The 71,791-nt window shown below is 40.7% G+C and overlaps 2 protein-coding genes across 8 annotated transcripts; one reads left to right on the forward strand and one right to left on the reverse strand.

Moving 5' to 3' along the window:
- The first annotated feature begins 1,727 nt into the window (after positions 1-1,727).
- Positions 1,728-48,783, forward strand: POGZ (pogo transposable element derived with ZNF domain). Of its 7 annotated transcripts, none has more exons than XM_061406783.1 (19): positions 1,728-1,812; positions 17,833-17,957; positions 18,933-19,091; positions 27,419-27,594; positions 28,495-28,603; positions 29,764-30,054; positions 30,135-30,353; positions 33,118-33,224; positions 33,906-34,243; positions 34,638-34,792; positions 39,295-39,395; positions 40,078-40,224; positions 43,079-43,213; positions 43,330-43,502; positions 43,659-43,799; positions 44,278-44,334; positions 44,529-44,641; positions 44,892-44,916; positions 45,047-48,783. In XM_061406783.1, exons 2-19 carry the CDS (start codon positions 17,834-17,836, stop codon positions 46,716-46,718), a joined length of 4,242 nt encoding a protein of 1,413 aa, XP_061262767.1. In that variant the 5' UTR covers positions 1,728-1,812; position 17,833; the 3' UTR covers positions 46,719-48,783. The 7 variants fall into 7 exon arrangements, with proteins under 7 accessions (XP_061262767.1, XP_061262794.1, XP_061262786.1 ...); XM_061406792.1 differs by lacking the exon at positions 1,728-1,812 and adding an exon at positions 2,361-3,315; XM_061406810.1 differs by lacking the exon at positions 30,135-30,353.
- A 1,403-nt stretch (positions 48,784-50,186) lies between these two features.
- Positions 50,187-52,564, reverse strand: PSMB4 (proteasome 20S subunit beta 4). The gene is made up of 7 exons (XM_061406855.1): positions 52,376-52,564; positions 51,925-52,131; positions 51,534-51,680; positions 51,276-51,357; positions 50,789-50,905; positions 50,495-50,583; positions 50,187-50,309 (listed from the first exon to the last, which is right to left on the reverse strand). The coding sequence occupies exons 1-7, from the start codon at positions 52,513-52,515 to the stop codon at positions 50,297-50,299; spliced, it is 795 nt and encodes a 264-aa protein (XP_061262839.1). The 5' UTR covers positions 52,516-52,564; the 3' UTR covers positions 50,187-50,296.
- Positions 52,565-71,791: the final 19,227 nt, after the last annotated feature.

The following is a 71,791-nucleotide window of genomic DNA, read 5'->3' on the forward strand; positions in this document are numbered from 1 at the left end:
CTCCTCACTAAAGTTTCATGAATTCAAGGATTTTCTTTGTTATTGCATTCCCAGCACCTAGAACAGTGCCTGGCATATAGCAGGTGCTCAATAAATATTTGCTGAATAAATGAATGGATGCATAGATGCATTTTCAGTAAGGTGGTCTAATGGTTACTGATCAGTGGGAGAGGGTACAATCTGCTGGGTTAGACCTCATTGGCATAGATCATAAGTTGGCACTTGAAAGCATGGCAAAATATTTTTCAGCAAGAATATTTCAGAGGCAAATGACATTATAATGAATTATAATAATTTTTGGAGGAAAACATAAAATAGGATTAGAGCTTCATGCAGAATCTCTTTTGACAATTCATTCCATAATCCCACCATGGGCCTTTCCAGATCGGGTCTGGAAAAGCTTCAGAAGCATTTTGAGAAGGCTCAGTGATTCTTACAATTCAAAGAATAAAATTCTTCCTATGAATGACTGGTTGAAATCACTCACATGTTTCTGTGAAATGGGTGATGAAAATGGGTGGTGGTGCACACATGTGCATGGGTGCACAATCTGGGATGCTTCCTTCCACTGCCTATTTTCATAGTCTGGTGGTTTGGAGTGTGTACAAGAGAAGGAATAAATATGGTTCTGCATCCTCCAGTCTTGCACCAAGTACTTTGATTTAGCATTTGGTTTGGAACAAATATTTGTGTATTGCTTAAAGAGCAATAATATCCTCAAATATCCAAGGGAAATACTAAAATCTTATCACCTCAGGAGGTCATAAAGGAAAAAATCTCTTAAGTTACTTGGGAAAGAGGTTAAGTTTTTGTTTGAGCTAGAATAACAGGAGGATAATCTTGAATGGACAAAACAATGTCTTTAGGCCAATCCATCTCAGCCTTGATTGGAGCAAAAAGCTATTGGGGAGTCTACAGTTTCTTTGAAGATCTACGACGAGTCTATTCATCTCAAAGTACTTTCCATACATGAATCACCTTGATAAGCAATCACGTGTGGCTTCCAGAATCTAGAAAGGTTTAGGGTAAAAATAGCTTTTAAAAGCTTTTCACTTAATGCTACTTGACTGAAATGTCTCTTGAGGTACAGTGAGTGCCATTTTGATGCCTTTGTTCCAATGACAGTCGTTGGTGCCATTGGGCCTCACCATCTGGCCTATAGAATGAGGTTATCCTCTTGATTAGGTATAAGCCTTGGGTGCAAAGTGTGGAGACTCTCAAAATTTTCCCAGGAAGTCCAGGGAAGTATTTCCTTTGGAAACCCCATCGTTCTCACCAAAATTTAGAGATTGCTTTTAAAGCTAATTATTTTTCATTTCATTTTTTAAATTATTTATTTATTTGCAGGCCCAGACAAACTTGACTAGAAAAGAAGCCCGGGCAAGAGTTAGGATGAGTCCATGACGTGCCACGCACTCCAACCAATTGAAAAACCACAAAAGGGGGAGGGCGGAAGTGACGAGCCGTATCCCTCCGCGGAGCGAGAGGGTCGGTGGGGGGAGTCGGCGTCTCTCTCCCCCGCGCCAGCTCCCGTACACGGAGCCGCATTCCTTGGCCCCCCCGCCCCCCTCCCTCGGGGCCCCCCCCGCCCCCCTCGGGAAAAAAATCCACCCCAAATCACTCGAACCCGAGGGAGGTTTCCTTTCACCCTCGCGGAGACGAGATTTCAACGGTTGCCTCTTCTCCGTCTCCCCCCCAAGCCCCCGTCCCCTCCCCTGCTCCCACCCCCTTCTCCCGGCGCCGGGTGCAAGGTCCCTTTAAGGCGACGGCGCCTTCCTCGGGTCAGACTACCGGCGGCGACGACCACGGGAGGTGAGTGAGCGAGCGAGCCTTCCCTCTCCCCACCCCCTTCTCCCGGGGGTTCCGTTATCTTTTTGCTCGGCGAGACGTTCCGAGGCGAGACAATGAGAGGGGGATGGGGCGGGAACGCGAGAAGTGGGGGCGGGGGCCCGGTGGCGCGCGCCCCCGCCCCCCTCGAGTGGCGGCGCGGTCCGCGGTGGCAGCCGGCGTGGGGTGCGGCGCGCGGGCGCGTGTGTGAGTGCGTGCGCCCCGGGAGCCGCGGGAGTCGCGCGGCGGGCCGGGCCGGGGAGGCCCCTGTCTGCCTGCCGGCCGCCCCCGCCCCCCGGCGCCCGCCGCGGCGCGCGCGCGCACTCGCGCCCCACGGTCCCGCACACACCCGACGTCCACACGCACACCCGGCGCGAGGCGTCTCGGAGGAGTGGGCGGGCGCGGGCGCGGGCGCGGGCGGCGGCCCGCTGGGGAAGGGGCGGAGGCGCGGGCGGTGGCGAGACGGCGAGGCGCGGCGGGAGGGGCGGGCGAGGGGGCGAGGCCGCGCCGGGGAGGCCGGCGGGCCGACGTCCCCCGGGCGTGGGGGTGGTGCTCGGCCCTCCCCCGCCACCCCCGCCGGGGAACTAGTGGGGCGCTCTTTTTGAGCGCGGGGAGGAAAATGAGTGATTGCTTAGCCGCTCCCTTGTGTTATGTAATCCCGCCTATAGTACATCCGAAGCCTTAGTGCGCTGCAGTTAGTTTACAAAGTCTCCTCCCCTGGCTCTAAAATTTCTTCGGGATGGCGCCGTGATTTATAAAATGGGATGGGGCGGAAAAAGCTTATTTTCGTATGGTTATATCCTGCCGCGGTGGGCGCCATGTTTATCCCAGGGACTATTTTCTCTAGATTCTTAGCACCTTCTGAAAAGGAGGGATATTGTTGATCCACCTGCTTTTTCTGCTTTCGCAAGTTGTCCTGCTTTCTCTCCCGTCAGACGCGGGATTCCTTCAAACTCTTAATAATACTGAGCGTTTCTTTGCTTGTCTAGGACATTTTCAGCTCAGAAAAAGGTAGAGCTGGAAGGAGTCTTGTTAGACATTTAGTCCAAATTTCTTTTTCGAGATGGAAACTGAGATACAGGTGTCCTGTCTCGGAATAGCCGTCATTCTATTGCAGACTGTGGCCCAGCCCTCTGCACTCCTTTAGACACCTCCCACCTCCGCGCAAAACCCCACAGACGTGCAGTTTGACTTTCAAAGGAATTTTTCCATCTAGATGAAGGGAAACGGCGGGGGCGGAGGGCTGCTTCTTGGCAAACGGCGTTAAATTTTGAGATCCGTTGCTTTTGGCTCTGGGATTTGGATTCTGAGTTTGAACTACTTAGCACAGTCGGTCTCAACTTCAAGATGCATAAAAAGTACCTTGCAGGTCGCTAGAAGTGCTGTTTGCTGGATACCTCAGCTCCAAGCTTATTTGGATGGGATGCTGAGGGGGGTATATCGTCTCTACATTTTTAATCTGCAGTCCTTCAGCTGAGATAGATTAAGGTAACCACCATATTAAGAGTTATGGTTCTAGCATAAAGGTGCTCAAACTATCATCTTCGAACAATTAAGTGGCAATCTATGCTCTTGATTTCCTCCCCTTTCTATATTATGGTTGTAATGTACCAGCTATGCTGAAGTATCTAAAGCTAAAGGAACTGACAGAATAGAGTCTCTTGGGATGAACATGATTTTGTGTTCACCCCACCTTGAACCAGTGGTAAAATCTGGAAAAGCATTTCCCAAAATGTGGCCTGCTAATTCCTGGGGTTCCCCTCAGGCCCTCTCAGGAGAGCTACGAGGTGGTAACTGTTTTCAAAATAGTACTAAGACCCTGGTTAGCTTTTTCACTGGCATTTGCACTGATGGTCCAAAGGTAACACTTGATAAAACTACTGTGGGAAACAACTACCATACTTACTTGAGAATGTCTTTGATGAAGCAATAAATTACATTTCAGCCCTTCGGTACACGTATTTTTAACTTGTAAGAATCCGTGACCAAATGGGAGATGTACATAAACCACTTATACTGCCTGCTTAGGTAAATCTTTGTCATAAGGAAAGGCACTTATGAGATTTAGCTACGAGTTGCTTGTTTCCTGGACCAGCATTTTTACTTGGAAAGAACGACTGACAAACTACAGTTTTTCACACATGAGTTTTCTTGAAAGCAAATGAAGTGAGCTTGTCACTTCAGGGAAAACAATTGACAGTATTTGTTCTCAGTGATAAAAATTTGAGAGTGAAAATTAGAATTTTTAAAAATTTGATATCAGGTTTAACAACTTCTGGTACTTAAAAGACTTTCCTTGCAAGTCATTGTTAATGACTGGTTTTTTAAAATAAATTTTATGGTGGAATGTGTCAAGACTTGGCAGACAGGCATAACTCAGTAAATCTGTATTTTCAAATGACTTTTGCATAACTCAAGTCACCGTGAGTAATCTTCAAAATTCAACATACACTGATGGAATTTAACATAACTTTCATCAGTAGGGTTTCAGATTCCAATATCCAACTATTGTTTAAGAGACTGTTATTTGTCTAGTTTTAGTACTGTCTCCATACACACAACTATCTGAAAAGGTTTTTAGAATGCTTTTCCCTTTTTCTGTCTCTGTGACAGCAGATCTTCATTATATACACAACCAAAACAACATAGAAGAGCAGGCTGAAGGCAGAAGCAGCTTTGAGAGTCAAACTGCCTTCTATTAACCTAGACGTGAGAGATTTCCAAAAGTAAAACAACATCATTTCACTGTTTTGGGGAAAAATAGTCATTTTTAATTGAAAAAATGTTATATATTTTAATTATGTTATCATGTAATGGGTTTGTTGTTTTTTTATTGTACTGATAAATATTTAAACTTTTTACGTTTTAATTTCTAAAGTAAATATCAAAAGATCTTTTCCACATTAATAAAAGCTCTTTAAGATCTTTAATAATTTTAAGAATGTGAAGGGGTTCTGAGACCAGAAACTGGGTCTGTCCTATCCTGTGCTCCTGAGATCATCCAAATCTGTCTCCCATTTAGAAACTTCTGGAGAATTCAGAAATGTTAGTTGGAGTTAATAGTGGAAGAGGCAGTGAATTGGGAAAGTTGCAGACCAAAAAAGCTTAGTAAATTTACCAGACCAGCTGTAACCTTGGGCAAGTTACTTAAACTCTCTAAACCTCATTTGACCTCATCTATAAAGTGTATTGCTGCTGCTGCTGCTAAGTCGCTTTAGTCGTGTCCGACTCTGTGCGACCCCATAGATGGCAGCCCACCAGGCTCCCCCGTCCCTGGGATTCTCCAGGCAAGAACACTGGAGTAGGTTGCCGTTTCCTTCTGCAGTGCGTGAAAGTGAAAAGTGAAAGTGAAGTCGCTCAGTCGGGTCCGACTCCTAGCGACCCCACGGATTGCAGCCTACCAGGCTCCTCCATCCATGGGGTTTGCCAGGCAAGAGTACTGGAGTGCAATCCCAGGGACGGGGGAGCCTGGTGGGCTGCCATCTATGGGGTCACACAGAGTCAGACACGACTGAAGCAACTTAGCAGCAGCAGCATAAAGTATATTACTTAGGACATAGTTAGGAGAATTCGTTGTGGTAATGAATGTAAAGTGCATAATAATGCCTGGTATTATATGACAGTAAAATAAAATATATTCCAAATGATGTTTCGTCTTTTTTCTCCATATATGTCTTTTTGTTGTAAGTGAAGATCTCTGATTTAAATTGCAAATCCTAGAACTGGTGGTGTCTTTGTCATAGTATCAGTATGATAAGACTTTGATAGATTCTTTGGCAGTGTGGTTTGTGATAATAAACCATATCCACAAAAACATTTTTACGTGTAACTCGCGAGGAGAGGAGAAGAAAATAACATTTTGCTAGCTTTGGCAGAGTTAAATTGAGTAGAAATGGAATTTAGACAACAGACATGTCAATGAAGAATTTTTCTTGGGAGAGAAACTGAATATTGAACCCTTTAAAAATAGGAAACTTAACTGCTCACTTCAGTTGTTCAGTAGAGAGCTTATAATGAATATATATGGATTCTTCTTGATAGGAAGTTTGCTGCCAGATAAGTGGGAAGTATTTTATGTTTAGGAATATTAGATTATTAAAGAGTATTTAAGAACTCATTGTGAAAGTTATATGTGAGGTTCCACAATAGTTCCTGTGAGGGATGGACTGGGTAGATAAAAGCTGCTTGCTACAAGTTCAACAATAATTTGTTTTGTAGCCATACTAAGTATTCAGCCCTATAGATTTTCTGGAATTAATCCCTTTTAAAGGAAAAAATTGAGGTAACTTGACGTTTTTTGTTTTCAGCCACTAAGTTGTGTCCATATTCTTTGCAACCCCATAGTGATGGCATCCCACTCCAGTACTCTTGCCTGGAAGATCCCATGGACGGAGGAGCCTGGTGGGCTGCAGTCCATGGGTTCACTAGGAGTCAGACATGACTGAGTGACTTCACTTTCACTTTCATGCATTGGAGAAGGAAGTGGCAGCCCACTCCAGTGTTCTTGCCTGGAGAATCCCAGGGACTGGGGAGCCTGGTGGGCTGCCATCCATGGGGTCGCACAGAGTCGGACATGACTGAAGCGACTTAGCAGCAGCAGCAGACTGCAGCACGCCAGATTCCCCTGTTCTTCACTGTTTTGTAGAGTTAGCTCAAATTCATGTCCATTAAGTCAATGATGCTATCTAACCACCTCATCCTGTGCTGCCCCCCCCTTCTCCTTTTGCCTTCAACTTGAATACAAATGCAAATTGTTTTGAGGATTATGTTTATTTCTCACCCAGGAGCAAGAGAGAGTAGTAGTCTAAATTTTTTGTTTTTAAAACATTTTTTTCTGTTCCACATATTCTTTTTATCTTGATTTATGGGTGGGTATGCACTGTCAGTGAATTGAAAATGTTAGGTACTGAATTTTTCATTCCTGGAACTTATTTTAGTGCTATAAAAGAATCAGACATAGGAATCCAGAGCTTCAAAAGCCAAATCTGTCTGGAGAGTTTTGGTAGAAAACAGATGTTTTCTTAATCTTACATGAGATGAAGATAGGTAAATCTTTCTGCCCATTAAATACCTCAGAAGTACACTGACAGTTGTGACTGAGGGATTCTTTTTGCTGCTTGTAAATAAGATTGCATAGTCTCTCTGTATCTTGCTTTTCAGTTATATAGGTTTTTACTCATTAGCTGATTTTATAGGACCATATCTGCCAGCATTTAAGGTAACAGTGCAGTCCTCCCTCGAAAGGTATGTATCTGGTACACCCGTATTATGGTGGAAAGATGAATGTCAAAGACTTAAAATCACTAGTAGTCCTGTGTAAGTTGTAGTGTTGAGTAAAATGTACTGAGTACAGGGAAGTCATGTTACCAGTGAGATAACTACCACAGAACAGAGAAACCACATAGTTACCAAGATGTCACGTGATCAAGATGTCTTGATGAATGGAAGATGGCAATGTTCTCTCATCTTGCAGTACCTCCTTGGTAATCTGTGTACCCCAACTTGGTTTTATTTTTTCTAGTATTATTTAATTATTGTGCAGTATATTAAGAAATATGTATATATAATCTATGTGAAAATTACTCCTAGAAATGAAAACAAGTTAACAGAAAATTCAACCCACAAGGCTACCAGTTTAATTTAATTAATAGCAAAAAGGAAATGGCAGAATATAGAGGTATACAATGTCACAACCAAAAGATGATTAGGTAGTTTTCCCCCTGTTTTTTTCTTTTTCTTTTTTTTTAAATTGCAGCTTTATTGAGGTGTAACTGACATAAAATTGTAGGATATTAAAGTGTACATCATGGTAATTTCATACATAAATATTGTGAAACTATTCCCCCATTCAGTTAACACACCCATCATCTCACATATTTAGGTTGTGTATGTGTGAACATTTAAGTTCTATTCTCTTAGTGGATCTCAGTTATACAGTGTTACCAACTGTGCCACCATATTTTGCATTAGATTCTCAGACCTTATTCAAGAAAACGTCATGCATGTAAAAAAAGGTGAAAGAATACAAGGAGAATCTACAATGAATCCACCACCTAGACTCAATGATTTTTAACACGCTGGCATATTTGATGTCTGTAAGAAAACACCAAAATATATATTTGCTGAACCACCTGAAAGTCATGATACTAACATTGAACATTTCATGCATTTGCTAAGAATAAATACATTCTCCTCCATAACTAATACTGTTATCCTTTCTAAGAAAAGTAAAATTCTCAAATATAATCTTATATGTAGTCTATTTTTAAATGTTCCAGTTGTCCCCAATATGTTATTTATACCTTTTTTATGAACCAGAATTCGGTGAAGTTTCACGTGTTGCATTTTGTTATATCTCTTTAGTTTCTTTCAGTCTGGTTTAGTCTCTGTGTGTGTGCATGTGTGTAATTGTGTGTGTGCTTGACAGTTTTAGTGTGTTGGCAGTTTTATAAAGTATTCTGTATTCTGCATTTGTCTGATTATTTTGTTTTAAAATGTCCCACTTTCTGGATTTATCTCATTATTTCCCTGTGGTACTACTTATTCTATTGCTATACTTCCTAAAAATTGAAGTTCAATTTAAGTGCTAGATTTGATTCAGGTTACATATTATTGTCAATAGCTTTTGTTTTGTTTTTTTTTTTTGTTCTAACAAAAGAACAGCTGATGACAGGTAAAGTTTGGATTATCAGCTCACATTTTTCTATTTAAACTTATTATTGTCATAACCTTTGGCTTTGAGATATAGAGCTACTTCTGTAATTGAAGTTCAAGCACAATAAGACTTTGAGAAAGACCATAGTAATAAGTTTGCATCATGTCATTTTGGTTTGCCACCCTCTGAGAAAATGATCTGAAAGTTGAAGAGGCAAGAAGAATTGATATATTTAGCAAAAGCAACCCATAGAGGAATAGAATAAATAGTAAAGAGGTCAAAACCAGAAATTTTCAAAATGGAGATTTGGGGACTTTGGGAAATTATTTTCACAAGGATTATTTACCACAGTTAATTCTGATAATGGGGATTACTGATAGTAACCATAAATTTAGAGAACTAACATCATAGTGCTGTGCTAAAGTTTTCTAAGGAGAAATTATATACTTAGGCGGGAACAAGCTCTTTGATGGGCAGATCATTGTAGGGTGAAACAAAACTAGATCTATATGAGCTTTATAAAAATGTTTTTATTGTGTAAGGTGTAACCATTTGAACAATTCATGGGAATCTTGTGCTCATCTTTTCTGTTGCAGAGAGGATAAGTTATTTTAAAAAGAAATGAGAAAATTAACATAAAGTAAATCAACTATGGGCTGTGGCTCAGCTGGTAAAGAATCTGCTGAGATTCTTTGAAGAAGAATTGCTGGGAAAGATTGAAGGTGGGAGGAGAAGGGGACAACAGAGGATGAAATGGGTGGATGGCATCACTGACTCAGTGGACATGAGTTCAAGTAAGCTCTGGGAGTTGGTGATGGACAGGGAAGCCTGGCGTGCTGAAGTCCACAGAATGTCAAAGAGTTGGACACGACCAAGCGACTGAACTGAATACAACTGTACTTCAGTTTAAAAGAAAAATGAGCGTTCTTTATGCATAGAATGTGAGATGATTTTTTTTAAATTTCTGCTTCAGAACACGGATTCAGTTTGCTCAGGGCTTCTCAGTCTTGGCAGTGTTAACATTTTGGGCCTGGTAAGTCCCTGGCTATCTCGTGCATTGTAGGATGTGCAGTAGCACCCCTGGCCACTTGTCTCCAGATAGATGCCAGCAGCACCCTTCCCCAGCCCCGCCCCTAGTGTGAGTACCAGAAGTGTCTCCAGACATTGCCAAATGTCTTCTGGGGGCAGATTATCCCTGTTTGAATGTTACTGAGTTGGATAAAAGCCACTGGCATATGTAGATTCCTTAATGATCTAGATTTCTTTTTATATAATCTATGTGCAGCTGTTGAACATAGTTACCTTCTGTAGATATGCTGCACAGTTTGGATTGTTTTTACTATATGTTGAAGAACACTGGAATATGATGACATTTTTTTAGCTCTATTGGAAATTTTATTGAAAGTAGAAAGCAGCTCTTCATTTGTAAGTCAAGTATAGGTCTTTACTTTATTTCATCCCCCTCCCACCTCCCAATTTGCTTGAAAAAGAACCTTATTAGCTATGTGTTGTGGATAAAGTTTGTGTTAGGAGTACTTAAAAGTTTTGTTTAAAATTCTCTGGAGTGATCTGTTTATATCTTGGCATTCACGAAAAGACAGTCTTTTAAATAGTTACTGAGAGCTATATTCATTATTTCAGTACCTGTAAGGGAAAAGAATCTGAAAAAGAACATCTGTAGGTATAACTGAATCACTTTGCTGTACACCTGAAACTGACACATCGTAAATCAGTTTTTTTCAGTTTAACAAGAAAGACATGGTTCCTGCCCACTCAGATATTTCTGGTAGTTAAGGGAAGAATGTTAAATTGAATTATCTTATGTTAGTTAAATATGAATGTTCCTATTGTTCCAGCGTATCAGCTAAGAGCCCGAAACTTCAAGGGTCAAAGGAGCTAAGCAACTTCACATTATAAAGTAAGTTGCAGAGACTTCCCTGGTGGTCCATCAGTGAGGAATCTGTGCTCCTAATTCAGGGTTCAATCTCTAGACCCGGAGCAAAGATCCCATATGCCCTGTAGCATGACTATAAATTAAATAAATAACAAGGCCGTCTCTGCAGGACTTGTAAAGTGGGAAAGTCAGAAGCTACTTATCCCAGTGTTTGGAAAAGTGGCCAGACATACACCTACCATATGACCCAGAAATTCCTCTCAGGTTACTTATCCAAAAGAATGAAAATGTATGCACATACAGAGACTTGTGCCCAAATGTTCATAGCAGATTTATTCATAATAACCTGAAAAATTGAAAACAACTATCTGCCAACATGTGGATGGATAAACAAATGATGACTTCTCCATAAATGAAGCACTACTCAGTGATAAAAAATAAACTGCTTAAAAATTCCACAAAACCTAGATGATTGTGTTAAGGTAATGAAGGGCAGACTCAAAAAGTTACTTGCTAAAGGACTTGATTAAAATCTGTATGTTGTGTCCTCTTTGATTCTTCTTAAAAAAATTTTTTTAACTAGATGTGAATTCTACCAGTAAGGAAAATGATGTCGGCATCTTGTGAAGGGGAAGGGAAAGGTTTGGAAAAGAGTGAAAGTACTGAGAATTAATAAATATAAGTTTAAAAGATTGAAACATCTCAGGAATCTCAGGAGAAGATAGAATTTTAAGGTTCTAAGACAAGGATTATTTGTAGATATGAAAATTTTTTTTTTTCCCCCAAATGACACAGAAGCAAATAGAAGGTAGCTGACTAAGAGTTGGGGATTAATGTGGAAATAATTTCATGTTTACAATGAGCAGAGAAAGCCCTAGCATCTAGACTGTGATCGTGGAGTATCATTCTGTAACAGAAGGAATCAGGGTTCCTTGGGAAATGGATGATTCTTGATATGGGGCAGGAATGCAGGAGATGAGCCTGGAACTTTTTATTTATCCCAGAGCCAGAATTTTACCAAACACTACTAAGCACGGTGTCACAAGAACTCAGGAGCCGACCGAGAAGTTCCAGTGAGCAAAATGGGACAATTTGAATATCAATAAGGTTAACTGCTGTGGATCAAAGCATATCAAATGATTATACTGTGATATAACGATAGTTTAAGAACAAGCTTATTGGTCACTTTGAAGAAATGCTAGTGAAACAGATTATTATTTTGAAAACTGGTAAATAAAGAGAAGCAAGGTGGAAAGAATCAAGACTTCTATTTGAACTGCACCACTGGGTGACCAGATGGTAGATATGTTTTTGTTTTTTTAAATCAGAGTGTTTCAGTTAACAAATGAAAAGGAAATTATAGATTTAGACTGACTATATCTAGGCATTGAGCCTGGATGGGAGGGTTCCTGATGGAACAAAATCCTGCCCTTAAGAGTAGTCTTGTTGGGGAGAGGGGAATGTTAAACCTGTATCTAATCATGCCTGTAGATCCAGCTTATCAAGATCTAGAAATTAAGAGACCTAAGAAATCTATCAAATAATCATAATATGTAGACCTTATTTGACTCCAAATCAAAGCAAACTTTAAGAAATATGATGTTTAATGAAGACATGGAAGCAACCTAAATGTCTTATCAACAGAGAAGTAAATAAGATGTGACACATGTATACAATGGAATACTACTCAACCATGAAAAGGAATGAAATAATGCCATTTGCTGCAACATGCATAGACCTGAAGATTATAATACTGAGTGAAGTCAGACAGAGAAAGATACAGAATATCGCTTATACCTGGAATCTTAAAAAAGGATACAAATGAACTTATTTTACAAAACAGAAACAGGCTCACAGACTTCAAAAACAAATTTTTGAATTTCTTTGGTGGTACAGTGGGTAAGAATCCACCTGCCAATGCAGAGGACACCGGTTTGATCCCTGGTTTGAGAAGATTCCACGTGTCACAGAAAAACTAAGCCTGTGCCCCACAATTACTGAGCCATTGGGTTCCATGAGCCTGTCTTCCGCAACAAGAGAAGCCGCCACAATGAGAAGCCTGCGCACCTAAACCAGAGAGTAGCCCCTCCTCTCCACAGCTAGCAAAGTGAGCACGCAGCAATGAAGGTGCAGAGCAACCAAATAAAGAGAAAAAAGCAAATGTATGGTTACCAAAGGGGAAAGGTGGAGGGAGGGATAAATTAGGAGATAAATTGGGGTTAACATATACACATTACTGTGTATAAAATCGATAATCAACAAGGACCTGCTGTTTAGCACAGCAAACTGTACTTAGTATTCTGTAATAACCAATATGGGAAAAGAACCTGAAAAAGAATGGATATAAGAACGTGTGTAACTGAATCCTTTTGCTGTACACTGGAAACTAATACAATATTGTAGATCATACTCCAATAACAGTATTTGAGAGGCTTCCCCAGTGGTCAAGAATCTGCCTGGCAGTTCAGGGGTGTTCGATCCCTGATCCAGGATGATCCCACATACCAAAGAGCAACTAAACCCATGTAACGCAACTGCTGAGCCCACGCACCGTGGGGCCGTGCTCGTGGACGAGAGAAGCCATCGCAGTGAGAAGCACACACTGCAGCCAAGAGTAGCCCCTGCTCAGCTCAGCTAGAGAAGCCCACGTGCAGGAGTGAAGGCCCGGTGTGGCCAAAAATAAATAAATCTTTAAAAAAAAACTACAGTATTTGAGAGGATTTGAGATTTCAGTGTTGCCTGTACATTTGATATTGAGACTATAAATCTTTCAGGCATGTTAATGGTACTATGACTTGTTTATTTGATTAATTTTTAACTTAGCTGAGGGGCTTGCGGGATCTTAGTTCCCCAGCCAAGGATCAAGTCCTGCCCTGGTAGTGAAAGCGCCAGATCCTAATCACTGGACTGCCAAGGAATTCTCTGTGATTTTTTTTTTTTTTTAATACATGACCTTTCAAGTCCTTACCTTTTAGAGATACATAATATATTTCAGGTGGCGCAGTGGTAGAGAATCCATGTGCCAGTGCTGGAGACACAGGCTCAATCCTTGGGTCAAGAAGATTCCCTTGAGTAGGAAATGGCAACCCATTCCAGTATTCTTGCCTGGAAAATTCCATGGACAGAGCACGGCTACAGTCAAAAAGAGTTAGACATGACTGAGAGCATACAACACACAAAATATTTAGGAATGAGATATTAGGAATTAGTTTCAAAATAATATGAAGGAAAGAGGGCATGCATGAAATAAGGTTGGTTGATACTTTAAAAAATTATTTTGGGGCTGTGCTGGGTATTCTTTGCTGTGCACAGGTTTTCTGTAGTTGCAGCGAGCAGGGGCTACTCCCTAGTTGCAGTGTGCAGACTTCTCCTTGTGGTAGCTTGTTTTGTTGTGGAGTGTGGGAGCAGCTAGTTATGGCTCATGGGCTTAGTTGCTTCGGGGCATGCAGGATCTTCCTGGACCAGGAATTGAACCAGTGTCCCAGCATAGCAAGGTGGATTCTTAACCACTGGACCACCAGGAAAGCCTGGTTGATAATGTTTAAACCTGGGTTATGGATATATGTCTACTTGTGTATATGTGTGTGTGTGTGTGTGTGTGTGTGTTTGCCCCAATCAAGGATCCAGCCTGGGCCTCCTATAGTCGAAGCAGAGTCCTCACCCAGTGGACTGCCAGTGAGTTCCCTACTCTTGTATGTAATTAAAGTTTATATCTTATTTGAAGAACAGCAGAAAAGGAATCCCTAGAGTAGTGATTCAGAGATTCATAGTTGAAATATGATGGGGGTTTGCCCCTTTACTTGGCTACAGTGTGATCCTCAAATTTACTGCCTGTCCAGGTTTTCCTTTTGATGGAGCATGGTGTTCCCTACATGCTGGCCTTTAATTTCCTAAATTCACATTTTTACCTGGCACTTTTTCAGGAGAAATGAAAATGTTTCAACTTGAACATAACTCTGTTTTTTAGTGTGAAATAATGCCAAGCCTATGAGTACATTTATCCTTTATAGCAAAATAATAGGGAAAATTTATAAATTTTTTTTTTTCCTTGTGAGAAATTAAGTTGAAGGTTTAGTGTGGAGAGAAGTTAAACACAAGTAGACTGATCGTTTGGAAAGATTTATACATTTTAATACTACATATGTAGTAATTCTTGTCTTCTTTGTTCAAAAATAGTTGAAAGGTAACTTTGTATACCACAGATCACTTGACTGTGTTCTCATGGATCAGAGAATCATCGTGTTTCTTGAGCATCTTGGTGGAGATATTAAATATAGCACTTCATTGTATTAATGAAAATTCCTTTTTGATAGCTGGAAAACTACAGAAGGGTACTAAATTTGCATTTTTCATTTTTAAAATTTACAAGGAATTTAATTCAGGTTGATATCTATTTTGGCATGGCCCATCTTTTCAGCAGAGTTAATTTTTTGACCCTGAGCTATAGATGGTGAAATGAAAGGAATGATCCCATTCTCAGATACAGAGTCTAGATCAGAATTGAGAACTGTTTGAAAAACTTGATTTCAGTGTCTTTCTGAGATGTTTTGGGTGTAAGTCATAAAATATGTTCAGTCAGCAGATTTATTATTTTTCTGAGTTGATACACCTTGTTGGTTAACTCCAGCTTTCACATTGTAAAAATCTTGAAAAATATATTCTGAGTTGAACTTTTTATCTTGAACCCTTTAATTTACATTGGTTGTCTTGGCAGAGCATATACCCTGGGGAGTTATTTTTTCTCACTTGGTAAAAAGTAATTAGGATATAAATGTCCTCTTCCCATCTTTCCACAGCTGCCTTTTCCACTCTTTGTTTCTTAGAATACCTTCTTCATGGTGGAAATAACATAATTGGACTGTGAGGTGGAGGAAACTTTCGTTGTTTTTATTAATCTTCATTGTTTGACAAAACCTGAACTCAGTCTCTTAAGATGCTATAAGTAGTTGAGGTAAAAGACTAGCCTTTGAATATGGTATTAAAATGTCCATATTCATGACACTGAAAAGCCACAATTTGCATTCAGATAGTTCTACTTATTCCCATAGAAAGTTTTCTACCGATTCCTCAGCATAAGTATGAAGATTTTGCTTGCAGCTGGTCAGAGCTGAAAGAAAGTCCTTAAAAAACATTTATCTACAGTTTATATTCATTCTGATGGATGCTTTATAGTATGCATGAATTATCTCTTGGCTTTGGACTCTTAAGTTATACAGCAAAGAACAGTAGTGTAAAACTAAGTAGTTAGAAAAAAGTTGTTTAGAATATTATCTCTTTCAGTGGAACTAGACTGGAAAATACAAAAGTGTGTTGTGTAGTCTTAACTCAAAGAACTCCTTTGATACGGATTTGGCTTCTTTTTAATTCAGTTTCTGGCTAGCATTGTCTTTTGTATATGTAAATTAAATGAAAAACTAAGAAAATTTACTGGAGAAGGAAATGGCAACCCCTTCCAGCATTCTTGTCTGGGAAATCCCACAGATAGAGGAGCCTGGTGGGCTGCAGTCCATGGAATCTCAAAAGAGTCAAGACGCGACTTAGCAACTAAATGACAAGGAAGTTAAAGTTGATACCTTAGAGCTTTTTCTTACCTTACTCATAGCATCTCTCCTTTATGGTTTTGATTTGAGAAAACAGAAATAATTAGAATATTAGAGACCACTTAGAATCAGGTAAAGCTCTTTACCTGTTAAAATGGGCCCTTGACTAGCTATGGAATATTTTAAATTTTCAAGTAGACAACGCCATCTGTTGGGCATCTTGCAAACTATCAAATTGTATGGCCCTATAACACAATGGTTAAATTGGTTGTTTTGTTTGTTTTGCCTTAGGGGTGTGGTGGAAAAAATTCTGAGATTCGGAGGCACTGAGAGCTCTTGCAGTCAAAGCTTTGTTTGAACATTGGGCAGTGGTGCTACTCCCATTCCAAAGCAAAGAAACTAACCTTTATTCAACTAATATTGGAGGGCATCATCATAATAATAGCTGTTAATTTGCATTGCAAATAGTAGGCTTTATTTTTAAAAGAAGAATGTAGTTCAAGCAGTGTTTTCAAATTAAAGGCTGACTCCCAAAATCTTGGTGGAGTTCAAGGTTGGAATTCCCAGGTGGTGCCCAATTCATGGGGTCGCAAAGGGTCAAGTACTGAGCACACACACGTGCACAGAGGTTGAAATTAGAGTATGGCTCTTGAGTACAAAAAGGCTCAGTAATCAAGATAAATAGTATTTTATATATCATTTTTATGCTATTATTTTTATTTTATTTACATTTAAATTTCACCACAGAACTTAAGTATATCCTGGGCCTTTGTTCAGACTTTTGAAATAAAGGTAAATGGGCAGACAACTTTAAGGATGCAGTGTGTTTAAAATTGTACAATATATTAAACAATTAGAGAAAAATCTAGGGAATGGTATAATTATATACCTTTATAGATTTGATATATTTATATTTTATAAATACCTTTAAATATATTTATAGATATTAGATAGATACAGACGCCCCTGGTGGCTCAGTGGTAAAGAATCTGCCTGCTAAATGCAAGAGACTGGGATTCGATCCCTGGGTCAGGAAGATCCCCTGGAGAAGGAAATGGCAACCCACTCCAGTATTCTTGCCTTGGAAATCCCATGGACAGAGGAGCCTGGTGGGCTACAGTCCATGGGGTCGCAAAATTGGACACAGCTTAGTGATTAAACAACCACCACATGGATTTGGTAGCACAAATTCAGGGATCAGCCACGTACTTGGAGGAAGTTCTATTCAGGACTGAGCAGAGAGGTCCTTGGTTGCTGACAGAACCTCCCCTTGACTTCAGACATGTGACAAGCCAAGGAGTCTGTCAGTACGCAAACAGCACTGAATTCAGAGCAGTAGCAACAGGATGATGCTAAGGAACTGGCTCTTGCCAGTTAGGATTGTGGGGGCCAGTCTGAAGCAAGCAGAGTTGGCTGGAGGCTGGAAATGTTGTACCTCAAGTCCAGGATTAGTAGAACAGCAGTCTAGACACAGAATGGTTAGTGCTTTCTTCAAAAGTTCTTGGTTTTCCAAACAAGTTCCTAGGATGCTTTCCTCAAATGGCAAATGTATCATTTTTAAAAACTCAATATTCGTGCAAAAAAATTCATAATGAGCCAAGTAGTAATTGTAAATAAAAAAAGTCTGACTCTCCACTTACAAAGTTCACCTTACCCTAATCCCAGCCCTGAGTATTATAGCTTAAATTTTTTCACCTGTAATTATTAAATAATTTGCTGTGGAGTCTTCCACACTAATTTTTTTTAGGAATAAGAGTTATAATTCTGGAACCTTGGAACTGGAGGTTAGGGGAAATGGTAGAGGAAGCACAATGGTGTAGGTTACCAATAGCTTCAGAGTCTGATTCTATATTTTGTATAAAACTATTTCTCCCATTGTGAGGTCAGTATCTTAATTTAATCTTTTTTTCTTGTAGCATGGCGGACACCGACCTGTTTATGGAATGTGAGGAGGAGGAGTTGGAGCCATGGCAGAAAATCAGTGATGTCATTGAGGATTCTGTAGTTGAGGACTATAATTCAGTGGATAAAACTACTACAGGTAACAAAAACTCTTTGATCTTAGATTGTTGTTATATTGACTGGATTGAATGGCATTTTTGTTAAGAAAGTATGGGGTGCAAGACTTTTAAGAATTCAGGGTTGCTTTTCTGTGGCACTGGTACTACCTTTTCCTATTCTCTGGTCTGTAAGTGCTTTGGTTTTCCTTATACACAAAGCTAGAAACACTATATTTAATAAATTAAAAACATTGAGAGTTGAGTTCACCAATATTTATCAAACACATAAGCAGTTCTCTTACCAAATGATGTGTGAACAAGCGGTGTGTGTTAGTGTTCGTTTATATACCCAGTGAAAAACAGGTTCCCGTAGTCTTGAGGGCTTTTTTGTTTGTTTTATTTGAACTTGGTTTCCTTTGTGAGCTGAGCAGAATTTGCTTCGTGTCTGCCTTCAGGGACAGTTTACAAACTTAGGCTTGTAGTTTCTCTTTCAAAAAGGTGCGGTTGCAGGGTCAAATTCTAGATTGCCCTAAATTCATAAAGTGGGTGGTAGTTCTTTTTCCCCTGAATTGTATCTGTTGCTCTTTTTTTTAAATTTTTTTTTTTAATCTTTCTTGCCTTGAGAACTGAAGATGGCATTGGTTTGAAACAGGACAGTTCGTGGTCTTGTGGACAGCTTACTCTTGCATGGTTATGAATACCAGTAGTGGTGATAATAAGTCTTTTGAGTTCTAGAGGTTTGCTTGTGCTCTATAAGCAAAATAGTGAAATCTGGTTCGGTGAGCTTGTAATTTAACTTAATTCACCAGGAAATCGGAGACAAAAAAGAAGGCATTGTGTCTAATTTGTGGTGTGAGGGACACACAGGAGGAGAAATCAGATAACCAGTCAGATTTACGAATAAAGCAGGAAACTTTATGGTTATAGAGACCTGCAATAAGATGAAAGATTAGAAGAGTGTCCTTCAGTGTCATCTGTCCCTGTCTCCAAGTGACTGTGCCTCCCCTTCCCCGCAGTTTCTGTGAGCCAGCAGCCTGTCTCGGCTCCAGTGCCCATCGCTGCCCATGCTTCTGTCGCTGGGCATCTCTCTACATCCACCACCGTTAGTAGCAGCGGGGCACAGAACAGCGACAGTACAAAGAAGACTCTTGTCACACTCATTGCCAACAACAATGGTAAGTGGGATTACTGGGAAATTCTTCCTGGGCTAGAGGGTTGAGAGACTACAAGAGGTCTTAAGATTAGCCGTACCTCTTCAGTTTTAGGTACTGATGTGGTTCTGCTGATGTTGGAGTGAGTTTAGTCCTGATTCTCTGATATGGAAGTAAGTGGTGGTGTTCCTTCTGAGTTAGTGCTGAGTCGATGCTGGTGTTTCAAGTCAGAGGGCAGCTGATTTCTTCTTACTGATAATTTCTAGGAAAGAAAATGTAACCTCCAAATTCCTAACTGTTAAGGAGATATGAAGGGGACGGGATTGTTTGTTTGTTTTTAATTAGAAGAGCCCCACTAGTCTGATAAGAATTCTCCCAGGGTAGTTTTGTTCCATATTTTCTTTGACAGCTTCATTTGGTCATTGGTTCTTGGGTGTGGAAAATAGGATAGGGTTGTTGTCTACCTGAAGGAAATGGTGAAAGAGTGTTTTTTTTTTAGTGAGTTGATTGACTAGTGAAGTTACATAGTATTGGCTTCTGTTTCATTTCCTATTTTCTTTTTTTTTTCAATATTCATTCATTTACGTTCAGTTCAGTTCAGTTCAGTCACTCAGTTGTGTCCGACTCTTTGCGACCCCATGAATTGCAGCACGCCAGGCCTCCTTGTCCATCACCAATTCCCGGAGTTTACTCAAATTCATGTCCATCGAATTGGTGATGCCATCCAGCCATCTCATCCTCTGTCGTCCCCTTCTCCTCCTGCCCCCAATCCCTCCCAGCATCAGTCTTTTCCAATGAGTCAACTCTTTGCATGAGGTGGCCAAAGTACTGGAGTTTCAGCTTTAGCATCAGTCCTTCCAATGAACACCCAGGACTGATCTCCCTTAGGATGGACTGGTTGGATCTCCTTGCAGTCCAAGGGACTCTCAAGAGTCTTCTCCAACACCACAGTTCAAAAGCATCAATTCTTGGGTGCTCAGCTTTCTTCACAGTCCAACTCTCACATCCATACATGACCACTGGAAAAACCATAGCCTTGACTAGACGGACCTTTGTTGGCAAAATAATGTCTCTGCTTTTGAATATGCTATCTACGTTGGTCGTAACGTTCCTTCCAAGGAGTAAGCGTCTTTTAATTTCATGGCTGCAGTCACCATCTGCAGTGATTTTGGAGCCCCCCAAAATAACGTCTGACACTGTTTGCACTGTTTCCCCATCTATTTGCCATGAAGTGATGGGACCGGATGCCATGATCTTCGTTTTCTGAATGTTGAGCTTTAAGCCAACTTTTTCACTCTCCTCTTTCACTTTCATCAAGAGGCTTTTGAGTTCCTCTTCACTTTCTGCCATAAGGGTGGTGTCATCTGCATGTCTGAGGTTATTGATACTTCTCCTGGCAATCTTGATTCCAGCTTGTGCTTCTTCCAGCCCAGTGTTTCTCATGATGTACTCTGCATATAAGTTAAATAAGCAGGGTGACAATATACAGCCTTGACATAACTCCTTTTCCTATTTGGAACCAGTCTGTTATTCCATGTCCAGTTTTACCTGTTGCTTCCTGACCTGCATATAGGTTTCTCAAGAGGCAGGTCAGGTGGTCTGGTCTGGTATTCCCACCTCTTTTAGAATTTTCCACAGTTTATTGTGATCCACACAGTCAAAGGCTTTGGCATAGTCAATAAAGCCAGCAACAATTATACAAGCATTAACAATTTATATCAGGGGTCATATAGCATGTAATATTTTAAAAGTTAGATAAATCTTAATAATTTCACAATTAAAATGGCTTTTTTATTCCCCAAAGTAGTAAACCATATACCAAAAAAAGGAAAGAAAAAAAAAAAACTTGTCTTCAATTGTGAAGATGATAAATATTTTTGAAAAGAGAATTTACCACAAAAATATGTTTCATCCCCACCCAAAAAAAAAAAAAACAACCTGAACTTTACACAAAATTCACATTTTATTTACACTGAAATAAACTATACAAATTGATATTCTTCACCAAAAATAACAGCATTGTTTTCGTAGTATTTCTAGATAAGCCACCAAACACTTACTTTTGCAGGTTTTCTAGATTTTGCTTGTAAATCAGGATGAGGCAGAAGAAAACAGACAAATCAGCTGTAGTATCCATGACCTCGGATCCTTTCTTGACCGTGCAACTGAAGTGTTCACCACGTACCTGCCAAAAAGCTTACGAAGGCTTCCTTCATAGGAATGTACACAGCAACTGCCAGGTGTGGGACAACAATGGCAGGCCTTCCCTTCAAACTTTAACTGTAGCTTCTTGCTTTAACTTCATTTGATAAAGACAAAATCTACTTTGAAATCCTTGTTTAGTGAGCTCACACATTTCTCTTACAGTCTGATAATTTTCATAACGGCCCCTTTCAAATTTTTAACAGCGTACTTAAAACTACTATTCAAAGGTCAGTCATGAGCTTCATTATAACATTTTTTATTATGTTTCCTTCCTCCCATACCTCCTGCTTCCTTTCTGATGACTATTTCTACATTCTGAAAATGAGTTATTGGCAAGTTATGTCTCAAGATTCATGTCTAGAGTAAACATCTTCATAGAATTACTGCATTGCTATAAAGGACTTATTTTTAATTATTTTATAAGATTAATACGTGCATTGTAGAAAAAGGGGACAGTAAAAGGAATGAAACAATTTTTAACTATAATCCTACTACCTGGAGATAACTGATTATAACTTATTCTGTACTTATATGTATCTTTTTAATTAATTCACTTATTTTCTTATTTTGGGCTGCACGTGGTCTTTGTTGGTTTGTGCGGGCTTTGTGCGGGCTTTCTCTAGTTACTCTGTAGTTGCAGTGCACAGGCTTCTCATTGCAGCAGTGTGTCTTGTTTCTGACCGTGGGCCCTAGGGCTTAGTGGTTGAGGCACGGGCTCGATAGTTGTGGCACACAGGTCTAGTTGCCATGTGGCGTCTTCCCAGACCAGGGATTGAACTTGTGTCTCCTGCATTGGCACTTTACCACTGGCCAACTAGGGAAGTCCCCGTATGTGTACTTTATGGACATCTATATGCTATGTGAAGTGATTCACTCCTTATAAAAATGAGCCCATACAGATTCTAATTGCTTTTTCCCCTTAATATGTAGTGATTTTAATAAATCTTTATGTAACATTTTTGATGATTATTTCCTGTTGTTTGGTTAACAGTCCTTAGCAATAGGTTGTAAAGGGGTGTACTACTACTTTCAAAGAGTTTTTGTAAACATCTGTCTTTTCTCATATCCTTAGTTCTGAGAATATATTTCTAAATGTCAAATTGTTGTATCAGAGGTTATCACAGTTTTTAAGGATTTTGATCAGTATTTTTCCTGAAATGGCCATCTAGACATGTTGTATCTTATATTTCCAGTAGAAGTGAACCTGGTATTCTTACTTTTGGATATAACCATTTACCTCCCATATTTTTGGACATTTATTACATAATCCCATTTTTTGTGATTATAAACAGTGTTACGATGAACATTCTCAGGCATCATATCTGTGCCTACTATGTAAGCATATCTGTCATATAAAGTAAGATTGCTGGGTCAGGCATTTAAAATTTGATAGTATCAAGTTGCCATAAGAGATTGCTCTACATACGGCCTCACCAGTCAATCTTTGGATATCAAAAAAATAATTTTTATTACATGGAAAACCCCTAGAATTCTTTTTCAACATATAATTAGTGACCCTCATATATATATAAAGATGAGGAACCTCTAGAGATTTTTTTCATTTTTTACAGATGTGGAAACCAAGGTGTGGAAAGTCTGAATAATATACTTAAGGTCAAATAGTAAGTGACTAAACTGGATTTGAATTATTTAGACTTCGAAACGTGTGGCCTTCCCACTGCATTATACTGCTTTCCTGTGTTTCTCTTAAAATAATCTTGTCACAGTGCTATGAGCAACCAGTTTTGCTAAATTTCCCTTTGGTCACAGCATTCCGAGGCCCAAGATGAGCATCACATGACTTAATTTCTTTGAATGGACCTTTGATTCCTGTGGCCTATGTGCAAAAATTTTTTTGAAATATAAAAATTGATTTTATTTACTTTGAAAGCTCTAGCATTCAAATTAAAATGTTGACCCGTGTTCATGGTTTAAAAAAAAAAAAAAGGTATAGACTGGTTACTATAGTTACATATGTCTTGTGTGTTCTTCCAAAAATTCTTCAGTTCTGGAAGTTCTCTGGTGGTACAGTAGTCAGGACTCCGAGCTTTTACTGCCAAGGGCCTGAGTTCAATCCCTGGTTGGGAAACTAAGATACCATAAGTCTCACAGCCAAAAAAACAATAAAGGCTTAAAATTTCTTTCATGCATAGATAAGCACACATTAATAGATTGAGTTTGTCTAGCTTTCTTTTTTGTATGAAATATATAGCTGTGTGACTTCTATCAAATACTCTTGAAATGCCAGCATTATTCATTATAGCCCAGAAGTGAAAACTACATAAGATGTTGAATGAATAAGCAAAATGTGGTATATTCATACAACGGAACATTATTGGGCCATAGAAAGAAGTGGAATAGTGATACATGCTGCAGCATGAAAGAACCTTGGAAAACATGCTGACTGAAAGAAGTCAAATACAAAAAGGCCGCCATGTATTGTGTGACTCCATTATTATGAAATGCCCACAACTGACGAATCTATAGAAACAGAAAGTAAAACTGTTGGTTGCCAGGGCTGGGGGAAGTAGAATGGGGAATAACTGCTAATGGGTATAAGGTTTCTTTTGGGGATGATGAAATCTGGAATTAAATAGTGGTGATGATTGCACAAAATCTGTGAATATACGTAAGAGCCTTCAAATCATACACTTCAAATGGGTGATACAGTATGTATGGTATGTGAATTACATCTCAGTAAGGCTTTTTTCTTTTTTAAGAAAATGTTAGGAATAAAATTGCAGAAGATGTTTTACTATTGTTTTTGCCATTCTTCAGAATCCATCACTCAGCATTTAGAAATTATTCCTATAGTTCTGGCTGATCGTATATATGCATTGGAAAGGAACATGAAATGAAATGACCTGCTTAATTCTGAGCTGTGAATAATGTGAATTTAATGTTATAAGTTTTTTACTGTAATTATGATTTTCAATTCCTGTTTGGTCCATTTCTACTCCATTTAGCCCTCTTATCTCTGAGGTTTAAAGCTATGTAAATAAACTTAATGAAAAAAATCAAGACCTTCAGATTTGTAAAATAAACAGAATGTGTTTTGAGAGAAGCTGTTGGATGTTCTATTATTTAATCTGTTTAAGGCTGTGGTACTTAATTGAGAGCAGACCTACAGGTAGAGAATTGGTTGGATGATTCTTTTAAAGGCTTTTTTAAGCCTCAAGATTCTGACTGACTGTTTGGTTTTCTGGAAATAGAACTTTGGAAGACTTCTGAATTGTCAGCATTTCTTTTAGGAAAGAATAAGAATGCAGGAATCATTAAAAACAATTCATTTGTTTGAATTGGAATTATTATATTGGAATGAATTTATAGAATTCATTAAATAAATATTTACTCTGGGTGACTTGCCATATGCTGGTTTTGCTTTCAGTTGAATTGTAAACCTAGTCTATGGTTAGAAGCCTTCTTTGTTTGCACTTTATTTTTGGGAAGGTCCTAACAATTCACCAGAATTCAAACATGACCCTAACATCAGAGAATATTTGCAGAAAATGTGTTAATGTTTATAGTAGTAGACTATGTATAGATTTCCTGGAAACAAGGCCTGTCTTTTGAGACTTTCTAATACTAGTTGATTCCACATAAATGCAAAAAATTTTCCATCCTTCCCTTCCTATATTTAGATGAGATGTTTAGTCATTGATTTTATCTTAAGAATTTTTAGTTTCAGATAATTTATTTTATTTTACTCTAGCAGTTAAAATAGTGAATAGAAAATATGTATTTTTATTTAGTCAATATTTTTCCAACAATAAATTGTGAAAGAATAAAAAGATGGATGGGGAAGCTATAGGTTAAAAGAGATTAAAGATGTCCATCAGTTGTACTTTATGAACGCTTTTGTAACCTAACTCAAACAAAAAAATATAATTGTCAATTTGAATTTTAACTGGATATTTAATATCAAAGAATTGTTTTGTTTATTTATGGCTGCACTGCACAGCATGTGGGATCTTAGTTCCCAGACCAGGGATCCAACCTGTGCACCCTTCTGTGAAAGTGTAGAGTCCTAACCACTGGACCACCAGGAAAGCCCCCAAGAATTATATATTTAACTTTATTGAGGCATAATTGACAAATAAAATTGTAAGATACTTAATGTGTACATTATGGGGATTTGATATATGTGTGTGTTGTGAAAGGATTCTCACTGTCTAGTTAATTAACATATCCACCACCTCACATATTTATCATTTTGGGGGGCTGGGATAGGAATAGTGAGAATGTTTAAGTTCTCTCGGCAAACTTTAATTATATCATACAGTGTTATCCACTATAGTCACAGAATTATAATATTTTTTAGGAGTGATAATGATGTTGTATTTCTTTTTTAGGATCTTTACTTTTTAGAGATATATATTGATGTATTTATAGATGATATGATCTGATACTTGTTTCAGCATAATATGGGAACTGGTAAGAGGGTGTGAGGTATAGATGAAAGAAGGTTGGCTTTAAGTTGATAATTATTGAAGCTGGTATAGGTACATGGAGGTTTATTATAGTGTTCTGTTTTTCTATATATTTGAACATTTTCATAATAAAATATTTATGTTGAAATATATAGAGAGAAAAGGACCCATATAATTAGCATAGACAGAACTTGGAATTTTTTTGTCTGTCAGCTTCTATAATTACTTGTTTGCTGGCCCAGTTACCATGAGAATCTAGTCCACTGATGATCTCTCAGTTTCTGGGAGAACATGGGGCAAGTCACTATTGGCCCATTAATAGCCAGCCACCTGTATACCCACTTTGGTGGTCTAGCTTTGTAGCTAACTACTAATGCCATCTGTCACATGTAACTTAAAACTTCAGAGGAGTTCATCCCATTCTAGTGAAAAGAGCTGCAGTATTTTGCTTGAATCTTTGATTTAGGCATACTGGCTCTCTGAAATAGAATTTAGAGTAGTCTTTGTAAATCAGGAAACTTAGTGTTAATGATTTTTTTAGCCAAACTTAGCAAACAGAGGCTTCCCAGGTGGAGCTAGCGGTAAAGAATCCACCTGCCAATGCAGGAGACTCAAGAGACAAGGGTTCGATCCCTGGGTTGGGAAGAGCCCTTGGAATAAGAAATGGCAACCTACTCCAGGATTCTTGCCTGGGAAGTCCAATGAACAGAGTGGGCTACAGTCCAACGAGCTGCAAAGAGTTGGACATGACTGAGCACTGAGAACATCCAGCAAATATAGGACTTAAACATTTCCAAAGTTACTTTTATCACACAGGAAAAAGAATTTAAAATACTTTAGTTTTCAAATATTGCTGATATTGTTACTATTTATTCATGAATGAATCTTCTGAAGTCATATTTATTGGTTTTGGCAGGTGTGTTCTCTATAAGTTCAGATGACATAAAGAAGTCTCTGTTTCCATACCTATACATCCTATACAAGACAGTGGATATTTAGAGAACCTGTTGCATTTCTGAGATTTGGCTCACTGGGAAGCTGAATTACTGTTTGTTGATGGATATTCCTCTTTTTAAAAGTTTAAGGTAGATTAACAACAAATCACATTCCAAAAAATAGGTTTTACATAGTAAAAATATGGAGAAAGAATTTATATGTTACTTGGTTTTGCTGATTTGGTATTGGGAAATTATACGTGGTCACTTAAATCATCAAAGTGATAGCCATGTAAAAGTCTTACCATGTGTGTTAAGACATGCCTTGTTAAGATACGTGGGTTTCCTGATGGCTCAGTGGTAAAGAACCTGCCTGCCACTGCAGGAGACGCAGGTTCGATCCCTGTGTCCGGAAGATGTCCTAGAGAAGGAAATGGCAACCCACTCCAATGGGAAATCGCATGGACAGAGGAGCCTGGCGGGCTACGGTCCATGGGATCACTAAAGAGTTGTTCACAATTTAGCAATTAAATAACAAGTTAAGATATGAGGGAGATTTTGGTGAACTTTCTGTATCTATGTATTTTTCTGTTCATTGTAGCTTTGGGTAAAGCTTAAATATTTGGTAAGTTTGATGACATTAAACCTGAGGTGAGTGACAGTCTTGGATATCTTAATACATGGGGACACCATTTCTTACCTAAGACCATTGTGTTGCTTATAAATTGTGGCTTACAGTGGTTTTTTTTTCCTTCTTCTTTTTCTTCTTTTTACCCTTTAGCTGGCAATTCTTTGGTCCAACAAGGTGGACAGCCACTCATCCTAACCCAGAATCCAGCCCCAGGTCTCGGTACAATGGTTACTCAACCAGTATTGAGGCCTGTGCAGGTCATGCAGAATGCCAACCATGTGACTAGTTCGCCGGTAGCCTCACAGCCAATATTTATCACTACACAGGTAAGTAGGACTCTGAATTCTGGGACCTGGTAGAATTCTGGGACTGTGGGAACTGTGGGAACTGTGGCTCTGACTTGAGTCTCCAGCATAATTAGAAATGGTTCTAGGTTCTGTCCTTTGGTCTGGCTTTCTCATTTACTAGTTTTTATTTGCTGCTGACTTCAGTAGTCAGCCCAACATAGCATATAGCTGGGCAATTTCCTCTTTATGCCCCCAGAGGCTGTTAAGTAATTTGATTGAGGTCTAGGCAGGAGAGAGTGGGAAGCTTGCATGAGGAAGAGGAAGCCTTGGTCCTCAAAAGTTCTCACCCTTTGCTTGGGCTATTTTTCTTAAACTGTGGTGAGTTAGTTGACTTACAGAAATTTATGTGCAAAATTGGTGAAGTGCAGGGAGATCTTTGAAAGAGAAGGAAGGTGACTTATTTGATATAAATGAGAATTGGAGTTGAAAACCCAGTGCTGGTGTGGGATAAAAAGGCAGATGCTTTTTCCTGCCTTGTCTTACAGATTTCCCAGAGGTGTATGGCCTTTTGAAGTAGACTTTGGGGACAGTTTCCTACAGTTGTTTATGTGTTGAATCACTCCATTAGTGTCAGTTTTTTCCCCATTCTTAGGGGTCAGTTTGTGGATGAGTTTTTTAAACTGAGGTTCTCTTAAGACAAGAACTAGGTTTTCATTTTTGTTCATATGCACCAAACCTCATTCTCCAGTTTTAATATTTGTCACTCAAAAGTTTGCCAGAAGTCCAGAATTTTCTCCATCTCAGTCATTTAAAAGCTCTAGTTCGAGAGAGAGAATCATTAGGTAAGAGTGTGGGAACTTTTTGGACATAGGTCTGAATACAGTCTCTGCTAGTGTTAGCTGATCTCCATGTTAAAGATCCTTTTGCTTTTTAATGCAGGGATTTCCTGTAAGAAATGTCCGGCCTGTACAAAATGCAATGAATCAGGTTGGGATTGTGTTGAACGTACAGCAAGGCCAAACGGTTAGACCAATTACACTAGTCCCAGGTAAGGAAAAATGTCTACCCATTTGGAATAAACCAGCATCCAAAAGACTTGTTTTTGTTGTTTCTAAGTGTTGAAGGTCATTTAAAAAGTATACTTTCTGAAACTACAAAAATCATATTGAGTTAAGCCCCATTTTTAAAAAACTTCCTAACCTTTGGCCAGGGTGGTAATTTTATTTTTCTTTTTAACTTTTTACCACCTTTCATGAGGTAGTAAAACAGGGTTTTTATAGTTACTTTCCTGTTTCTGCTGTTTTATTCAGCTGTTGTTTGTTATCCTGGAGGACTGTTATTAATGCAAACTCCCAAATTCTGTATTCCTAATAAGTCTACTTACTTACATGGTGGGCTTAAAAACTTACTTTGCTTGCATTTTACAGCATAGATTTGGAATATAAGTTAAACAAATGGCATATTCTTTGAGGATGAATATTGCTAATGACTAGTGGTGGGGTTTTTTTGTTTTTGTTTTTTTTTAAGAAATTGAAAGATAATTCTTTAAAATCTTATAATTTTGTCCCCAGTTCTATATTCAGTGTTTACTACATTTTGGGCCAAAAAACACTATATTATTTTAGTTGTGGTAAAGGTAGCTTGTCTTCCTAAGTTTTTGTCATTGTTCTCAGAGCCCATTGGGATTTTGGCCTTCAGGTCTGAGCTTATCCTATCTAGTTCTGATATTTCTTAAATACTTGTAAGTGAATTGTCTAGTTGATCCAGGAGACTCACCTTTGGGACATCCTAGTAGAATGGCATACATAGTCTGTCTTCTCTGTGAGTTTGTGTAAGAGAATGAAAGACTCTTTAGTATTCTGAGAAAGAAGGATTACTTTTTTCAGAACCAGCTCTGCCTCTTGGCCTATGTATACCCATACTGCTTCCCACTCTATACCCATTATTCTCTTCCAGTACCAAGGTCAGGCTATTCATGATTTACTCTTGGAATAGAAAAGGCAGCGTGCTAAGGTGTTTGGGGAGGAGTTGATGGAAATCTGCTTTCACTGTGATGTTTGTAGGGCTGATTACTGAGGCTAACTGCTTTCATCAGTTTGGGGAAATAATCTTTTCCTATTCTAGTATTTCCAGTAAACACAGAGGGAATGTGTTATAGGAGAGCTCACTAACCAAGATTTGGTGCTTTTCTTTGTCTCTCTTTTGAAGCCCCAGGTACCCAGTTTGTTAAGCCGACAGTTGGCGTCCCACAAGTGTTCTCTCAGATGACCCCTGTGAGGCCAGGCTCCACGATGCCTGTGCGGCCCACCACCAACACCTTCACCACCGTCATCCCAGCCACTCTCACCATTCGAAGCACCGTCCCACAGTCCCAGTCCCAGTCGACCAAGTCCACTCCCAGCACTTCCACCACACCCACTGCCACACAGCCGACCTCACTGGGGCACCTTGCTGTCCAGCCCCCAGGCCAATCCAGCCAGACTCAGAACCCCAAACTAGGTGAGGCTTGGGAAGAGGAGATAGCACAGTTGGGATGGGTGGTGGCTGGAGAACAGATGATTATCACTTGGTCAAAAAAGCTCCCTCCTTCCCCTCTCCACCTGCAGTGAGCATTGCCAGCTTTGTCACTGTGAAGCGACCTGGTGTTACAGGTGAAAATAGCAATGAAGTGGCCAAACTGGTGAATACCCTTAACACCATCCCTTCCCTGGGCCAGAGTCCTGGGCCAGTGGTGGTATCCAACAACAGCTCCGCACATGGCTCTCAAAGAACCAGCGGGCCTGAGTCTTCAATGAAAGGTACGATAATCAGAAAGACTCTGGGCAGCCAATCATTCAAAAACATTAGCATAACGTATTTATTGTATCAGAAGTCTATACTGTGAAATAGAGAAAATAGGGTATAGTTGCCATAGTCTGTTATCACAGAAACTTTAGTAAAGGGGACTGCCACTTGTGAAGAGTGTAACAACTGCTGCTGCTGCTAAGTCGCTTCAGTCGTGTCTGACTCTGTGCGACCCCATAGACAGCAGCCCACCAGGCTCCCCTGTCCCTGGGATTCTCCAGGCAAGAACACTGGAGTGGGTTGCCATTTCCTTCTCCAATGCATGAAAGTGAAAAGTGAAAGTGAAATCGCTCAGTTGTGTCCGACTCTGTGCGACCCTATGGACAGCAGTGCACCAGGCTCCTCCATCCACAGGATTCTCCAGGCAAGAGTACTGGAGTGGGTTGCCATTTCCTTCTCCAGAAAAGTGTAACTAAGTCAGCCCAAAGGAATTTTCTGTTAATTGTGGTTTGGAGACGAATGAAATGGATTGAGTGATCAGAGATGAGTAGGATAATCAAAAGATAGTTCAGGGAGCAGGAGATGTATTTCTAAACTAGATTTTAAAGTTGATATTTGGTAGAGAGGTTTTCAGGTGTAGGATTATGAGCATAACCATATTCAATTTCAGTCCTAGAATAGGACTTGGCAAACCTTTTCTGTAAAGGACCAGATAGTAAATATTTTAGGCTTCATGTACACTATGATTCTGTCACAACTACTTTGTGCCATTTCAGTGCAAAAGTAGCCCTAGACATATGACTGTGTGCCACTAAAGCTATTTATGGGCTCTGAGTTTGGAATTTCATTTTATTTTCATGTGTCAGAAAATCTTATTCTTCTTTTGCTTTTATTTGAACCCTTTACAAATACGAAAACCTTTAACAAATGGTATTGAGAAAACTGGATATTCACATGCAAAAAAATGGAGTTGGGCCATTACCACGCACCATATACAAAAACTAACTCAGTGAATTAAATCCCAAAATAAAAGTCCTAAAACCATAAAACTCTTAGAAGAAAGCATTAGAGGGAGAACTTTATGACATTGGATTTGGCAGTGATTTCTTGCATATGACACCAAAAGCATAGGCAGCAAAAGAAAAAATAGATAAATGAGACTACTTCAAAATTGAAAACTTTAGAGCATCAAAGGGTTAGGGTTATGGAGAGTGGGAAAGCAACTCACTTTTCATGGGAGAAAATATTTGTAACTCATATATCTGATAAGGGCTTAATATACAGAATATATAAACTACTTCTGTATCTCAACCAACAACAGAAGAACAACCCAATTAAAAAATGAGCAAAGGAGCTGAATAGAGAATTCTCAAGGAAGATATACAAATGGCCATTAAACACCAAAAAGAGGCTAAACATCACTGAACATGAAAATGCAAACCACAACTACAGAAAATACTGCTTCACACCGATTAATATAGCTCTTATCCAAAAAAGGGGGGGGGGGGCAGAAAATAATAACTGTTGGTGAAGGATATAAAGAAAGTGGAACCCCTGTCCATTGCTGATGGGAGTGTAAAATGGGATGATGGTCCCTCAAAAAATGAGATATGAAATTAACCACATGTTGTAATACTTCCATTTGGGGTATATATACCCAGGGACCCAAACAGGTACTTGTACCCCCGTGTTCACAGCAACGTTATTTACAAAAGCCTGTAGATGGAAGGAAGCATCTCAGATGTTCATCAACTGATGAATGGATAACAAAATATGGTGTGTATATATACAGTGGTATATTCAGTCGCTCATTCATGTCCAACTCTTTGTGACCCCGTGAACTGCAGCATGCCAGGATTCCCTGTCCATCACCAACTCCCGAAGCTTGCTCAAACTCCTGTCGTCCCCTTCTCCCGCCTTCAGTCTTTCCCAGCATCAGGGTCTTTTCCAATGAGTATTCAGGACTGATTTCCTTTAGGATGGACTGGTTGGATCTCCTTGCAGTCCAAAGGACTCTGAAGAGTCTTCTCCAACACCACAGTTCAAAAGCATCAATACTTAAATGGTATATTGTTCGGCCTTAAAAAGGAAAGAAATTCTGATACATGATATAATATGGATGAACCTTCAGGACATTATCTTAAGTAAAATAAGCCAGTCACAAGAGGACAAATACTGTGTGAGTCCAGTTACATGAGGTATCTGGAGTAGTCAAACTCACAGAGACAGAAAGTAGAGTGGTGATTGCTAGAGTTCTAGGAGGAATGAACAGTAGGGAATTAATAATGGGTATAGAGTTTCAGTTTTGAGGGATGAAAAGAGTCTTGGAGATTGCTTGCATGAAAATGTGAACATTCTTAACAACTGAACCAAACATTTTTAAATGCTTAAGAGGAAATTTTATGTGAAGTATATTTTACCATGATTTATAACCAGAACAACAACAGAAAATACATTGGGTTGGCCTAGAAGTTCGTTCGGTTTTCCCCAACAACTTACAGAAAAACTTGTACAAACTTTTTGGCCGACCCAGTAAAAGCCATTCTTAGTTCACACAGAAACTGGCAGCTGGCTGGATCTGGTCTACAAGTTGTGATTTGCTAACCCCTGGCCTAAAGTTAGAAGAATGGTAAAAGGAATGTGCCTCATAGTGACCTCTCATGCTTGCTTACCAACCTTAATTATACCCCTTATGAAGTGTTTAATAATTTTTTTCCAAAAGGCCGATAGTCTTTTTCTGGTATCTTACTAATCTTACCATGTTCTCACTTCTTCCAGTGACCTCGCCCATCCCAGTGTTTGATCTCCAGGATGGTGGACGGAAGATATGTCCACAGTGTAATGCTCACTTCCGTGTTACTGAAGCTCTGAGAGGTCACATGTGTGTAAGTGATGTCACCTGTGATGGGATCCAGCGTAAATGGCTACCGTTCACTGTGTACTTCCTGTAGTCTTGGGAGAGTGTGAGGCAAGGGCTCTGAAATGACTTGGAAGCCTTTTAAAGGGTTATACTCTTGGCCTGTTTTAGAATGAACTCAAAAATATAATAGGAAACATTTAAAGTCCCTCAAATAGATCAGAACATATGTGACCTTAATTCCTTAGTTGGTAGATTTTGAACTGCACAGGAGGACAGGTTTGTTAGATATTCAGAACTTTTTGGCCTCAGTTCATTTTCTATTTATTGTGTCATTGGATAAATCAGGAGCTATTAACCAATTACTAACTCAAGCCTTTCATTTTTTGGTATTAGTCCAGATGCAAAGGTTGGGACTTCTTCCTACCAGGGACCCCAGAACCAGATTAAACTAGCGAGTGGTTCAAGGATCTAAAACAGGAAGAAGTACAAAGTATGGTGTTTGGAGTGGCATATATCTATATATAAGTACACACACACAGACACATGAAAAAGAGTGAAACCTGGACATTGTAGAAAACTGCAGGGTGGAAACTAGGTGAGAATACCTAGAACCAAACTGTTACCAAGGAATGTTAGTGGACCTGAGGAGTACATGCATCCAGCCCCCAGGAGAACCAGGATGATCAGATGTCTTCTTTCTTTATAGTACTGTTGCCCAGAAATGGTTGAATACCAGAAGAAAGGAAAATCTCTGGATTCAGAACCCAGTGTCCCATCAGCAGCAAAGCCCCCATCCCCTGAGAAAACAGCTCCTGTTGCTTCCACTCCCTCTTCTACACCTATTCCTGCTCTGTCACCACCTACCAAAGTACCAGAGCCAAATGAGAATGTGGGTGATGCTGTCCAGACCAAGCTCATTATGCTAGTAGATGACTTCTACTATGGACGGGATGGTGGCACAGTAGCCCAGCTCACAAACTTCCCTAAGGTCGCCACATCTTTCCGATGCCCACATTGTACCAAAAGGCTAAAAAACAACATTCGGTGAGTGTTGAAGAGCCTTGGAGCTCACCTTGGACAAGTGAAGGCTGAAAGCTGCTTACATGTTTCAGTTTTTCTGTCTGGAGAATGGCCCTAATTATAGCCTCTCTTGCTCAGGGTTATCAAATCAATAACTAATATTACAGGAGATATTGTGGTAATAAATAAAAGATAACTTTGGGTAGAGTGAGACCAGTGCATCTCCTTTCTCAGATAAGTTTCGGGAACCCTCTTAGTTTCTGGGCTGAGCAAAGGACTATCCCAAAAAAGAGGAAGTTGGGTGAGAAGGTGGAAGGGGGGACATATGTAAAGTTTGTTCTGTGATTCTGCTGTTGTATTTCTCCAAGGCTTCTGATTTTTTATGTTGTCTGTACTTTTCCTTTGTGCTGTGCTACAGATTTATGAACCATATGAAACATCATGTAGAGCTTGATCAGCAGAATGGTGAGGTGGACGGTCATACTATCTGCCAGCACTGCTATCGTCAGTTTTCCACTCCCTTCCAGCTCCAGTGCCACTTGGAAAATGTTCATAGTCCCTATGAATCAACTAGTAAGTTTGGAAGTTCGTAAACTCTAGGGGTGTACTTTGTTCTTCACTCAATGAATGGCACTAGCGGGGAGACCTTTATATTTCTTCATATGTGGGTAACAGTGTCAGGTAGCTTTTTGCATGTTTATAGTCAGTACTTCACTTACTCTGTTTTCCTACAAGCCTGGCTTCTATTCTGTTCAAGCTTGAGTTGAGTTCAGTGCTTGATTCCAAATATTAGGGGCCTTGGACCACTGTAGAGAGGTATATTTTAAGAGTTTGTTACCTAGATTGTTTTATAGAAGGAGCAAGCATTTGTATTTGGGTCTCCACTTTAGTTAGTAATGTCGTCGTTTTTATGTAGGATAAAAGATAATATTATAAAGTACTTTACCATTAAGACAGTGCTTTCATGAAATATAAGATAAGTTGGAGTGTTAGCTACATCTTAAAGGTGAGAAACAGGCTGAATACAACCCCAGAAATACTTAGTCATTTACTTAAGAGCGTACACTTCTTGTAAGGTGACGTGAGGATTTGAATCCAGTCTTCTAGAAATATTTCCTTTATCATATAAGTGATTTCTAGTTTTGTTGAAGAGACAAAAATTGCTTAACTAGGGAAATCTGAGAACAACACTATGTATTTACTATAAATACAGACATTGGATGAAATGAATGATAGGTAGAATAGTTCAGAGAAGGGAAAAGATCCTTGTGGCTGGATTTCACAGAATATGTAATGTATAAACTTGGTCTTAAATACAAGAAGGATTTAGGTGGATGGAAAATAGTAAGAAGAGATTTTATGTGATGGGGAATAGCATGAGCAAACATGTAGAGACAGAAAAATATGCATAATGTTGATGCTTTTGCTGCAGATTAAAAATCTTGATTAAAATTGGATTAAACATTAAGGACATCTATTATTAGATCCTTTAACCGAGAAGACTTAAGGTAGAGTAAGCATCACGCCCAGAACTTAAGTCTTTACTTTTCAACAGTTTTCTTGTGTCTGGCTTTCTAGCAGGAAGGCTATGTTAATCTCAGGAATTCATTCAGATGTAAGATTGTGCAGATGAAAAAGAGGCCATGTCTTCCTGTCTTTCCTAAGTCTGTTCCTTTCAAGGCAGAATTGTTTTCCCTTTCTCTCTCTTTGGCTGTGGTCATATTGTCGAGGGAAGTAGGATTGTCATGAGTGGCTCAGATGAGTGCTGATCAACAGAAAATATAATGAGCTACGTATGTAATTTTAATTTTTTTAGTAGTCATTTGAAATAAAAATATTTTAAGGTGAAATTATTTTTAATAATATATTTTATTTAATTCAAAATAGCCAAGATAATCTTAGCATATAATCAAAATTTTTTAATTAATGAAAAATTAAAAAAAAATTTTTTAATCTAGTGTGTATACCAGAGCAAATAGTCTCAATTTGAGCTCATCCCATTTCGTATGTTCACTAGCCATGTGGATACTGGTGGTTACCATAGAAGGCAGTGGAACTTTGGACTAACAGTTTGTGAGTGGAGTAGATATTGGTTTCAACCATCCTAACACCACATGTAGCAGAGTAGCATCTTGGTCTAAGTTAGGTCCCACGTTCTTCACTGTCAGTGATGGGAAGTCCAAATTACTCATCTGAATCTCCCAGTGAAAACATCTGCTTTTATACAGAAATCTGGTGGAGTGTGTTATTCCACTTACATATTGTACTATACATAACAAGATAAGTTCTTCCTAATGGGAAAAAAACAAAGTGGACAATGCAGAACCTCATCAGTCTTTCCCTTTTAGTTTACCACTGTTTTATCCTTGACTTTGAATTTTTTGAGTATCTTATGACTTCAGTTTATACTGATGAAAAACCCAGACATTGTTGATCCAAACAGGTAAATGCCTTTTCTATGCTTTAGTATATATCAATTTTACTCTTGGATTCTTTTATAACTCCCTTTTTTTTTTTTGCATCTGTGGCAGATCCTTCATGAAAGTAGCTTATTTTTTCGTGTTAATATCTTGAGATCCATTGTTTTCTTTTTAGTTTTGAAAAAATTTTTTCTTTTATTTTCTGAAGTGTTTTTAAATTAAATTATAGACATAATGACGTTTCACTTCTAAATACTTCATTATATATCTCTGAAAAATAAGGACATTTAAAATACATAGGCATTCCCATCCTCATCAGAAAAGATGGCCTTTTCCATCTTACCTCTCAACGTGGGGCCAAGAGGTGAGAGAGCTGACGTTTACTGAAGAGTTAACAACCGCCGCAGATCTTGTGACTCTACATGGACCACAGTCAGGAGTCTTAGGGAACACTTAGGATGGGTCCCTGAAGAATGTGGGTTCTGAAGGATGATAGGAAGAGACACGCTTGGTTATTCACATGAGCAAATGCATAACTACCCTACTCTGAAACAGTTAGACGGCTCTGCGTATGTAAAATCACTCTTGCACGAGCCATGGAGCAGACCCCATGGGAGACACCCAGGGAGAGTAGGACTTCTGCCACAAGCCGAGGCCAAGTGCGACAGAGTCCAGTGGTCTTCCTGGGGTTCCATGGCCTGAGCAACCAGGTCTGTGTTCAAGCTACGGGTTCTAATGGAAATCACATTTTGTGATAACTGCGAGTTTAAACAAGTATAAACTTGATCAGTCCAGCTGATACAGTTAACACTTTAGTAAACTTTATTTCCAACCTGAAAGAAATAAACAAAATAAAATACATAGCCATAGTATCTTTATCAAGACCTAACAGAATTAATCATAAGTCTTTAATATCATCTATCTTCATTTTCAAGTTTTCCTGAATTGTCTCCAGAACATCAATGGGTTATTGTGTTTAAACTTGTTTAAGGGCAATAGACTAAGAAGAGGTAAGGTTGAGGGATGGATGCATGCTTGTGTTCACGGGTCAGGAGGATCCTTTGTGAAGAAAGACTCGGGAAAGGGAGAACCCCTTGTTTGATAAAGTCATGGTATATATACATGGAGATTGGATGAACCTTAGAAAGGCAAAAAGGATCTGTCCGTCCAAATTTGGAAAGCAGGAAGCAGAATCTATAGTATTTCACCCCTATTTCTCAAAGCAAGAGACCGAGGTAGGTGTTAAGGAGATGAGAGTGACAGGGCTGGGAGGGACAGTGTTAGGATGGCCACTTTGGAAAATCAGTCAATTATCCCTCTTGAATCTTCTTCAAATCAACTCCTTCCCCCTTAGAACAGGTGTGAAAGGTTATTCGAGATCTCTTAAATCCACTGATGGCTTTGGTTCCTTTCTCGCTGATTTTCTTTGTATGAGATAATACATATAAATCTTAGGATGTTGCTTATGCATTAGAAATTGTTTAATAAATGTTACTATTGATATTATAAGACAGATACAACAATAGAGCTGATATAGGAAAAGCCTTTAAGGGTGAGTGAGGTTGCCCAGGGAAAACACAGAGACTAGGAAAAGGCTTGGACAGAAGGCTGGGAAATACCAATGCTTTAAAGTGTTCTAGATAAGAAAAAAGCAGCTAAGCGAATTGAATTGAGAAGTAAAGGGCAGGAAAACAGGAGAAAAGATTGTCATGCCACTAGTTACAGTTTCCCAAACATGTCATGTAGTTCCATGCCTTTGCTCAAATTCCTCTCTTGTCTTCTCTGTCTGGCAAATCACTGTTCTTTCAAGGTTCAGCTTATGTTATCAACTTTTCTCATTCTAGGCAGAATTTTTTATTTATCTTGTTCTCATACCTGATGTACTTCTGGGAAGTGGTTCTAAATGGGTTGCAGATACCTTTGAAAATCAACACAAAACTTCCCCCCAAAATAAACATTTCACTCTTTGCAGATAATTTCAGGGGATACCTGGGTTCCCTGAGATCTCTTCCTTGGACCCCAGATTTAAAACCCCTGGTTTTTGTTCCTTTGTTTTATTTCAGCGTCACTCATTTGGGAGTGGTGGGCAGGGGTTAGACAGTAAATAAGCGCTTAGAACTTGTAATTTACAATTTTTGTGTTTGCAAACCTTGAAAATAATTTTAGTAATGTTAAGAAAAATACAAATAACTGTCTTTATTTTGCCTGTATAATTCACAATATGTAGCAATTAAAATATTTGCCAAAAATTTAGAATTGCAGGCTTATATAGAAGTTTGATAAAATGGCTAATTTTAAAGTATAATTATCTCAGTTTGTTAGTAATAACTCATAAGGCAAGAAATTCTGTTCATGTTGTCAGTCTTTTAAGGACAAATCTGTATTTGTAGATGGTGGACTATTCATGTTTAAATGTCTTGTAGAGAGTTCAAAATCTGGAATGGAGCTTTGGTGAAGACGTCTGAGCTAGAGACAGAAGGATACTTTTTATCAGCGACACAACTGTTGACAACCATTTTAAAGAAAAAAAGAGACCCCATAAGTTACTGATACTATTGCAAATGAAGATACAGGAGTCAGAAAGTAAAGATTATGAATCAGCAGGATTTTGGTCATATTTTCAGGTGTATTTACCGATTATTTTTCTTCTTACAGCCAAGTGCAAGATCTGTGAGTGGGCATTTGAGAGTGAGCCCCTGTTTCTCCAGCATATGAAGGATACTCACAAGCCTGGAGAGATGCCTTATGTTTGCCAGGTATTGCCTTTTCCTTAGGGAGCTTTATTTAGTCTTTTGCTCTCAGGCTGAATATGAAGAATCCACTAATGAACATTTCCCAGTATCTATTGCACAAACTCAGTTTAAGGAACACTGAGGAAATACAAAAGAAATACTGAACCCAGGTTCTATTTTCAGGGTTCATCATGCAGGAGAAAAACAGAAAGGATATATGCATGTACCCAGCCGAGGAACCCAGTCTTGGAACACAATGCCTGTAGTAAGGGAGTGTCTGGGACTTCCCCGTTGGCCCAGTGGCTAGGATTCTGCACTCCCAGTGGAGGGGGCGTGGGTTTGATTCCTGGTCAGGGAACTAGATCCCACATGCAGTTCTAGACCCAGTGCAGCCAAGTAAATAAATATTTTTTAAAAAGTGAGGGAGTGTCTGTCTCCTGAATGTTCCCTGTGGAGATAAGAAAAAAAACTGCTCCTCTTAGCCAGAATTTGGACTTTTCAGACTTTGCTGTCCTTCCCATTTTTACTATATTTCACGGCTGAATTCATGATCACAAACATAACCCTGCATTACAAAATCAGAAAAATAACTTGATTTCTGTACATTTAGGAAAATTTTTTTGTGTGTTAACATTTTTGTTGCTACCCCTTTCCTAAGGCCTCAGTTGTTCACTTCACTTCAGCTTATTTTCCTTACGTGATGCAGGTGTGTCAGTACCGCTCCTCACTCTACTCTGAGGTAGACGTCCACTTCCGGATGATCCATGAGGATACTCGGCACCTGCTCTGCCCTTATTGCTTGAAGGTCTTCAAAAATGGCAGTGCGTTCCAACAGCATTACATGAGGCACCAGGTACCAGACACCAAGCGATTGCTCTGTTTAATTATGGATGCTGGGGCCAGGTCTGAGCGAGGCAAATAATTTTGGTTGAGAAGATTATATGTGTGAGTTTGAAAAATGTATTGAATTCCAGTAATATGTACCAGGCACTGGGCTAGATGCTAGAGATTTAGTGGTTAAACAGGAGAGTTAAACAGTACAATAAAGCAGGAACAGTGTTGTGTTAGGGGAAATACAGAATATAAAAAAGAACATAACCTACTCTGGGAACCTAGTAAGTCTTACAGGAAAACGGTTGTTCAAGACCCGAAGGATAAGTAAGGATGAGCCAGGTGAAGTGGACTAGAAGGACAGCATGCCCAGGGGCACAGCGAGGCTCAAGGAATTGAAAGTTCAGTGTGGTTGGAGTGTGTAGGGTATGGGGGAGGTTGGAGGTTAGAGAATCTTAGAGCTGTAAAAAGGAGTCTCCAGAACTTCCCTGGTGCTTCAGTGTTTAAGACTGCACTCTCAAATGCAGGGGGCCCAGGTTCAATTCTCAGTCAGGGAACTAAGATCCCCCATGCCTCACAGCACAACCAGTAAATAAACAAACCTGTGGCTTTAACTGACCAAAAACTAAAATAGTTTAAAAAATAAAAAGGAGCTTCAACTTTTACTATAAAAAGTTGTTGGGAGAAGCCTGAGGAAAACTGCCAAGAGGAACTTTGAGACATGACTAGTAAAATATCAGGTGGTATCCTGGATGGGAACCTAGAACCAAAAAAAAAAGTGTATGTGAAAACTAAGCAAATCAACATAAAACACAGACTTCTGTTCATTAAAAAAGAAGTTGATGTTGGGAAGCCATTGAAGAGATTTTCAAATCCTGGACTGATGTGTTCACATTTGCTTTTACTTATGATTATACTGGCTGCTCCAAGAGTTAGGGAGGCAAGCCAAAGGCTTTTTCAGTAGTTTACCTGAGAGATGATAGTGGCTATTGGCTTTTGAAATGAAGATGAAGAGGATTAGAGTTGCAAGATACTGAGAAGATAAATGCTATCTGTAATTTAGAGATGGATTAGGTGAAGGTAGTGAGGGAGTAGTTAAGAATAGTGCCCAGGATTCTGTCTTGGGTAATTGGATGAATGCGGAGACTATATTGAGATAGGAACACTGGAGAAAGTAACTTTTGAGGGGAGGATTCTAAGTTCGGATGGATATTCTGAGTTGGCAGTATCTGTGGACGTCAAGTGTAATTGAATACTAAATAGTTGGATATATAGGTCTGAGGCCTGAATTGTGAAAGATACTTAGAAATCATCATTATATAAATCCAGTAGATTTAAATTTGTAAGTGCTAAGCTTCACCCCCACCCCCAAACCCCCAAATTGAGAATAAGGTGAAGGACCATTGAGTTCTCTCTCCACAAAGCCAGGGCCATAGTCCTGGAATGAAAATCCGAAGAGTCACGATGTCGAGGAAGAGGCTGGGACAAAAGCATTTTGAAGGAAAGTGTGTGGTCAAGTGTTACAAGAAGGTATCAGCAAGATAGAAACGTGAGAGTCCAGCCTTTAATTTAGCCATTTTGTTGGTCAGCAGAGTAGAAGCCAGATTTTAGTGGGACAGATGAATGAGAGGTAAGGAAATGGAGAGAACTTACTTAAAGAAATTTATGAAGGGCAGGACCAGGGGTGGCAGACGCAGGGAAGGAGGGATCAAGGGAGAAGTTGTTGTTGCTGCTGTGTTTTGGTTTGAAGATGGAATATATAAGCCTTTGTTTTAAAATGTTGCAGGAAAGGAGCCACTAGAGGAGGAGAGTGAAGGTACATAGAGAGGGAACAAATTAGAGAACAAGATGGGTGCACCGGTGGGTGACATCCACGTGTGTGCACACGTGCCCTGGCTTCTCGCTTGTAAGCACCTTCTTAGGTTCACACATGGTGCCTGCTGTAATCCACCGCTGGTGTATTTCCATACAGTAGCATAGGAACTGTCACCTGTAGCTGAGGTTATAGAGCCTTTGCTATCCTCGGAAGGAATCATAGACAGGTCTCCTGTTTCAATACTGGGCAGACTGAATCCTCAAAATGGCCTTTCAGGGAGGCATATCTGTATGTGTTGATATGTTAAAAGGGAAAAAACAGCAACTGTGTAGGAAAGTACTATTGTTTTTTGTTAAAAAAGAGAAAGGAAAACGGGTGGTGAATGGAGACATTTGAGTTTGCTGTATGGTTATCTGCACAGACTATCTGTGAAAGAACACCCAGGAAGCTGGTAGCAAGTTGTTTCTGTGGAAGGGGACTGAGGAGTGCAGTTGAAGGTAAACTTACACATGAAGGAGTACAAAAGTATGATTTTTTTTCACCATATACATTTTATTATATTTTAAAAAAATAATATCCAGAAGTAGTAGCAATGTCCATCCACACTGTAAAAATAAAGTAATAAGACAATCTCAAGCTTATAGTTTATCAAGGATGAAATGAACATTTACAGTAATTCAAATAAAAACAATAACTAAACTAAAAAAAAAAGTAGTAGGGCAAGTAAAGCTGAAGCCGCTCAGCCAAACTGTCAAAGCAAGTCAGGCGTGATGCTCTGAGGACCTAGTTAACCTGGCTTTCCGTGCACCTTTCTCTGGGAGCATGGGACGTGATGATTCTCACCACCTAATAATAAGGCTTGTAACTGTATTGCAAAATATATAAAGTTAAAGATTGAAAAATTAGGTTTGGTGTTATATTGTCTGTTTCATTTTAACTCTGTTAAATTATCAACAGAAAGATGGAAAGAATGCTATGATTGGCGATGATCTACCTTCTCCTCAGGAAGAAAATTCATTGGGAACCTTTAAAGGATTCTGTCTCTTTTTTTCCCCTTCAGAAGAGGAATGTTTATCACTGCAACAAATGCCGGCTGCAGTTTCTCTTTGCCAAGGACAAAATTGAACACAAGCTGCAGCACCATAAAACCTTCCGTAAACCCAAGCAGCTGGAAGGTTTGAAACCAGGCACCAAGGTAAAGGGTTTGTTGACATTGCCTTCGTGGATCCAAGAAGGGGAGGAATAGAGCTTTTCAGTGTTCTGCGGTTCTTTCATAGGTAGCGTCTAATTATTCCTTCCCTTGACTCCCAGGTGACAATCCGGGCTTCCCGAGGGCAGCCACGAACTGCTCCTGTACCCTCCAGTGATGGACCTCCTGGCAGCTTGCAGGAAGCAGCACCACTGGCCTCCTCAGCAGACCCTCTGCCCGTCTTCCTTTACCCCCCTGTGCAGCGCAACGTCCAGAAGAGAGCTGTTAGGAAAATGTCAGTGCCTTCTGTTGGAGGCTGGGGGCCGGGCGGGCACAGCTATTCCTGAGAGCCAGTGTCATCTGGTAGCCTTTTAAGCAGAGTCTGTTGCCTGAATCTGTACAGTTTGGGGACCCCTGAGGCAGTAATATGATTTTCTTTGTTTCTCGACAGGAGTGTCATGGGCCGGCAGACGTGTCTGGAGTGCAGCTTTGAGATCCCAGACTTCCCCAATCATTTCCCTACTTACGTTCATTGCTCTCTGTGTCGCTATAGTACCTGCTGTTCTCGAGCTTACGCCAACCATATGATCAAGTGAGTCAGGATTAAACCAATGTTCTTCTCTGGGATTTCAGATTCTTCAGAACTCATTTCATTCCCTTCCCTGCTTCTGGTGATTCCCCCTTCAACTTTTAGAGCTGTTTGTGCACCTTTGCTAGCAGAGTCAGAGGCCAGACCTGGCTTTATTTGGCTTTCATTGGTCTGTAATCGTTTTGTACAACCTTGCTACTCAGAATGTGGTCCAAGGGCCAGGGTGCTTCTTAGAAATATGGCCTCTGACCCTGGTCACCACCCCTCTACCCTCAACCACAATATGCCTTTTAATAGATTTCCCCCCACCTCCAGGATCTATTTGCATATTAATAGGAAATATTAATGTGATAGGCTTGGGTTGAGGTTAGGATTGATTAAAGAGGCATTTCTTTTGTTCAGGCCTTGTCAATGGCTGGTGATCTCTAGTTTAGTGAGCTGAACCATGTAACTCATACAACTTTCTCTTTGTCTTTCTCAGCAATCATGTTCCACGGAAGAGCCCCAAGTATTTGGCTTTGTTTAAAAATTCTGTGAGGTAATGACAAACTTACTGATGGACTGTTAATTGTTCAAGCTTTTACATTAAATCCCTTATATTTGGGGTATAGACATACGCATTAACTTGAGAGGAGAAAAGAGGGACCTCTTTTTCTTTATTAAAGCCTTGAAGCTTAACTCTCAGTAGTCATTGCTGCATTTGTCTGACATACTCTTGACTCTCTTTCTCAGTGGAAGCAAGCTGGCCTGCACTTCATGTACCTTTGTTACCTCTGTGGGAGATGCCATGGCTAAGCATTTGGTATTCAACCCTTCTCATAGATCCAGTAGCATCCTGCCACGGGGTGAGTAAGAGCGATGGGGTTGGAGGTGGGACTAAGGATGCAGGTCATGGTGAGCCAGGTGCATCTGCTCCTGGCCTAACCCATCCGCTGCTGAGACACACCTCACCAAGTTGGAAGCGTTCTAACCTGAGATTTATAGAAGGCTGGGAAAGCAGTAGATTTGCTTTTTTGGTTAAAATCTCAAGAACTGTCTCAGGAGGGTTTGTTTCTTCACCAAGCTAACATTTTTTTATTGTGTTATTTCCCATAGGACTCACTTGGATATCTCACTCAAGGTAACAGAAACTCGTTTGATGGTTTAATTTTTATTTTATAGTATGTTTGTTCTTTATTACTACTACAAATATTATTATTTTGTTTTCCTAATTTAACTGAGCTTTTTCTTCCGTTTTGCTAACCCTTTAGGCATGGCCAGACTCGTGACCGAGCGCACGACCGGAACTTGAAAAACTTGTACCCTCCTCCTTCCTTCTCCTCTAATAAAGCTGCCACTGTGAAGTCTGCTGGAGTCACCCCAGCTGAGCCTGAAGAGCTGCCAGCTCCCGTGGCCCAGGCACTCCCGTCACCGGCCTCAACTGCAACCCCACCACCCACCCCCACGCATCTCCAGACTTTAGCCCTTCCACCCTTGGCTGCAGAGGAGGCCGAATGTCTGAATGTTGATGACCAGGATGAAGGGAGCCCAGTCACCCAGGAGCCTGAGCCAGCATCAGGGGGTGGTAGTAGCAGTGGGATTGGCAAGAAAGAGCAGCTTTCTGTGAAGAAGCTTCGAGTGGTCCTGTTTGCCCTATGCTGCAACACAGAACAGGCAGCTGAACACTTCCGAAACCCCCAGCGACGCATCCGGCGTTGGCTTCGGCGCTTCCAGGCCTCTCAGGGGGAGAGTCTAGAGGGCAAGTATCTGAGCTTAGAGGCAGAAGAGAAACTGGCTGAGTGGGTGCTGACCCAGCGAGAGCAACAGCTACCTGTAAATGAGGAGACCTTGTTCCAGAAAGCCACCAAAATAGGACGTTCCTTGGAGGGGGGATTTAAGATCTCATACGAGTGGGCTGTGCGTTTCATGCTACGGCACCACCTGACTCCCCACGCACGGCGCGCTGTGGCCCACACTCTACCTAAGGATGTGGCAGAGAATGCAGGACTCTTCATTGAATTTGTACAACGGCAAATTCACAACCAGGACTTGTCCTTGTCTATGATTGTGGCTATTGATGAGGTCTCCTTGTTCCTTGATACGGAGGTACTGAGCAGTGAAGACCGAAAGGAGAATGCTCTGCAGACAGTGGGCACAGGGGAGCCTTGGTGTGACGTGGTGCTGGCCATTCTGGCAGATGGCACTGTCCTCCCTACCCTGGTTTTCTACCGAGGACAGGTGGATCAGCCTGCTAACGTGCCAGACTCTATCTTGCTAGAGGCGAAGGAGAGTGGCTACAGTGACGATGAGATCATGGAGCTGTGGTCAACCCGAGTGTGGCAAAAACATACGGCTTGCCAGCGCAGCAAAGGCATGCTGGTGATGGACTGTCACCGCACTCACTTATCAGAAGAGGTGCTGGCCATGCTTAGTGCCTCTAGCACTTTGCCTGCGGTCATCCCCGCAGGCTGCAGCTCCAAAATCCAGCCATTAGATGTATGCATCAAGCGGACTGTCAAGAACTTCCTGCACAAAAAGTGGAAGGAGCAGGCTCGGGAAATGGCAGATACTGCGTGTGATTCTGATGTCCTGCTTCAGCTAGTTCTGGTCTGGCTGGCTGAGGTGCTTGGTGTTATCGGGGACTGTCCAGAGCTAGTTCAGCGGTCCTTCCTGGTGGCTAGCGTTCTGCCTGGCCCTGATGGCAACATGAACTCACCCACACGAAACGCTGACATGCAGGAGGAGCTAATTGCCTCCCTAGAGGAGCAGCTAAAGCTGAGTGGGGAACAGTCCGAGGAACCCTCAGCTTCCACTCCTCGACCCAGGTCATCTCCTGAAGAGACAATTGAGCCTGAAAGCCTTCACCAGCTCTTTGAGGGTGAAAGCGAGACCGAGTCTTTCTATGGCTTTGAAGAAGCTGACCTAGATCTGATGGAGATTTGAGTGTTGGGGTCACAAAGGGGTGTGGAGTAGGGGTGGGGAAGCGTGAGGGGGGTAGAGGCTAAAGGGGCATACCAAGTGGGGGTATTGGGTTTATATTTTTTAATTTTATGCCACCACTCCCCCCTGATGGTGACTTATATACATCCCTGTGGATTTGTGGATTATTAGGAAAACCTATAGCGATCATGTCTGAGCCGATAAACTGGCCTGTTGGTCATTCACTTCTGCTAAAAACAGGTTTTTGTGACTTTTTTTTAAATTTAAATCACTGTGTTTGGTATTTTTCTGACAAAAATCAAGAAAAAGAAAAAAAAATCCTTTGTGGGCGAATGTTAAATTTTTTGTTTCCCCTTTTACCTCAACTGTATCATAGTACATCTGGATTTTGTTTGTTTTACTGTGTGGCCAATGTCTTTGGGCATGATGCTATCCAACCATTGTCAATGTGAGAACATTTCTGAAGATGGGAAAGACAAACGTTGTAGCTCACAAACTGGTTTATTATATATATATATGGATAAAGTTTTTTCATTGTGGTCTTAACACTTTTATATAAAAATGAAAATGGAAAAAGAATCCCACTGAACTCTCTCTTCCTTCTCCTTTCTTTCCTTCCCTCTCCAGAGATGTTGGTTTCCACAGCAACTCTAGATATAAAATTGTGGCTTTAAAAATGCATGAAACCACCTTTAATCATCCAAGATGATGAGGTTTTTTTTCCTCACCACCCTCCCTCCAACAAAAACACAATAAACCAATATTCTTTGCACTCGTGATCCTTGGCCCCCTTCCCCATTCTTATACCATCCCTCTGGACAAAGGATCATACATGGGTCATTAGCAAGCAGGAGGTACTGAGGTGATCACACAGAATTAGGGTGGAAGCCATTCCCAGTGTATGGGTCTTCATCCTGCAATCCACGGGGCAGTCCCTGCTTTGTCGAACTTCCTATTAAGTGGACAGCATACTTGTTCAAGGGATCACATGTCCTCCAGCCAGCAGCTAACTGTGCAAGAAGTTGTATTGAACTTTAAAAAGACCACTTGTTGAAATCCTGCTTACCCTGTGGCTTTCCCCTATTTCTCTTAATGCTTAGAGAAGAATCTGACCTGAAGAAGAAACATAGGGGTGTGCACAAAGAAAAAGACATGAATCTTTATTTTTCACTGCCAGCTTCAAGGAAAGAAAATTTTTTCTACAATTTGCATGAGGGATTTTTTTTTAATCATATGTACTCATGGCTATAGACTGAAATGTACTGTAACAGAGAAAAGGAGCAGAAGAAATCCAGGTCTACCTTTCCCACAACTATCCTGTCTTTCTATCCATCCTGAGGCTTTCTGCAACGTTTCCCTTCTGTGAGCCAAGGAGGCAACCCGCGTAGGCTTGTAAATGGTTCAACTTTAAAATGTACATAGGTGGAACATTTAATAAATTGAGGGGAAATGGATTTATAAGCAATGTGGTTTTTTCCCTAGGTGACCCTATTTGAACAGGCTTTCACGGACTGGGAGGTGCTCAAAATGTGATGGGCCTGGTAGTACACCACCTGTTTCTCCTCATCTGTTTTTCTTTTTGTGTTTTTTAACTCCCAGCACACTATAATATAGTGAACTGGAGTGATCCCTTCCGTAAACAGCTTGGCCAGCTTTGTGAACCCATGGCATATGAAAACTGAATGGAGGAACCACCTGGGCTTCTCTTCCCCAGCTTTTTGCCTGATGCCATTTTGACAGAATATGGACTTTTGAGTCAAAACTTTGCCTTTCAGAAAGTTCAAGAACTATGGTCAACTCTTATGTACAATGACTAATCTTTCTCTTTGGTAGTCTCCGCAGCAACCCCAGACTTAGCAGAGCTGGGTTCCTGGCCTCTGCACACTGTATGACTTTCCTGATGGGTAATTTTTCTAAGGCCATAATACCAACAGTGGATCGACTGGGTTTTGGCCAGGAAGTTATTACTTTTGTGGATTCTGCCTGCATGGCTTAGTAGTAGAAGGAAGTTTTTTTTGTTTTGTTTTTTATAATTCAGTTTAATCAATAAACAAGTATTTATTGACTACTTTGTGTTGAGACTGTGTGAAATTCAGATTGAAAGCTGATGGTTTTCTTTTGCTTAAATTTTGCTAACTGGAATCATGATGACACAAGTGAAAGGGTTTTGATTTCTCCCTCAGCACTCACCTCACTGAATTTCAGGCATACCTTGGAGATACTGCAGGTTGGGATGCAGATCACCGCAATAAAGCAACTATCACAACAAAGCGAGTCACACATTTTTTGTGTTATGATTATACTACAGTATATTAAATATGCAATAGCACTATGTCTAAAAAAATTAGATACCTTAAAAAATACTGCCAAATAGTGCTTATCACCAGGTGAGCCTTCAGCAGGTTGTATCTTTCTTGGAGTAGTAACATTAAAGACCACTGATCGTATGACCCAGAGGGATGGTATGGGGAGGGAGGAGGGTTCAGGATGGGGAACACATGTATACCTGTGGCGGATTCATTTTGATATTTGGCAAAACTAATACAATTTTGTAAAGTTTAAAAAAAAAAAAAAAAGACCACTGATCACGGTAACAAATAATGAGAGTTTGAGATACTCCAAGAATCACCAAATGTAATACAAAGTAAGCAAATACTGTTGGAAAAATGACACCAAAACTTCCTCAATGCAGAGTAGCCAGAGACCTTCAATTTGTAAAACACACTGCAGTATCTGCAAAGCATAAAAAACAAGGTATGCCTGGAATAGTTTTGGGGTTTCCTGCCTATACTAGTTTCTCAAAAAGAGGTTTAGAAAAGAAACACCAGCAGTATTACCCCGGGTGTTTTTTAAAATTCGAGTTTAACACCATCCTGGCAAAAGAACTGGCTAATAACTCCCAACTGATTTAAATCAGTTGACTCACACTACAGGACTTCTAGTCAACACACAATATTCTAAGGGGTTGTCTTACAGTGCTAGAAATCAGTAGTAGATTTGGAAATAAACATTTAGGTTATATGTCAAAATTAGGTTTCCCCATGAAGGGTGAGGATGTTGGATGGGTGCAGGATTAAGGCTATTACTTCTGGTTTGGGAGTAACCTACAGGTCGACTAGATGTTACATTTCCATCTTTGAAATGACATTTTAACAAATTTTAACATATGCAGTCGACATTAACCAGAAAATCTGTATTTTAGAGTCCAGTGCATGGGTGAGAATGTTGAAGAAAAATGTTAAAACACAAAAACTAATTGTATTATCACACAAAGATCAAGTCTGACTTTTACAGAAAGCAGCCTTCAGTACAGACCCAAGTGAAGACAGAAGTGGATCTAATGTACTATGCAGAGAAGTCTATATGTGCTACAAGAACCAGAGTTCTCTGACCAGGCAGGGAGATGGCATATAGCAGTACTTAGCAGTTTCATTCTTGGTGTGACTTAGTCAAATGATAAAACCACTCAGCCAGCATTTCAAAGGATTTATTTATTTTACAAAAGAATAGTACCTTTGAACCAACCAAGTTCAAAGTTAGAAGAAGGGTACAACTTCAGTTCTGGATACTGCATCTGTATTTCATTCAAAGCCACTAAAAAAAGAGATGATAAAATCATGAAGCCATAGAGTGAGAAGTCAGTTCCCCAAAATAGCTCTATCTTCAACCCAAACCCTTGCCACCCAGAGAATTTTTGGTTAAGACCTCCAGAAAAACCAACCTTACTACAACCAGGGATCTCCCAACTATTATTCCACTGTAATTTTAATTTCAGTCACCTGATCATGTGGGCAATATCCCAGTTGGTCTCCGCAGACAGGGGTCCCTCTATTTCAACACCTTTTTCAGTTACAGTGGCGATTTGAAACTGAAAAAAAAAGCAGAGCTCTCAATGAAAATACCAACCCTGTCATCAAAGGAGTCTGGGGCCTGGTCAAAGGTCAAGTGGAGGGTTTTTCTGAAATGTGTAAAATAGACAAATGGCCTTCAAAGTATAGGTTCTTCAAAGTATAGAGACTCAGGAATTGCACAGCCTGCCAATTAGATCCCCATTTACTATTCACACTTCTCACCCGGTTATAAGAACGGGCATCTCGATAGTACAGCACTCGCATGCAGCGTTCCACTAGTTCTCGAGCCTCCGTCTGGCTCAGCACTGGCTGCTTCTCCAGAACTTCTCGCAGCAGAGGCTAGGGAGATTGGAGGAAAAAACAGGAGATACCATGGGCTGAATACCAGATGATCTGTTGCAAATCCATGATGTAAAAAGAATCATAAATGAGTGAAAAGCTGACATTCCACCTACTGCCTCAGCAGAATGAATGCTGCTTGCTTGTGCTAAGACCCACTTGAAGGGGAAATTCATGGGTGTCCTCACTTTGCGTACATATACTGACTCACTCCAAGACATACCCCACCTTGTCATTACAGCCTCTGGACCAAAAATAAACCCAGCAGTAGGGGACACAGTCTGTTTCTCATGTCAGAATTTAAAGGGTAAAACAAGCAGACAGCCACTAATCTTACCTTCTGTCTTCTACCCCTCAACTGACTACTTACCTGAGCCAAGTATGCACCATAACCAGTGGCCAACGAAGGGGCTTCATAGGCCACACCAAGCATGTCCACATAACCCAGGAAGCTAAAAAGACACAATAGGTCATCTTAGGTTTCTGTATCTTAGCTGAAGAATGGATGAAGGACTATAGGGTCTGAAGCAGAAGTGGGATTCATTCACTCAGGGAGAAGAGACAGACACTAAACAGGCACTAGAGGTTGGGTGGTCAAGGAAATAAAGTTATTTGTATTAAAATCAACCTCTCTCCATCAGCATAACCTCCAATGACCATGGTGTTCCACAGGGGGTTCATCTTGGAGCGCCGACTGTACATGGCCCTGGTCAGCCATGAATGAATAGCTTTAGGACTATAGCTGTGTCCGTCCCCCAACAGCTCCTCATCAATCCTTACAAGAATCGGTTGTGAGAAAAGGGAGAGAACAGAAGTCAGGATTTTCATCCACCCCCAAAAGACGTTACCACAATCTTCCCCATTTAAACCCACTGAAATAAACTATTTGCAAAAATTGTCACATCTTCCACCCCCAGTACGTCTCCCTGTTCTCTACCCGCAGAAATTTTTGAAGGGATTAAAAAACAGTGGGTTCCCCTCCCAACTTGGCAACTACTTCTATTCTCTAGATGACTTACACCATTTGCCCGAGAACTTGCTTCAAATACTGGAAATCAGCATAGTCTCCGGAAGCACCCAGCATGGTGCTGTTGTTGACTCGCATTATGCGAGAGATGTTGCGGAAACGAGCCAAGGAGCCGTAGGAGCCCAGCATGTCTGCTGCGATCACCACTCCGCCCTCAAACTTGAGCCCCAGGACAGAGGTCCCGGTCACCATGGGGTTCCTAGAGAGAGAGGGAGGTCTGGCGAGGGGCGGCGCGGCGAAAAGCACGAGCCCGCTTCCCGAGCTGTGGGTTCCGTTTCTGACTTTCCACGGCTCCTTTCATTCTCCGAGACCCTCCTCCCGAGCTCTCCCACTGTCGCGCGCCCCGGGGTCCTCGCCTCGACTTCCCCGGCTCCCAGAACCGGCCGGCAGCCCCAGGCCCCACTGTCCCTCCCCCTGCGCAGGTTAAGGCCCCGAGAGCTTACTGGGTGCGCGTAATCGGACTCCCGTACAGCGCGGACACCGGGTCCACAGAGGAACCGGGAGTGGGCGGAATGCGGTAAAACTGCCCGGGGGCCGGACCCCCGGCCCAAAGTCCGGACCGCGACTCCAGTAGTGCTTCCATCTTAGTCACGGTAGCACCAGAAGTGAAAGCTTTTGCACCAACGGAAACGGAAGTGATCCTTCAGTGCCTCACCTTTCTTCTTCCTACAAGCCACTTCCAGCAGCCATGTTGATAAGGTCGGGGCCGACCGTACCCGTGTCCCGGGCAGCGACCGAGACCCTGAAAACTGGAAGTGCCTGACCTCGTGTCACAACGCGGTAGAGTCTGGCCTAGAACTGTGTTCAGACACACGAATTCAAGGAAGGGGTGGGTGGTGTGGGAGATGGGTATGGGGCGCGGGTGGGGCACTTCAAGACGCTGACGCTGCGCGAGGAAGCAGCTCTTTTTTTAGATTGGAAAAGAAAACCCCATACGAAACAAACAGTGAACTCAGAGTCTGTTAAATTTGTATTTCTCAAAGCAGCTTCATGTGGCACATTCGACCCATTTTACAGATAAGAAACCGAGACTTGTGTAGTGATTAACCCGTTCACAGGGCAAGGAATGGTAGGTCTGAGTTTTCAAACTCAGAATTTAAAAAAGGAATCAAACAGTTGCGAGTACCTTGGGATATGTGCTATCTCAGGTGGATCACTCACTCTGTAGGACCTTGGACAAATCTCTGAAAGTTTTCTGTCAGATGCTCTTGCTGCTGCTACGTCGCTTTAGTCGTGTCCGACTCTGTGCGACCCCATAGACGGCAGCCCACCAGGCTTCCCGTCCCTGGGATTCTCCAGGCAAGAACACTGGAGTGGGTTGCCATTTCCTTCTCCAATGCATGAAAGTGAAAAGTGAAAGTGAAGTCGCTCAGTCGTGTCCGACTCTAGCGACCCCATGGACTGCAGCCTACCAGGCTCCTCCGTCCATGCGATTTTCTAGGCAAAAGTACTGGAGTGGGGTGCCATTGCCTTCTCCGGTCAGATGCTCTTGCCTTCCTCTTAAACAGCAGAAAAACTCCATCGACTGTGGGAGTGTAACTAAATTCCAAGCGTTCCCATCTCATTGTGATTTTGTAGCAGTGCCTGAAAGCAGTGTCTAGAATCAAACAATAATCCTCAAACTACTCGTTTGCCACTCCTCCCTTCACAACTAGATTCAAAATTTTTTACTCGGCAGGAAACCAAATCAAATCAGTTTTGTTTTTTAAATTCCCTGAGTTAATTTGAACCAAATAATGCATGAAATTTTAGCTTAATTGAAATGAAGTTATTTCATTAGGTCTTGAAACCCTGGAAAGGGAAGGGCCAAGATCTTGCATTGCTGCTGCTAAGTCGCTTCAGTCAGTCGTGTCCAACTCTACGACCCCAGAGACGGCAGCCCACCAGGCTCCCCTGTCCCTAGGATTCTCCAGGCAAGAATACTGGAGTGGGTTGCCATTTCCTTCTCCAATGCATGAAAGTGAAAAGTGAAAGTGAAGTTGCTCAGTCGTGTCCAACTCTTAGCGACCCCATGGACTGCAGCCCACCAGGCTCCTCCATCCATGGGATTTTCCAGGCAACAGTACTGGAGTGGGGTGCCATTGCCTTCTCTGAAGATCTTGCATTAGAGGCACCCAAATGATGCTCTTTGTGTCAATTTTTGGACTTGAAAACCAGGTAGTCTATTTTTTTCTTCTAATTAATAGCCATCTTCTCCCAACCCCCATATTCCAGGTGATTCTTGGGCCTCTCAGAGGCTTACTTGGATACATAGCAGGTGATAACAAAAGGCTTACTGGGATTCCTCCAAAACTGCTAGAATCCTTGACTTTCATAGCTAGGAGAGCCCTCATCACATGAACTTTAAAGCAATTTAGCCATCAGTTAACTGACTATATCCTTGTTTGGAAATGGCCTGAGGCGGCTTGCTGGTTTCTGGTCTCACTCCATTTTAGATCCCTAGATTAAGGCTCTGGTAGGGCCAGTACCAGTTCCAGAGATCAGGCAGGCAATCAAATTCCACAGGGTCGAAAAGAAGAAAAGTGAAAGAATCTAGATTCATCGAGCCTGAGAGTAGGATGACAGGGAAAGCAAACCACTCATGTTTGATGATGCAGTATTCAGAAGACGACTAGCATGACTTTTGTGCTAAGATGAAAACATCAAGTCGTAAGTTAAACTGAAACAAGACAAGTTAAGAAGTTTCTTCTCTTTTTAAATCAGGTCTGGTATTATCTGGAAAGTCAAATCAGGTCTGGTATTATCTGGAAAGTCATTTTTAAGTTTGCCCAGTTTTCTGTGTTGGCTTTGAGTTTAATTAGTATTTAGCTCTCACCAGTGTTCAAGCTTTTAAATCAGTAGTCATCAGACTGGTTCTGTAACATGTCAGGATATCCCTGGTTATAGGGAATGTCTTGAAATGCTCAGAAAAGAAATAAAACACTAGACTAAATTGAAATTAATCATCACCATCACCACCACCTCATTAAGATTTTATACTCCCACAGTGAAAGTGCTAATGCTCCATATTTTAGAAGTGGAATTTGAAACTTCAACTACAAAAGAGTTAAGGATCATTTCTTGACCTGCTCAGGGCCAGGCCCTGGGGGCTATAACAGAAAGATGAAAAAGAAAATGGGTCCAGCTTATTCATGGATGCACTTCCCTGTGGGTATGCCCTAGGGATTTTTGCAATTTTATATCCTCTATAATTCAGTTCTGCAATATCTTTCTCACAGCATGTGTTACACTCATCTAAAAACTGGCTGCCATGCTAAACCAAAAGTTCCACAAAAGCAGAAACAGATTGTTTTTCAACAGTGTCCTTTGAGGCACAGAAGTTTCAGATTTTGATGTAGTCCTGTTTATCTTTTTTTCTTGCCCATACTTTTGATAGCGTATCCATACTTGTGATGTCATATCCAAAGAATCATTACCAAATGCACTTTTAAGAAGCGTTTCCATTATGTTTTCTTCTAGCAGCTTAATACTTAGAGCCCTTATGTTTTGATTTCTTATCCATTTTGAGTTAAATTTTGTCTATGGTGTAAGGTAAGGGTCTAACTTCATTATTACAAATGTAGATAACCAGTTTTCTCAACATCATTTGTGGAAAGACTGTTTTTCTCACTGAATGGGCTTGGAACCCTTGTTGAAATCACTGATCATATGTGTGAGGAGCCTGGCAGGCTACAGTCCATGGGGTTACCAAGAGTCGGACCTGACTTAGCGACTGAACGCCACACGTACATACTAACTCTGGTATCTGGGTCATCTGTGAGTCTTTTTCTATTATCTCTTTTTTTCTTTTCATTTTGGTCATATTTCTTCTCACTTTACAAGTCCCATGCTTTTTTGCTGTTTTCCAGAAACTGAATAACTACAGAGGCTCCATACCATGTTCCCTTCCCCCAGAAAGTTCTCCCTTTTTCCCATTAGGCAGGTAAAATGAGGGATTGAGCAGTCTATCCTGTCAAAGATTAGGCTATGTCAAGGTCGGGTTGCTGTTTCAGCCCGATTCACCCATATTCTTCAGGCATGTTTCTCACAATCTTTTAACTGAAAGCTGGGCAGGTATTGGTCTCCTTAGCTCTGAAATACTGAAGAAGATTGAGCTAGCTCTCCAGGCTCCTGTTCCAGAGAGTCTCAAAATCTGGCAAGTATCTTGAGGAGGAGACCAGTTGAGTTGAGGCTCTTCTTTCCCTGCCTCAGAAAGTCTTCGTTTCCTAATCAGTAATGCCAGACTATGGGAGATTTGGGTTTCCCTGTAGTTCAGCTGGTAAGGAATCTGCCTTCAATGAAGGAGACCTTGATTCGATTCCTGGGTTGGGAAGGTCCCCTGGAGAAGAGATAGGCTATCCACCAGTATTCTTGGACTTTGCTGGTGGCTCAGATGATAAAGAATCCCTCAGTAATGCGGAGGACCTGGGTTGGGAAGATCCCCAAGAGGAGGACATGACAACGCACTCCAGTATTCTTGTCTGGAGAATCCCCATGGACAGAGGAGCCTGGTGGGCTACCGTCCACAGGGTCACAAAGAGCTGGACACAACTGAGTGAATAAGCACACACACACATTCACTGTGCCTTTTAGAAGCTTTTAGCCCAACTCTCCAGTCTCATGAACATTCCCAGAGTTCAGCAAATTTTCCATGTATAACTCTAGCCATCATTTGAGGCACCTTAAGTTTTAACTTGGCACTCCAATGTTGCATGACCATCAAGATCTTCAGTGATGTCTCTTCCCCAAGCAGGCCTACCTAAGTTAGGCCTTATCTCTAGCCTGTGCTCAGCTCACTTCAGAAAGATTCTCCTGTCATTGGAATTTAACTTGGTTTAGTCTTCATTCCTTTGACATGTCCTTGTTTCCTTCAAAAAATATGGTTTTTATAACTTTTCTAGCTTCTTTTAGGAGGAATACTGACCAGCCATGCCCTACAACTTACTTGATGTATTGGTTTTCTGTGGATGCTTTAGCAAGTAATTACAACGTTAGTGGCTTAGAAAAACAGATTTTTTTCTCTCACAGTTCTAGAGGCCAGAGTCTGAAAGCCAAGCAACATCAAGGCAACAGTCCCTCTGGAGGATTTGGAGGAGAATTCATTCCTTGCCTTTTCTAGCCTCTGGTGGCTGCTGGCATTACTTACTTGGTGTTCCTTGTCCTATACATCACTCTAATCTCTCTCCATCTTCCTCTTACTTCCTCTGCTCAGGAACCTCCTCTATCAGATCCCCCTCTGCTCTTCTCTTATAAGGACATTTGTGATTACCTATAGGAGCCACCCAGATAATCCATTATAGTCTCTTCATTTAAAGGTCCTTAGTTTAATCACATTTGCAGGGAAAATCCCTTTTTCCACATAAAAGTTCTTTTTCCTTATTTTGCAGAAAAGGAAGTATTCACAGGTTCCAGAGATTAGACTGTGGATATATCTTGGGAAACCGTTATTAGCCTACCACATCTGTAATCAGAAGGTCATGATGTGTTGATTTTTTTTACTTTTATAAAACTGAAAAATAAAATACACATAAATAAGTATATGACTTAATGAATTATTTTAAGGCCAACACCCTTAAAACTACCATCTAAATCAAGAAATGGAGCTTCTCCAGCTAGCCCAGTTCTGATCGCAGTTGTCTCCCTCTCCTGAAAATAGCCATTCTCCTGAATTTTGTGATAATTATCCCCTTGGATTTCTTCATACTTTCATCATCCAAGTGTGCTTCCCTGGACACTATACTTTGGATTTCCTGTTTATTTGACTTATATGTGTTTTGAGTTTCTTAACCTACATACTTCCTCCTCCAGCCCTTTCTTTTCATGACAGTGTATCTGCTGAAGACCTCAGGATGTATGAGCTGCGTACCCTCCTTTCTGCGCACAGCCTGGGTTTTACTGATTGCACACTAATGGAGTATTTTGACATGTTCTTCAGTCCTCTTCAGTCCCTGCACATAGACAGCGCAATCCAGAGGTCTCTTTACACTCATATTTGATGCCTTTGGCAAGACTGTAAGTGGTGGTGTGTTTTTTAATCAGGAAGCCCACTGTGTCTAGTTGTCTCTCTTTATTGTGATATTATCAATTGCTCCTTTTCAGTTAATTTATTCTGTGTTGCACAATAATGATATTCTAATTCTATAACTTTGTTTTAATTCATTAGCTTGAATGTTTCCATAAAGAGACATTTCTCATCTACTTTTTAGTTAACCGGTGTTAAACTCATCTTCCAACAACACAAGAGAAGACTCTATATTTGGACATCACCAGATGGTCAACACCGAAATCAGATTGATTATATTTTTTGCAGCCAAAGATGGAGAAGCTCTATACAGTCAGCAAAAACAAGACCAGGAGCTGACTGTGGCTCAGACCATGAACTCCTTATTGCCAAATTCAGACTTAAATTTAAGAAAGTAGGGAAAACCACTAGACCATTCAGATATGACCTATATCAAATCCCTTATGATTATACAGTGGAAGTGAGAAATAGATTTAAGGGCCTAGATCTTATAGATAGAGTATCTGATGAACTATGGAATGAGGTTCTTGACACTGTACAGGAGACAGGGATTAAGACCATTCCCATAGAAAAGAAATGCAAAAAAGCAAAATGGCTATCTGGGGAGACCTTACAAATAGCTGTGAAAAGAAGAGAAGCGAAAAGCAAAGGAGAGAAGGAAAGATATAAACATCTGAATGCAGAGTTCCAAAGAACAGCAAGAAGAGATAAGCCTTCTTCAGCGATCAATGCAAAGAAATAGAGGAAAACAACAGAATGGGAAAGACTAGGGATCTCTTCAAGAAAATCAGAGATACCAAAGGAATATTTCATGCAAAGATGAGCTCAATAAAGGACAGAAATGGTATGGACCTAACAGAAGCAGAAGATATTAAGAAGAGATGGCAAGAATACACAGAAGAACTGTACAAAAAAGATGTTCACGACCCAGATAATCACGATGGTGTGATCACTGACCTAGAGCCAGACATCCTGGAATGTGAAGTCAAGTGGGCCTTAGAAAGCATCACTACGAACAAAGCTAGTGGAGGTGATGGAATTCCAGTTGAGCTATTTCAAATCCTGAACGATGATGCTGTGAAAGTGCTCCACTCAATATGCCAGCAAATTTGGAAAACTCAGCAGTGGCCACAGGACTGGAAAAGGTCTGTTTTCATTCCATTCCCAAAGAAAGGCAATGCCAAAGAATGCTCAAACTACCACACAATTGCACTCATCTCACACGCTAGTAAAGTAATGCTCAAAATTCTCCAAGCCAGGCTTCAGCAATACGTGAACTGTGAACTTCCTGATGTTCAAGCTGGTTTTAGAAAAGGCAGAGGAACCAGAGATCACATTGCCAACATCCGCTGGATCATAAAAAAAGCAAGAGTTCCAGAAAAACATCTATTTCTGCTTTATTGACTATGCCAAAGCCTTTGACTGTGTGGATCACAATAAACTGTGGAAATTCTGAAAGAGATGGGAATACCAGACCACCTGGTCTGCCTCTTGAGAAATTTGTATGCAGGTCAGGAAGCAACAGTTAGAACTGGACATGGAACAACAGACTGGTTCCAAATAGGAAAAGGAGTTCGTCAAGGCCATATATTGTCACCCTGTTTATTTAACTTATATGCTGAGTACATCATGAGAAACGCTGGACTGGGAGAAACACAAGCTGGAATCAAGACTGCCGGGAGAAATATCAATAACCCCAGATATGCAGATGACACCACCCTTATGGCAGAAAGTGAAGAGGAACTCAAAAGCCTCTTGATGAAAGTGAAAGTGGAGAGTGAAAAAGTTGGCTTAAAGCTCAACATTCAGAAAACAAAGATCATGGCATCCGGTCCCACCACTTCATGGGAAATAGATGGGGAAACAGTGAAAACAGTGTCAGACTTTATTTTTCGGGGCTCCAAAATCACTGCAGATGGTGACTGCAGCCATGAAATTAAAAGACACTTACTCCTTGGAAGCAAAGTTATGACCAACCTAGATAGCATATTCAAAAGCAGACACATTACTTTGCCAACAAAGGTTCATCTAGTCAAGGCTGTGGTTTTTCCAGTGGTCATGTATGGATGTGAGAGTTGGACTGTGAAGAAGGCTGAGCACCGAAGAATAGATGCTTTTGAACTGTGGTGTTGGAGAAGATTCTTGAGAGTCCCTTGGACTGCAAAGAGATCCAACCAATCCATTCTGAAGGAGATCAGCCCTGAGATTTCTTTGGAAGGAATGATGCTAAAGCTGAAACTCCAGTACTTTGGCCACCTCATGTGGAGAGTTGACTCATTGGAAAAGACTCTGATGCTGGGAGGGATTGGGGGCAGGAGGAGAAGGGGACGACAGAGGATGAGATGGCTGGATGGCATCACTGACTCGATGGATGTGAGTCTGAGTGAACTCCAGGAGCTGGTGATGGACAGGGAGGCCTGGCGTGCTGTGATTCATGGGTTCGCAAAGAGTCAGACACGACTGAGCGACTGATCTGATCTGATCTGAAACTCATCTAAGAAGGGTCAGATAAATGCTTTATTCTTTCTCTTTAATGACTTTTTAAATGATTTACCCCTATCATTATCTAAATGTGACCAGTTAGCTTTTTTAATATATTTTTATGAACTCATAGATTTAAACATTCATTCTGATGCTCAAATTATTCCAGATTTGTCCAGCAAGAGCCTTTTAATTTAAAAATACTAGCTTCTGGATCCTTTTAACATATCGTATCATTATTTGGACTTCCCTGGAGGCTCAGATGGTAAACAATCTGCCTCAATGTGGGAGACTGGGTTCGATCTCTTAGTCGAGAAGATGCCTTGGAAAAAGAAAGGGCTACCCACTCCAATATTTTTGGAGGCTCCACTGTCCATGGGGTCACAAAGAGTCGGACATGACTGAGCAACCAACACACACATCATTATTTGATCACATCCTTACTTTTTGGCAAAACAAGATGTTCCAGGCTCATACTTTCTCTGCACCAGCCCTGGATTAGTCATTTTTCCAAAGGACCTTGATTCCTTTTAGTGGAGACAGATATTTATTCCTCTTTTTGTTTGTTTGTTTGTTTGTTTGTTGGCTACACAGTTTGTGGGATTTTAGTTCCCCTACGAGGAATAGAACCTGGGCCCTTGGCAGTGAGAGCAGAGAGTTCTAACCACTGGACCACCACTGAAATTCTTGACCTTGGTATTTAGAGGCCAAATTTGGTTTCTAATGAGTTCCTTACTGAGATTTTGCTGTCCCCAAGACTACTTAGTGGATAGAGCTGTGCACGTACATTTACATCATATTTATTTCTGTATCTATCTATCAATGTATATACTGAAAACTATATATAAACTTCAAGAAAATTAGAGTTACCAAGGAAACATTTCATGAAAATATGGGCACAATAAAAAACAGCAATGGTATGGACCTAACAGAAGCAGAAGATACTAAGAAGAGGTGGCAACAATACACAGAAGAGCTATACAAAAAAGATCTTCATGACCCAGTTAACCACGATGGTGTGATCACTCACCTAGAACCAGACATCCAGGAATGCAAAGTCAAGTGGGCCTTAGGAAGCATCACTACAAACAAAGCTAGTGGAGGTGATGGAATTCCTGCTGCTGCTGCTGCTGCTAAGTCGCTTCAGTCAGGTCCAACTCTGTGCGATCCCATAGACGGCAGCCCACCAGGCTCCACTGTCCCTGGGATTCTCCAGGCAAGAACACTGGAGTGGGTTGCCATTTCCTTCTCCAGTGATGAAAGTGAAAGTGAAGTCGCTCAGTCATGTCCAACTCTTAGCGACCCCATGGACTGCAGGCTACCAGACTCCTCCGTCCATGGGATTTTCCAGGCAAGAGTACTGGAGTGGGGTGCCATTGCCTTCTCCGGAATTCCCGTTGAGCTATTTCAAATCCTGAAAGATGATGCTGTTGAAGTGCTGCACTCACTATGCCAACAAATTTGGAAAACTCAGCAGTGGCCACAGGACTGGAAAAGGATCAGTTTTCATTCCAATCCCAAAGAAAGGCAATGCCAAAGAATGTTCAGACTACTGCACAATTGCACTCATCTCACATGATACCAAAGTAATGCTCAAAATTCTCCAAGCCAGGCTTCAACAGTACATGAACCGTGAACTTCCAGATGTTCAAGCTGGATTTAGAAAAGGCAGATGAACCAGAGATCAAATTGCCAACATCAGTTGGATCATCAAAAAAGCAAGAGAGTTCCAGAAAAACCTCTACTTCTTTATTGAGTACACCAAAGCCTTTGACTGTGTGGATCACAGCAAATTGTAGAAAATTCTTCAATAGATGGGAATACCAGACCACCTGACCTGCCTCCTGAGAAATCTGTGTGCAGGTCAAGAAGCAACAGTTAGAACTGGACCTGGAACAACTGACTGGTTCCAAATCAGGAAAGGAGTACATCAAGGCTGTATATTGTCACCCTGATTATTTAACTTATATGCAGAATATGTCATGCAAAATGCCAGGCTGGATGAAGCACAAGCTGGAATCAAGATTGCCAGGAGAAATATCCATAACCTCAGATATGCAGATGACACCACCTGTATAGCAGAAAGCAAAGAACTAAAGAGCCTCTTGAAGAAAGTGAAAGAGGAGAGTGAAAAAGTTGCTTAAAGTTCAACATTCAGAAAACTAAGATCATAGCATCTGGTCCCATCACTTCATGGCAAATAGATGGGGAAACAGTGACAGACTTTATTTTTGGGGGCTCCAAAATCAATGCAGATGGTGACTGCAGCCATGAAATTAAATGACACTTGCTCCTTGGAGGAAAAGCTATTACTAACCTAGACAGCCTATTAAAAAGCAGAGACATTACTTTGCCAACAAAGGTCCATCTAGTCAAAGCTATGGTTTTCCCAGTAGTCATGTATGGATGTGAGAGTTGGACTATAAAGAAGGCTGAGCACTGAAGAATTTATGCTTTTGAACTGTGGTGTTGGAGAAGACTCTTGAGAGTCCCTTGGACTGCAAGGAGATCCAACCAGTCCCTCCTAAAGGAAATCAATTCTGAATGTTCATTGGAAGGACTGATGCTGAAGCTGAAACTCCAATACTTCGGCCACCTGATGCGAAGAACTGACTCATTTGTAAAGACCCTGATGCTGGGAAAGATTGAAGGTGGGAGAAGAAGGGGATGACAGAGGATGAGATGATTGGATGGCATCACCAACTCGATGTACATGAATTTGAGTAAGCTTTGGGAGTTGGTGATGGACAGGGAAGCCTGGCCTGCTGCAGTCCATGGGGTCACAAAGAGTCGGACACAACTAAGCAACTGAACTGAACTAAACTGAACTGAACTGAAAACTATCTGTACAGGTTTATACCAGTATCTCCAATTTCAATCCACTATTTGGCATATTCTAATCTCCTTCCTTTTCATATTTGTAATTTCCTTTTCTGAAAATGAGAAATCTAGCTCCAATTATCCTCTCTCTATATGTAAATCAATTCTTTTATGCATAACCAATCTTCCATCACTGTCAACATCTGCATCCCTTCACCATTCCCTCTTCACTCTGCTCTGGCTCCAACAGCCTACTGGACCATCCATTCATGAAGGTTTTCTCTGGACCCCATTCAGGCTACCATACTGGGCCATCTCTCCAAGTGCATGCCCTCTATCCTACTGTGGCTCCAACAGCCTATGTCAGTTCCCTATCACTGCTCCCTACCTCCATGCTTAGATGTCCTCCTCACATCTCATGCTGTGCCGCGGTGGCTCTGCACCATTCTCTACTTCATACACAGTTGCCCACATTGCTTGGTCCCACCTAATGGCTTTGGACTGAATTGTTCACAAAAGGAAAGGTTTGGGGAAAAGAAAATAAACATATTTATTCCTGGTTCTATAAGTTATAGATATACACACAGGGAGCCTGGTGGGCTGCCGTCTATGAGGTCACACAGAGTCGGACACGACTGAAGCGACTTAGCAGCAGCATATGTCTTACCACCAGTCCTTCTGTTGATGTTGCTGTAATCATTTTGTTTGTAAAGCTTTTTTCTAGATCCTTCAGGGAGGGCTCATGGAATATACATTCTCTTAGTTATCACTAGTAACAATTGTGTGTGCGCTTCAAACTTCCAAGTCAGTTTTGCTGGATATAAAACCCTTAGCCCACATTTTTCCCCCTGAAGTATATCTCAGTTGTCATTGTTTAGTTGATAAGTCTTTTTGCAACCCCATGGACTATAGCCCACTAGGCTCCTCTGTCCATGGGACTTTCCAGGCAAGAATACTGGAGTAGGTAACCACTTCCTTCTCTAAGGAACCTTCCTAACCCAGGGATTGACCTGAATCTCCTGTGTTGGCAGTCATATTCTTTACTACTGAGCCACCAGGGAATTCTTCTGACATAATTTGTTCCTGTCAAACAGTCTAATGACAATATAATTTTCCCCCTTATGTAAATAGCTTGGATAATGAAATACTTTTTTCCTTCAGTTCAGTTCATTCGCTCAGTCATGTCCAACTCTTTGCGACCCCATGAATCACAGCACACCAGGCCTCCCTGTCCATCACCAACTCCCAGAGTTCACCCAGACTCACATACATCGAGTCAGTGATGCCATCCAGCCATCTCATCCTCTGTTGTCCCCTTCTCCTCCTGCCCCCAATCCCTCCCAGCATCAGAGTCTTTTCCAATGAGTCAACTCTTCGCATGAGGTGGCCAAAGTACTGGAGTTTCAGCTTTAACATTATTCCTTCCAAAGAAATCACAGGGCTGATCTCCTTCAGAATGGACTGGTTGGATCTCCTTGCAGTCCAAGGGACTCTCAAGAGTCTTCTCCAACACCACAGTTCAAAAGCATCTATTCTTCGGTGCTCAGCCTTCTTCACAGTCCAACTCTCACATCCATACATGACCACAGGAAAAACCATAGCCCTGACTAGATGAACCTTTGTTGGCAAAGTAATGTGTCTGCTTTGGAATATGCTATCTAGATTGGTCAGAACTTTCCTTCCAAGGAGTAAGTGTCTTTTAATTTCATGGCTGCAATCACCATCTGCAGTGATTTTGGAGCCCCCCAAAAAAAGTCTGACACTGTTTCCACTGTTTCCCCATCTATTTCCCATGAAGTGATGAGACCGGATGCCATGATCTTCCTTTTCTGAATGTTGAGCTTTAAGCCAACTTTTTCACTCTCCACTTTCACTTTCATCAAGAGGCTTTTGAGTTCCTCTTCACTTTCTGCCATACGGGTGGTGTCATCTGCATATCTGGGGTTATTGATATTTCTCCCGGCAATCTTGATTCCAGCTTGTGCTTCTTCCAGCCCAGCATTTCTCATGATGTACTCTGCATATAAGTTAAATAAACAGGGTGACAATATACAGCCTTGACGAACTCCTTTTCCTATTTGGAAGCAGTCTGTTGTTCCATGTCCAGTTCTAACTGTTGCTTCCTGATCTGCATACAAATTTCTCAAGAGGCAGACCAGGTGGTCTGGTATTCCCATCTCTTTCAGAATTTTCCACAGTTTATTGTGATCCACACAGTCAAAGGCTTTGGCATAGTCAATAAAGCAGAAATAGATGTTTTTCTGGAACTCTCTTGCTTTTTCCATGATCCAGCGGATGTTGGCAATGTGATCTCTGGTTCCTCTGCCTTTTCTAAAACCAGCTTGAACATCAGGAAGTTCACAGTTCACGTATTGCTGAAGGCTGGCTTGGAGAATTTTGAGCATTACTTTACTAGTGTGTGAGTTGAGTGCAATTGTGCGGTAGTTTGAGCATTCTTAGGCATTAAATCTTTAGCATTAATGTTTTCCTTAAATCTCAGTAATTTTACCAGAACATGACAACAGTGGTTATTCTGAATTGATAATCTTATATATGTGGTATGTTAGTTCAATATGTAGTTGTTTAATTTTTTTCTTGATTTTTAACTTTTAGTATGTATTCCCTGTATCTCATTTACTTTAATTAAAAAATTTTTACCTTCTATTTCTCTTAAGACACTACCTATTATATATACTTAGTCTTATATTCCTTCTAATTTAGTCTTCATTTCTGAAAAGATTTTTTCTTTTATTTTCAGTTCTTTCCTATGTTTAGTCACCTAATAGCTGCATTTTTTAAATTCTCATTATGGACTCTGTTGCAGAGGGCGAGGATGGGAAGATTTGGGAGAATGGCATTGAAACATGTATAATATCATGTATGAAACGAGTTGCCAGTCCAGGTTCGATGCACGATACTGGATGCTTGGGGCTGGTGCACTGGGACGACCCAGAGGGATGGTATGGGGAGGGACGAGGGAGGAGGGTTCAGGATGGGGAACACATGTATACCTGTGGCGGATTCATTTTGATATTTGGCAAAACTAATACAATTTGTAAAGTTTAAAAATAAAATTTAAAAAAAATCTCATTTCTGTTGGTCTTTCATTTCTACATTATTTTCACAGTATCTTTCAGCTCATTTTGAAATAGCATATTATAGTTTGTTCTTGTGGATATGTCTGCCTGGTGTACTTTCATTGTCAGTAAGGATGTTATTCTGCTTCTTATTATCTTTATTTTCATAATAACTTTGTGTAGGAATTGCCTTCTACCCTTTCTTGTTTCTCTTTTCTTTTGGAAATATTTCTTTCTTTTTTTTAATTTATTTTTTTAAATTTTATTTTATTTTTAAACTTTACAATATTGTATTAGTTTTTGCCAAATGTCAAAATGGATCCGCCACAGGTATACCTGTGTTCCCCATGCTGAACCCTCCTCCCTCCTCCCTCCCCATACCCTCCCTCTGGGTCGTCCCAGTGCACCAGCCCCAAGCATCCAGTATAGTGCATCGAACCTGGACTGGCGACTCGTTTCATACTTGATATTACACATGTTTCAATGCCATTCTCCCAAATCTCCCCACCCTCTCCCTCTCCCATAGAGTGCATAAGACTGATCTATACATCAGTGTCTCTTTTGCTGTCTCGTACACCGGGTTATTGTTACCATCTTTCTAAATTCCATATATATGTGTTAGTATACTGTATTGGTGTTTTTCTTTCTGGCTTACTTCACTCTGTATAATAGGTTCCAGTTTCATCCAGCTCATTAGAACTGATTCAAATGTATTCTTTTTAATGGCTGAGTAATACTCCATTGTGTATAGGTACCACAGCTTTCTTATCCATTCATCTGCTGATGGGCATCTAGGTTGCTTCCATGTCCTGGCTATTATAAACAGTGCTGCGATGAACATTGGGGTACACGTGTCTCTTTCAATTCTGGTTTCCTCAGTGTGTATGCCCAGTAGTGGGATTGCTGGATCATAAGGCAGTTCTATTTCCAGTTTTTTAAGGAATCTCCACACTGTTCTCCATAGTGGCTGTACTAGTTTGCATTCCCACCAACAGTGTTAGAGGGTTCCCTTTTCTCCACACCCTCTCCAGCATTTATTGCTTGTAGACTTTTGGATCGCAGCCATTCTGACTGGGGTGAAATGGTACCTCATAGTGGTTTTGATTTACATTTCTCTGATAATGAGTGATGTTGAGCATCTTTTCATGTGTTTGTTAGCCATCTGTATGTCTTCTTTGGAGAAATGTCTATTTAGTTCTTTGGCCCATTTTTTGATTGGGTCATTTATTTTTCTGGAGTTGAGCTGTAGGAGTTGCTTGTATATTTTTGAGGTTAGTTGTTTGTCAGTTGCTTCATTTGCTATTATTTTTTCCCATTCTGAAGGCTGTCTTTTCACCTTGCTAATAGTTTCCTTTTTTGTGCAGAAGCTTTTAAGTTTAATTAGGTCCCATTTGTTTATTTTTGCTTTTATTTCCAATATTCTGGGAGGTGGGTCATAGAGGATCCTACTGTGATGTATGTCGGAGAGTGTTTTGCCTATGTTCTCCTCTAGGAGTTTTATAGTTTCTGGGCTTACGTTGAGATCTTTAATCCATTTTGAGTTTATTTTTGTGTATGGTGTTAGAAAGTGTTCTAGTTTCATTCTTTTACAAGTGGTTGACCAGTTTTCCTATTACCACTTGTTAAAGAGATTGTCTTTAATCCATTGTGTATTCGTGCCTCCTTTGTCAAAGATAAGGTGTCCATATGTGCGTGGATTTATCTCTGGGCTTTCTATTTTGTTCCATTGATCAATATTTCTGTCTTTGTGCCAGTACCATACTGTGGAAATATTTCTTTTCCTGAACTTTTTATTTTTTAATTTTATTTTATTTTTAAACTTTACATAATTGTATTAGTTTTGCCAAATATCAAAATGAATCCGCCGCAGGTATACATGTGTTCCCCATCCTGAACCCTCCTCCCTCGTCCCTCCCCATACCATCCCTCTGGGTCATCCCAGTGCACCAGCCCCAAGCATCCAGTATCGTGCATCGAACCTGGATTGGCAACTCGTTTCTTACATGATATTTTACATGTTTCAATGCCATTCTCCCAAATCTTTCCACCCTCTCCCTCTCCCACAGAGTCCATAAGACTGTTCTATACATCAGTGTCTCTTTTGCTGTCTCGTACACCGGGTTATTGTTACCATCTTTCTAAATTCCATATATATGCGTTAGTATACTGTATTGGTGTTTTTCTTTCTGGCTTACTTCACTCTGTATAATAGGCTCCAGTTTCATCCACCTCATTAGAACTGAAGAACCCCAGGGTTAGTAGAAGGAAAGAAATCTTAAAAATTAGAGCAGAAATAAATGCAAAAGAAACAAAAGAGACCATAGCAAAAATCTTTTCCTGAACTTTTAAGAGGCATGGTTCAAGATAGCTTTTCTAACATCATAGAGCTCCCTCTGCTGTTGTTTTTTAGGTAGTGTTTCAAAAAACATGACCTATTCTCTGAGATTTCCTAGCTTTCTCTTCATTTTTCCTTAGACCTTCCTTCTCTTCATCCGGCTCTATCGTCCTGTTTTAATTGATTTTTATTCTGCTTGCATCGATTTCTCCTCATTGTGGAGCCCTGTCCCAGAAGGAGCCTTCCTGCTCAGTCAGAGAGTTCCTGGGACTGAGGCTAGTCCAGCCCCCTCAGACCTCACGTGCATTCCTCAGCTTCATCACTGGGCAAAGCCCTGCTCTCCTGGAACTGCTGTTTTCAGATTACCCTGTTCAGCTTTCCTCTCAATGTCTGTTGGCTCTCTGGGGGTCTGGTATTCTCGGGTGTGTCGGAGGCCCCAGTGTCTCTCCCACACGAGTGCTGACGCCACACTGGTCTTTTAACTTTTAGTGGTTTGTCCCCACCCACTTGTTTTTGGATGTCATGGGGCTGCGGTCCCGTCAGTTTGTCATTGTTAATGGGATTTTGGCTTTGCTGCCCAGTTGTTCTATTTTTATGAGAGAATTCAGTGAGATTCAAAAATGGTGTAATCATCATTGTCCCAGAATCTTGTGATTTGTTTTTATGATGTGCAAACTTTTGTTATTACATAGTGATGCTTTTGTTTCGGTAGGTTAGATTCCCAAAATTGTGATTTCTAAATCAAAGATACTGGTTTTTTTACATCTTTATGGGTTTATCTATGGTGTAGAAATTCTACATGCATAGCTCAAATAACATTTATGTGTGTATATATCCCCATGTGACCGCCATTCAGATCTAGATATAAATCTTTCCCCCAGAAAACTCTTATTATGTTCCTTCCTCCTTTCTCATCAATAATCCTCCTCAGCAAAAAAAACCATTATTCTGACTTCTATTAACATAGAAATTCTGTCTGCTCTTGAACTTCAGATGCACAGAATAATGCAGTATGCACTCCTTTGTGTTTGGCTTCTTCCACTCAACACTTTGTCTTTGAGATTCATCCATGTTGTCATATATAATGGTATGATTGTGTTTGTTTGTTTGTTTTACTGTGTGGTATTCCATTGTATACATTGGTGTGTACGTTTAAAATTGTTTTGAGTTTTTTATCGTACACTTAACATGAAATTTATTATTTAAGCCATTTTAAGTGTACCATTCAATGGCATTAAGTATCTTCACAATATTGTACACCTAGCATCATTGTTCATTTCTAGAATTTTTTCTTAATCCCAAACAGAAACTGTATACCCATTAAATAATATCTACCCCTTCCCTCTTCATCTGTCCCTGGTAAGCCCTGTTCCACTTTGAATCTCTATGAGTTTGCCTGCTCTAGATACTTCATAATGAGTGGCACCACACAATATTTGTCATTTTCTGTCTGACTTATTTTGTTTAGTGTAGTATCTTCAGGGTTTATTCATTTTGTTTGTCAGGATTTCATTCTTTTTTAAGGAAAAATAATATCCTGTTGTATGTATTGGGTTGGCCAAAACGTTCATTTGGGTTTTTCTGTAAGATCTTCAGTTCAGTTGCTCAGTCGTGTCCGACTCTTTGCGACTCCATGAATCGCAGCACTTCTTTTCCTCAGACCGCCATTTTGCTTTTTTGCATTTCTTTTCCATGGGGATGGTCTTGATCCCTGTCTCCTGTACAGTGTCATGAACCTCCGTCCATAGTTCATCAGGCACTCTATCTATCAGATCTAGTCCCTTAAATCTATGTCTCACTTCCACTGTATAATCATAAGGGATTTGATTTAGGTCATATCTGAATGGTCTAGTGGTTTTCTCCCCTTTCTTCAATTTAAGTCTGAATTTGGCAATAAAGAGTTCATGATCTGAGCCACAGTCAGCTCCTGGTCTTGTTTTTGTTGACTGTATAGAGCTTCTCCATCTTTGGCTGCAAAGAATATAATCAATCTGATTTTGGTGTTGACCATCTGGTGATGTCCATGTGTAGAGTCTTCTCTTGTGTTGTTGGAAGAGGGTGTTTGCTATGACCAGTGCATTTTCTTGGCAAAACTCTATTAGCCTTTGCCCTGCTTCATTCTGTATTCCAAGGCCAAATTTGCCTGTTACTCCAGGTGTTTCTTGACTTCCTACTTTTGCATTCCAGTCCCCTATAATGAAAAGGACATCTTTTTTGGGTGTTAGTTCTAAAAGGTCTTGTAGGTCTTCATAGAACCATTCAATTTCAGCTTCTTCAGCATTACTGGTTGGGGCGTAGACTTGGATTACTGTGATACTGAATGGATGGCCTTGGAAACGAACAGAGATCATTCTGTCATTTTTGAGATTGCATCCAAGTACTGCATTTCGGACTCTTTTGTTGACCATGATGGCTACTCCATTTCTTCTGAGGGATTCCTGCCCGCAGTAGTAGATATAATGGTCATCTGAGTTAAATTCACCCATTCCAGTCCATTTTAGTTCGCTGATTCCTAGAATGTCGACGTTCACTCTTGCCATCTCCTGTTTGACCACTTCCAAATTGCCTGGATTCATGGACCTGACATTCCAGGTTCCTATGCAATATTGCTCTTCACAGCATCGGACCTTGCTTCTATCACCAGTCACATCCACAGCTGGGTATTGTTTTTGCTTTGGCTCCATCCCTTCATTCTTTCTGGAGTTATTTCTCCACTGATCTCCAGTAGCATATTGGGCACCTACTGACGTGGGGAGTTCCTCTTTCAGTATCCTATCATTTTGCCTTTTCATACTGTTCATGGGGTTCTCAAGGCAAGAATACTGAAGTGGTTTGCCATTCCCTTCTCCAGTGGACCGCATTCTGTCAGCACTCTCCACCATGACCACCCCCCCCCATCTTGGGTGGGGCATGGCTTGGTTTCACTGAGTTAGACCAGGCTGTGGTCCGTGTGATTAGATTGACTAGTTTTCTGTGATTATGGTTTCAGTGTGTCTGCCCTCTGATGCCCTCTTCAACACCTACGGTCTTACTTGAGTTTCTCTTACCTTGGACGTGGGGTATCTCTTCACGGCTGCTCCAGCAAAGTGCAGCCACTGCTCCTTACTTTGAAGGAGGGGTATCTCCTCACCACCGCCCCTCCTGA

Source organism: Bos javanicus, chromosome 3, assembly GCF_032452875.1.
Source record: "Bos javanicus breed banteng chromosome 3, ARS-OSU_banteng_1.0, whole genome shotgun sequence".
In the NCBI taxonomy this organism is placed as follows: Eukaryota; Metazoa; Chordata; class Mammalia; order Artiodactyla; family Bovidae; genus Bos; species Bos javanicus.

Coding starts and splice junctions, on each gene's coding strand:
- PSMB4 (XM_061406855.1), bottom strand. CDS start 52,515: ATGGAAGCACTACTGGAGTCGCGGTCCGGACTTTGGGCCGGGGGTCCG. Junction 50,906..51,275: donor ATGGTGCATACTTGGCTCAG/GTAAGTAGTCAG, acceptor CAATCTCCCTAG/CCTCTGCTGCGAGAAGTTCT. Junction 50,584..50,788: donor ATGCCCGTTCTTATAACCGG/GTGAGAAGTGTG, acceptor TTTTTTTTTCAG/TTTCAAATCGCCACTGTAAC.
- POGZ (XM_061406783.1), top strand. CDS start 17,834: ATGGCGGACACCGACCTGTTTATGGAATGTGAGGAGGAGGAGTTGGAG. Junction 33,225..33,905: donor CTCTGAGAGGTCACATGTGT/GTAAGTGATGTC, acceptor CTTTCTTTATAG/TACTGTTGCCCAGAAATGGT. Junction 44,917..45,046: donor ACTTGGATATCTCACTCAAG/GTAACAGAAACT, acceptor CTAACCCTTTAG/GCATGGCCAGACTCGTGACC.